The following is a 72,089-nucleotide window of genomic DNA, read 5'->3' on the forward strand; positions in this document are numbered from 1 at the left end:
GCGTTCAACGAGTTTTAATTGTTTGCACGTTGTATTTTAAGTAAGACACGCTACGTTACTATCAAGGGTGCATCGGCTATATGATTGTCGATTAGCTACACTGCAATTTCTTGCTCTATCTCTCTCGCTTTATGATTTCATTATCGCAGTTTTACTCGATTTCAAGCGGATGCTTGTAACACAACGGATACCTCATACCGTACAAAGGGAGGAATCACGAGCAACGCGGTAAGGCGAACCGACGAGATTTATACCCGATCATTTTATGGCTGTAAAAATGGTCACCTTTGATTTACCGTAACTTTTTCATTCAACGAGGTACAACGATCTTTCTATTCAGCGGCATTCGGGACTCCGTTCATTCGAAATTCAACCAACCAAAGGAACGTGTTAAAAAAATTGAGCCGTTAGACCGACTCTCAGTTATCTCGACTCGAATTGTCGCGTGGATTTTTTTTGAAATTCATAATTCATTTCAAACATCGGTTGGTACCGAACACACCGATCCCACTGAGTTTTGTTCCTAAAATTTACGTCTTCGAAATTAGTATCAAAAAGCAGTTCGGTAGCGTATCGGCGAGTCGGGACGTCGGTCACCGTTGTGCATAATTCATCGAAGCTGAACACAATTCCTTTCCGCCTACTCCGTCAGCGGCGGGTGATCATCCATCGCGTCAATGTCGCGCCGGGATCGTCGCACACACTCCGGCTATGCACTCGTGTTAAATTCATTATTCTCAATTCTCGTAAACAGGCGGTTATAAATTATTCAGGCCGAATGGCTGCTACTACGGGATGACCTAAGCGGTCGGATAGCTACTAACTGGTGGTAAATTAGCCAATTGAGGGCTTCGAGTGTCCGCGGATATCTTATTACACACTCGTCCCTCCCTCGTACACGTTTTACTATAATACATGTACACCGTATACCCACGTGTACGACGTCTCCGATCCACGCGCGTTCGTACCAAGTAACTATTCGAGATCCAGAGATCCCGGCGCCTCGCGGCGCGCGCGCGCGCGGGGCTGTATACCCGAAGACCGTGAAAATTGTTCGAGTTTCAAATTACGGAATATACAAGCCGTGCGCGCGGCTCACTTTTCACCACGTCTCAACGACACGCGTATATCGTCGCGTCCGATCGTATTCGCGTATCATTTTTTAATCGACGCGCGATGCGTCGTAATTCAAGGTTCCCCTTATTCAACCGAGGCCCGTTAATTGCTACGTAACGCACGTACACCACCCGGTTGCCCTCGGATTGATTGAATCGTAACGGTCTCTTTCTCCCCCTCTCCGAGCTCTCGGTAGAAGAAAAAAAAGAAAAAAAAAAAAACACAACTAATCGGAAATGACGTTGCAGAAATGATCGCACGCGCGTTACGTCGACCATTGACTCGGAGCGAAGCGGGGTGGAGAGAAGGAGCGAAGATTTTCTCGAAAGACGGAATAAACGGGTGGTCGTTATATACGAAGGTAGCCGTATTACAATAAACTCCGTAACTCGCCTCGGAGTCTCCAGCTTCTCCGAGGAGCGCGTCGCCTGCTTGATATGCGGAGATGCCTCCGCGTGGGTGTCGAGCATCATCGCTTCCGGTGACGGGCAGGGAGCGGCGACGGAGCGGGTCGGGGTAACGTTACGGACGGAGGGAAGTGCGACCGATGTAAGTGAGCAGTCATAGAGATGGCGCCTAATAGATTGGTTTGTAGGTGGGCCCATTATGTGTCCGACAAATGTCCGCACGCACGACGACGACGACGACGACGACGACGACGACGACTCCGTTGTTGGACAGGGAGGAGACGTGGTAGATTCTCTCGCCGGTGGCGGACGGAAATTAGTAATGTAGCAATGAGCTCTGGTGACTAAACTGAACGACGCTGTAACTGGTCGGTGGTATAGCTCGTGGCTGGTCAACCATCTTGTGTAATGAATCCATTAAAGGTTGGCTGACTGCAAGCTCCGTGCTTTGGTCCAGATGACCAGATGACCGGATTACGAATTATCACCGCTAGATACGCTCTAGCCTCGATATCCTGTACGGGGTGAAAAATCGCCCATCGCATGCCATCGAACACCTTGATAATTCGCGGTCTTTCAGCTATAGACCAAAAGAAGAATTTTTCATCTTCGGTAGGATCAACTTTGTAGAAGGAATATCATATACACACGCGGCTGACGCGTGACGGTGAATATTTACCGATCGTCCGCGGATGGAGATGAGAGTTTGAAAGATGGGGGGGAGAGCGAGGGGGGTGGGTTCGTACAATAGTAGGAACGACCGTCGGCCAAGGATGCATTTTATAGGTCCGATGGCTTTTATAGTCCGCGGACGACCGGAGGCTTTCGAGAGCGAGGTGGAGAACGGTGGGAGGGGGGAGGGAGACTGCAGCGATGAGGAATCCTGTGCAATTAAACGCTTATTGCTTGCGTATCTCCAAATCGATCCGCCAGTAAAGTGAGTATCGGCGTTGGTAGTAAAACCGCCTAGATAACCGATCCAGTGACCAACGCTGGACCAGGTACGCGACCACGTTGTTGTAGCGATGGGCGCGAACTGCTTCGGTTACGGCAAACCGGCGAAAAAAAATTCCCAATATCCTCGCACTCGCGGTAACCCAGGACGAGATGAAGATGAACGAAACACGAACGAACGTAGCGAAAACTGACGATCGATAAATGCTCTTCCGCGAAATGCCGAACGAAAACGAAATTGACGGCCGTGGCCGCGACTTGCGCGCGGAGTAGTTTTTCTGTTCGTTTCTTTCCCTCGTAAAAACGGAGGAGAGAAGATATTCCGAGTATTTTGATCGCCGGGGCCCAATTCTCGCAATGCGAGGTGACGTAGCCGATTTTTATTATTATTATTATTATTATACGCGATACATTTTATGAAGCTGTCGATTAGATTCGCGTAGGGATATACATATCGAGAGCCGCGTGTGTTCCGAATCGAGCGGGGTCGAGATCTCGGATGCATTCCGCGGACCGTGGAGAACTTTACGATCGAAATCCTCTCCGGCCAAATGACCCATCTCAAATGCTCGTCTGATCCCCGCATTTTTATTGATTACGTTGATTCGCGGCATATTTTAATTGGCTTGAGAAACGGATCGGCCATTCGACGCACGATGCCGCGATGCAGTTTCTGCGGTCGAGACGCGAGACAAACGAACGAACGGACGAACGGACGAACAAACGCATAAGTAATTCCGAACATCTGGAGTGTTTAATTACCAGGATATCTTGCCTCTCTTCTTTCTCTGTGTAAGTCCGTTAGTTGATTAAGCAAATATGTGTCTTTCTCTATCCGTATGGATGTGAACGTCCGTAATTACAATTAATATTCATTATCGCGCACCACGCCTCGTGCACCGTCATTCCCTGGTATGGTCATCGCCGTTGAGCTTTCCTCTAATCGGATCATCTATCGAGGCCCGCAGCCATGAATTTTTGGACTTTCATTCCATCTGTAGTACACTACTAATAAGAGGAGTCACGAATAAACGAAGAGGAGAATTTACAGTATGAGAACACGGCTCCGGCATTCATAAGTTATGTAGTTCAATGCGCTCGAAAATTCCCATAGTTGTCCTTAATAATTGTCACCGCATTGTCCGCGGACTTTTCTTTTTTTCTATTTTTTCTTCTACATATCCATTATTTATTTTTTTTTTTATCGCGGAGCCGTTATATTCGCCATAGTGAAAGTAATTGTCATAACTATTCCACAATATTTTTCTTCGCCGCGGTGGACGGACACCTCGAGTTGTATTATAGGGATAATTGTGTGAAAAACACATGAATGTGAGTTAGAGAAATGCGACGACAACCGTGTCATTTCCTATTTAGAAAGCTATACAACTCGGCAATGTCGCCTCCGCTGGCTCGATCTATATATTTTGCAGTCTCGGCGTGTCGCGCACGAGATATCCAGATCGCGACGGTCTCGCACGTATTAAAACTCGCTCTTGAATTAGATCCAGAAATTTCAATCGGCGAACGAACCGCGCCGCGCTGCTTCACGTCTGCACAGATACGGAGGTTCGCATGAGACGGTTTAAAATGGAAAAATCTTTACGTGCGGATCTTACGTGCACCTTGAATTAGTCGGCAAAATACACGAATATAAACTAAAGACCAAAGGCTCGGCGAAAGGGTAACATATTTTCTTCCAATGAGGAAGCAAGTTGTAATACGATAGGTATATATACCTATATCTATATATATATATACGGGTATGCCGTAACCGCAAACTATGAGAATCGCAATACCTAAATGATAGCTGCATTACATAAAATGGAAGTTTAATTGAAGCCAAACAATAATGTGATGAGCGTATAACGGCGGGGTCAGGAATGGCATCCAGACTGGCATCAGAGCCTCAGTTTCCCTCCTCCTCGGATATATTAAATTTCATATGTAGTTTCCCTCGGCTTCAACTTAACTCCCACGACTTATATGCGGCAGCAGTTGCGAACATTCTCTGCAATCTAGAAATCTAGATCACTATTAATTTCGTATCCTCTCGCCTCCTGTGGCTTATGGGCCGGCTATTATTTTTTTCGTCGTTACATAAGACGTGAAATATATTCAAACGTCTACAGGGTTCATCTTTGTACGGTCATACCCGAGCGAGGTACGTACGTGTGTGTGTATAAGTCACGTGTGTGTGTGTGTGTGTGTGCGTGCGTGTACCGATGTAGTGTACACGTACTTTCGATGAAACGCCGTGCAAAACGGTGCAAATTTCGTCCGCCTCGATGCTTCGCAAGGCTTAACCACTCGACGACGGTACGTCGTAATGTAAAAATAAAAAAATCAAATCAAATGCGCCGTAAGCTTTCAGTTCACATAATGCACGAAGTCCTTGCGAATTTGTTCTTGTGCGGATAACGACAATCTTACAAAACGGTTGGAAAAATGCAGAACAACCGGAACAACCGCGTGTACCGCGTGTACCGCGCGTAATAATATCGTTGTTAACGAAAAAAGTAAGCAAAGAAATGAAATGAAATGAAAAAAGAGAAAAAAAAAAAACTGAGAAAAGAATAATAATAATAATAATAAAATAGAAATAAAAAGAAGAACCAACAACGACGTAGGTAATTCACAACGGCTGAACCGAACTGCCGTATACATATACCGCGGAGAAAAGGCACGCCGAGTGAGCTTCGTCGCGAGGTTGTTTACCGATGCGAGAGGCAAGGCTTAACCGTCGCGCGAGGTTGTTTACCCGATGTCACGGACGCAATTTGTTACACTTATCGCAGCCCTTTGGGGATACCTACGCGAAAGGCGGCCCACGAATTTCGCAGCCCTTCACAAAGACTTAATAATTTCACCAGCGTGTTATGGTATTGATCTTTGGTAATTTTTTCACCTTCGATATCGTAGGGTTGCTTTTGGTTCTGGACGCACCGCTCGATGGCTGCGCACCGGGGACGGAGGTCTGTGGGACGATCCGACGAAGAAAACTGTTATTTTGCTCAGCCTTTTACCGAGAATTGGCCGGTATTTATTAGTTTATAGGGTCCTATATATCGAACCCCGTGAACCCCAATCCACTAACCATCGAGGCTTTTTTTGTTTCACGTTGGCCAATTATAGGCGGGTATACCCTCGAAGAGCGACATCAATGAGCGTGGAAACCACCGGTACACAAAAAAACAACGCTCGTCGGTTGTAAACGATTGTTAGCGATATTGTAGATTATTAGATCGTTATGTTGCGAAGGGGCAAAGAAATTAAAGAAAAATAAACGAAATTAAAGAAAAAAAAAAACAAAAAAAAGAAAAAAAAACCCCGCGTCACTTGACCAGGCGATGCGACATAATTAAATAACACGCAGTTGCTTACGTACCGTATAAATACGTATATATACGACTGGTACTATACGATGCGTTCACTACAAAACTTATCTTAGGTACTTGACTAATTACGGATTTTTTTCTCATTATTTAGTCTAATTAAAACGACTGTACGCCGTGCGACTGGAGTAGACTGTGCGGTAAGTAGAAAAAAAAAACAAAAACGAAACGAAGTGAGAAAAAAAGGAAAACTATAAAAGAGGGAAAAAGCGTGATAGCCACTTGGTAGACGTTCGAAAGTGTCGGGGCTGAGATTATCTACTGAGATGATTCGTTCGCGTTAGTTTCAATTTCGACTCCTCTTCGTCTCGGACAGGAGGAACAGAGGCGTGTGCGCTCCTGCGGAGACCGGTGCAAGGCAGTCGTCGAATCATCACCCGGAATTTCAACATTCTTCTAAAGAACCGAGCACAATTTGGAAGGTAAGATATTCAGATCTCTAGGCATTCAACACACCATTACTTTTAACTAGCTCACCAAGCCGTTCTCTAATCTTTACAATTATCATACGAAAACTTTTATGAGCTCACACTGTATGCTCGGTGTATAAGGTCTATACTCGTCTCTCGACTCGACTCGACTCGACTCGACTCTAAGGTAACACCCGGGTACCGATGGACGGGCCACGGAAAGAAAGAGTCGACAAACTTCTGGTGACCCGCGAATGGCTTCCCACGACACCGAGCCAAGAGACCAAGGCGCTGCAGGTAGGTAGGTAGGTAGGTAGGTAGGTAGGTAGGTGTTATATCTAAACGCGACGCTACGAGTCTCCTGGTTTCATTAGGCACCTGGAACTGTGACTGAGAAAAATTAAAATATAATTTATCGTCTCGTCATCGCGTGCCCTACGTCCGCACGGGTAGTACGATATTTTATAAGCCGCATCGGCACGGTAGTGGCCGATTTACGACGCGATATTCTACATACAGAAATATACAAAGGGGCGCGCTATTATTTTTTCACTCGGTTATCGAATCTCACACTCGGTGCACCGGAATCGTCGAATTTCGATGTTTTCCTTTGGCGCGGTGAAGAAATTCGGATAAAGGATTTGAAATACACGTTTCAGGATCCTCGCACGATGCCATTATGATAATAAAATGAAAAATAGACGGCAAAGTACGATGAAAAAAGAAACATCTCTTTGCCCGCACACCGGTCTGCTTTATCAGATGATTACAGTCGTGCAATTGGTATCCGGACAAAGTTTGTTACACGCTAACATTCGCAGAGAGAGAGAGAGTGAAAAAAAGATTGGCGCGCATGTTTCCTCGTATATTTGAGATATCGAGTTGCCGTTATTAGCACTCGAGTTTCTGTTCGGTAAATCCTTGAAGACTTATGCCATATGGCGTTCTTCAGATAGGGAACAGGTTTTTGGCAAGAATCGCGTATTTGCAAGCGATATCTAATTACCTTTGGATGTTCCTCCTGTCTTTTTATTCTCTCGCTTAACGGTGTGGGTGTACATTGATTGATTAGTTGATGGAATGGCAGAAAAAAAAAAAAAAACTAATATTCGATAGAAAATGCGTGTGTCTCTCTAATACCTTGACGTCGCGAGCGTCGATTGGGAGGCAACTTAACGGGCGACAGAAGGTCGCATACCTTTTTTTTCCCCTCTATTAATTAGCTGTAAAAATGATGAAAAGTGAAAAATGGATCCAAATTAACGAAATACAAATTAAAAAGCGGAATCTCGTACGTCGGCGGATTCGACCTGAGGTCGTTATACGTGAAATAAATATTCTCTGACGTTGGGACGGCCAATAATTCATAGGTAATGTGCTATTTTTGAATTTGAAAAGTTCAGAGTTGAGCGATGTACGATTTTTCTGAAAACTGGTATCAATGAAAGATTCAGAGTAGACGCCCGGAACGCGTATCAGCGGCACAGCTACCGATCATGAATTTTTTCTCTCGCCTAGATCCAAGTGGTATGCGGCCAAATCGTAGGCATGAATATGGAGGGCTTCTACATTAACGGACGTCCTGAAAAACTCGATTGTACAAAAGCGGCGGATGTACGCGATACCGCAAGTAAATATGACACGCAAAGGCCGGCAGAAGGTTGCGATTTTTGAGGCTGACATTCGACTAAAAATCGCCCGCAGAAAAAGAAAAAGTGACTGACAGATTTCCACTAAAGTTTCAATCAAATTACCTCGGTGTAGTGGTTGTAATACGGGTACGGCGTACAAAGAATTTCTCCACGTTTCGTCGGTGACGCCGTCAACCGTTCGTTCGTTTGACGGCGATAAACCCTTACGAGGATCCGGCGGCTGAAAATTCAGAATAACGAAGAGATTCACGTATCCGATTCTCCGAATCGTTCTTCACTTTGACTCGAATATTTCTACGACGATATAAGGACACGTACGCGACGTACGGTTCAAAGCTATTGTTGAGTTACCTCCCGTACAATTTATTCAAAAAATAGAATTTCCGAAGCGACCGGCGAGTACAACGACGTCTCTAGATCGAACTATCGGCGAACGTACCGTCTGAAAAAGTGGGGAAAATATGGAACTTTCTGTGAAAATTCGCACAACGAATTAGACGTGTAATTGCAACAGCCTTAAAAAAAAATAACGACGGCTGGCATTTTCGCGGCGAGGTACGGGTGTATCATCGTGCGCGTCGGTGCAGCTATACGGTTATTCGAACGGCAAAGGGATAGGAAATAGCAATTGTGGGTGCATTCATAAAACACAATGAACGGGTTGAACTGGTCGACAGCATCGAGGCCATTTCTCGTGTCAAAATAACAAATAAATTTACATGCATACCGTAAACGAGTGGGCTGCGAATGGCTGGAGAGCAGAGAGAAGGGTATTAACGAGCTCAAATGAACGGAAACTAAATGTCTCGGCGGCGTAAAATTAATTAATCACAATGATCGCGCGGTGGCGGGCAGCGAATCATTTTTGCTCCTGTTCGCCCGCATGATACGGAGGCGGTGAGAAGACGCTAATGAAATCTATCAGCAAACTCTTAGCCGGGCAGCTAAAACCGAGGATTTAGTTCTGCTACTGATTTTTATCTCTATAATAAATTGCATTTGATTCAAAGGTCGTTTAATATGTTTGCGCAAGACTTACGCTCTTTTGAACAAACTTGTAGTTCAGATTATACGAATATACCGAGATCAACGCGAGACATCCAATTATAATATTGACGGATGTTGCTGGCCCATATAACGTGTTTTCCTCACCAAACTGCACACCGAATATCACGACGTTCCTCACCAGCTCTTGTGCGCCAAAATATTTTTTTCAACTTATATTTTCATCAGTATCGAACTTATCAATTCTCTTTCTTTTTTTGCAATCACATATCGCAAAAAGGAAACTACCAAATGGCTGTAATTATTTTGCCGGATGTATTATAGTTTTATCACGCTACCGTACGTTACGTAGCCAATGACGTCCGTGAATCTACGCAATGATGACTGGCAGTAATAACGTCGACTGCTGTTTAAATATATAACGTGACCATATCCATAAATCAGTAATAATGTTGTCGTATTATAAGCCGAAAAAATTTAGAATTATATATTTCTGTAATGACTCTATACGTATACATATACGTACACAATACATTATCGGTCGACAGCAATTCGACGTGAGTATACCTACGAGACTTGTATACCGGCTCGCTGCAGTTATAGGTGTAAAAACAACAGAGCGCAAGAACAAGTTGCATCAGGAATATAATGTAGCGGGTATAACGTAGGGTACGAGGGCGAAGGGGCATACACACTCGTTAACCTGCGGGAACAGCGGCAGCAGCAGCGGCGGCGGCGGAAATTTTAATACACATATTAATTTTTATTTTTATTTATATTTTTATAACATTTTTAGTTCTCGGTTGATCTTATCTGTCGGACATCGAGTAGGTAGTGCGAGCCGGTTGTGAGAACCGACTAATGACACGGGACGCGCCGCCGCGACACTCACCCGGGCGTTTCGAAATGATTGAAATATGTCCGACTCGAGGTTCGTATTGCCCTTATACGGCAGGGAGTCGTAAATCCTTGCAAAGAAACCGCCCAGGCGAGGTTAATTTCCGAACGATTACAAGAGTCACCGCGCCGCATGGCACCTGGTGGCACTCGCCACCGCGTCGAGGAGTGTCGCTCCTCTTCGGAGGAGGAGGAGGAGGAGGAGGAGGATTACTCCGAGGAGTCGTCGTCTCGCCCGCCACCGTCTCCCTATTTTTTTTTTTTTTCTCTTAACTTTTTCCCTCCCTCGGTAACAAGTGGGGAACACACTCGGCCATCGCGCATTCCTACAGGGAGCAATATCCTGCCTTGTCAGGGATCGCCTAAGGATCCGTCCCACCTCAATTCCTCCTCCTCCTCCTCCTCATTTTCACCTGTCTCCATTTTCGGCGAAAATCGCCGATTTTTCCCATCCAATTATCATCGACACTGGCTCGTCGATAAATTGTAAAACCCTGAATTCGTATCTTCGAATTGAACGATGGCCATCTTCGTCCGCAGGGCGATCGGTGGAGAAATAATTCCCTCGATACGCGTCGGTGTAAAATTCCGTTAGTTCGGTGGTGCGGAATTTTCAACGCTTTGGTAGCAGGCGTCGGTACAACGTTATTTAATATAAAAGGCGTAGATGGTAGGGGGCGGTCGGGGGTGGTCGGGGGTAGGGGGTAGGGGGTAGGGGGGGGGCACCACCTTTCGCTTCTCGTTTGTGAATCCGGGCATGAATTAAACATTTCCCGTCTACGACTAGTCGCAATTTTATGACGCGTCTCAGCGCGCGGTGCTGCACTTACACACCGAAATTACGGAGGTTGGAAATACGCGGTATAGGGAACGTACGTAGACGCGAGATGTAATATATGCGAGAGGGAGTACACGTGCACCAGTTCACGGGCAACGGTAACGAAACCGTATGTAGTACCAGCTACTACTCTTTATTAATAATATGTACGTACAATTCGTACGTACGAGTGTACGGGTGTGTAGACATCCGTACGGACCCGCGACTGCAAAAGAGACTACTCGCGCGGTTCAAGCGCACCACATGGGCTACTTGGGCTTAATTTATTAATTTATAAAATTAAGGGACAGATACGCGACATATACTTGAATTACAGTTGGCGATGATGTGTACGTACACGTATACGTAGCGTCGTATATTACGTGGCTGAATATGTCCGTGTACACGTGTACATAAAGATAAGTACATACGCGCAGACTGTACGGAAGCGGCGGTGAAAAACTTGAGCTTACATACTAATTGAGTACCTGGCTGATGCAAGGGCAGAATAACCCGACCCCTCTTCAGATCCAACGACGCCGAAGGTTTTGCAAAGTTTCCGCAGTCGAATTTAATCTTCAACAGAAATTAGAGGAATATCTTATATTTCGTTGAACGGTTACGCCGAAGGATTATCAGTTTCTTTTGTTAATTTTCTTATCGCCGATTCGGCGTTCGTCGTAGCCGCGTTATTCCGCTCAAGTCTTTTTCAAGCCGGGGCTTCAAACTCATTAACGGGAAACCGCTCGACACCGCGCCGAGTAAGGAACCGCAGTTAACTCGAACAGTCGAAACTACATCCGTTGTTGGAAATTATCATATTTATCGTTGAATAGTTGCATCTTACGGTCCGATGCGTTGAATTTCACGGTGGGATCCCCCCTTTCGTTGCATTTAGCATTCAGCACCTAAATCAATCCCAACAGAAGTTCGGTACTTAGAAGACTCGCGAACGCCTCGTTCGAGGGTAGCTGTAAATGAGGGGGTGGTTGGGAGACGCAGATGGGCATACCGAGCCACCGAGCGTTCATTACAATTATCATGCTCGCCCCACAACCAGCTACGCCCCCCCCCCCACACCCCCCCGAAAACTTCGAGATGGTAAGACTATTGTAAATATTAAGTTCGTGATATATGTAAGACTCGGGGGAAGTATGCGTGTGGATACGATGTCCCGTGTACCGAGGCGTACGGAATTCTATCAGTTCTTCTTCGTTTTTATTCCTCTCGATGTTTTCAGCATACGACGGCGACGAGTAGCGCACGAATTGATTTTAAACGGTACGTACTCGTTGTTTGGAGAATCAACGGAATAATTGGCAACTCGAACGGAAAGTTGCATCGTTCGTGTTACGTGCTATTAGTTGGTGTGTATCTCTGGGTATTCCTACGGATGCGGGGATACGTGTGTTCGTGAGATGGTCGGTTTCGAGGAGCGTTTTCGGGTAAACGAAGCTCTAATTTGCGATGCCGATCCTCGAAACCGTAACGTTTTCCTTTCCGACTTTACGACTTGATTTATTTTATTGCTTTTGGCCTAACGCTCCGCATCTATTTCTCTAAATTACAAGAAAGGGGTGGCTTACGCCAGTAGCGGCGACCTCGCTAAATGTTCGCCCCGAAATGCATTGCTCCAACGTTTTCCGTTACCTGCGACGGTATACATACCTATACTCTCCTCAGACCGATACGTCATCCGAAAATTCCTTTTGGCGGTTTTCTTGCGCTCGAAACGAGAACTGGAACCGAAAATCCGCCGTGCTAGGTGGCGATAAAATTTCGTCCTCATCCGAATAACGAAGTGGCGAAATCGAGCGACGAATAACAATCATTCGTTGATATTCCTGTAATCAACGAATGTAATCTCGATGGGCGTTACGCGTCCTAGCGCGGCTGTTCAGTATAGAGGTAGTTAAATGTCGCAGGTTCGAACGTTGGTCTTGATCATTAGCGGTCGTAAAATATTGATTGATTCTCCCGACTAATTTCACGATTGCCATCAATTGTGGTTACTGCACGTTGTTAGTCGAGTGCCCGCGCATGCAGCCGTGGGGCGTTCTCGCGGTAATCGGCGACCCTCCGATCACCTCGATAAATATTATCGCTCACCGAGTGGAAGGTTAACGTCGATATTACGAGTATACGCCGGCCGTTAATCCGCGTTGAACGTGCCACTCGTTCGACGTTTGATAATCCCGGAGTTCGAGCGTCCGCGGAGGAGGATATCATCGAGAAAATTAGAATATCATCGAATCGCGGCAACCGCGTTGCGCGGTACGAGGGTAATAAAAATCCTCTCGCGCCAATAGAGAATGTTATCAGAGTCGAAAATCGTATAACTTGTTCCACCGGTATTTACCAGAAGTTACCGAAGCGCGAGAGACGGCGAATTAAAGGAAACGCGAGCGAGTGGGCGAGGGACGCGCGCGGGAATCTGTTTGAGATGGGAAATTCGCGGGATGGAATCGTGAGGACCGAGAGAGGAGGTTGGAACGACCAAGATTCTCCTCTTTCGATCCACTGCGCAGATATCCACGTAATTACTAATAAGTTTTCGACACGAAATGAGGTGCAGAAAAGAGAGGGTTAATTCAAAAGTACCACCAAAGGGTTGAAACAGACAACGACGGAGCTACGAAGAAGGGAGAATAAGGGAGGGAAGAGGAGGATAACCGGGGCGGGGGGGGGGGGGGGGGAGGAAGGACAGGGGTTCTTTCGAGCCAACGGAGGAAACGGCGAGCTCGCGGAGGGTGGCTAAGTAAGGTGGGCGAGGGGAAAACCAGTTAAAGATTTGCGATGTCTTTTCGATCCAACGCCAAGATATTCGTAATTACTGTTTGTGTTTCTCTCGTCGCTTCTGGCTGCTCGTATTTATTTCCCCCTATCTTCCGAACTCGAACCCACTCAGTGCTACTCCACCCCTATTTCTCCACCCTGCAACATCCTCCGCACGGCGGGCAGATCTGCCCGCATTAGCCCCACTCCAAAGGCAAGTACCACGCCAAAGGAAAGCCTTTTCCAATCTGCTATCTGCAGTTTCCTTCCGCGAGTTCCCCGCGTTACAGATCGCTTGGAAATTCTTTGACTTTCTCTTCTTCCTCGTGAAAAAAAAAAAAAACAAAAAAAACAAAAACAGAACAAAAAAAAATAAAATCTACGAATGTAATTTTTCTTTGAATCCGACAAAGCTGTAAATTCGAGAACGTGGGTCCCGTTTTGTCAAATTGATCGCAGCGGAGGGTAGGTTGCGACGCTGCGTTGACGCAGGGAGAATAAGAACAATGATCGTTGTACTTCGGTACGATCTAATTGAATGCAGTCTATTATACGTCCGAAGTATCCCGGGGAGTGGCTTACGTGGAATAAGGCATCCATTTACCTGTGCCAATTACGCTCGAACTATAAAAACAAATTGTATCCATGCCATTCCTCTCGTTGCGCCTTTCTCAAAGAAATACTCGTTATTTCCCATTCTGTCCTCTCCTTTTTGGTCCACACTTATCTCGTCTAAATAGAAATCGGCACTCCTCTTTGTATAAAACTCTCGTTCGAACAACCCGTATTATCTAGCATATCCCCCCGACCTCTGGCTGTGAGCGACGTCATCGTACGTGCATTGTTTCAGCTCCGGGATCGGCTGAGGGATGAAAAAAATAAAAACCGGGCACGAGACTTCCTTTGCGATAAATCAGGAATCACATTACGTACGTTGTTCACAGTAGCCTGGCTGCTGGCACATGCTCGACAGGGGAGGGTGATGATGATTCGGAGACGAAATCTCTGTTTTTCATTTTTTGTTCCAGAAACAACCAACTTCGATCGTACGGTCGTGACAAGTGCCTTGGAAAAAAAGAGAGTCGGTTGGGAGGGGGATGGGAACGGAGGAGAAGAAAAGGTAATTATCTCTGCCGGAAGATGACGGCAAGTGTCAGAGTTTCTGGTGAGGCGGAGCGGTGGAGCGGTGGAGCGGTGGAGCGGTGGAGCGACGTTCGACTCGAGTCCGTCGAGTAGATCGGTAGATTTGGTAATAACTTTGGGATAAGGTCTGCAAAACCACCCTTTTAAAACGAAGCCAATAACGCGGGGTTGACAATCGCGGTGTTTCGTCCCTCGAAAAAGAGAGAAACGGAAAGGAGGCTATTTAACTAAAAGGGTTCTCGGTGGAATTAAAGGAGAGACCCGATCACGATTATTGCCAAGAGGGTGACGCCCGGCTCACGGTATATATACGTACAACTTTACCGTGGTATAACCGCTGCTGCTCGTCGTTTCTATTACCCCGTCGACAATGTCGTGGCGGCCACTCTTGCGGCTGCCAAACGCACACCCAATACCCACTTAAACGCGTTCAATTCTCGCCGGTGACTCTCCTCTTCACCTATACATTATCCGAACGGCTTTCATGCCCCACACCCCCCCCCCTTAGCCGTATACGGGCGCTTTGACGGACCCAAGGGTTCTCCTACCGTGATTGGGGATAATTTTTATTGCCACAGGATCATGTGGGCTGCGCCCGCGGAGGGCTTTAATCCGCGTATAAAGAACACGCACCTAACGTGTGTATAACTCGAAATGGATAAAAGTGAAAAAAAAAAGAAAAAAAAGAAACAAAAAAAAAAGGTAAAGAATTCAAACGATCTCACGAATAATTGTCCCAACGATCAACTTCCACCGTTGACGTGAGTGGCGACGTTCGCCCGTCGAACGATAAAATTATATCGTCGAATCGACGGTGATAATTGTGAGTTGTCGGGCCTGAATCGTTTCGACGCTAAATTCCCACACGTATCAGAAAACCGGTGCGGTTTAATTTTATCTATGAAAAACCGCCGAGTTATTCCATCGGTGAAAAAGCGTTCGAGCGGCGGCAATTAAACTGTGGGACAGTAAACGCGGGTGCTACGTTCACATACATAGTCGGTGTGCATATCAGAAAAAACTTAATATCCGTAATCCTTCCGGCCGTCAGCGGGACCATTAACCACTTGAGCAACTGTACGAACGCATCTATTATCGCCGGCTCACCTTGGCTTAAACTGCAAACCAGGCTCACATACCGCAGGAATCAATTGAAACGACGGTGGAGCACCGGGCAGCTGTAAACGCGTATCTGCTCTGTAATGAAATAAAAGCCCTCGTCCGTCCGCTTCGGCCGGGTGCAATCGCGTTTCAAGTACGACTCGATCGTTTATTGTTACCCCTCCCCGAAGCGGAGCGTCCGTCCTTTCCACCCTATTGCTTCCCAATTTTATCAATAAGCTCTTCTTTATTTTCACAATTTTACCATCCGAGTCCCTCGCCGCTGCAACCACTGCGGATACACTTGTTGAACGCCCCATGGTCGAGCCTATCTCTATAGGTACACCTATATACTCCAGAGACACCCTCCACCACTTTTCAAACACTAACGCATGAACACACGACGCGTGGGGTAGATCCGTACACACTAGTTCGTTCCGTTTTATTTTTTTTTTCGTTGGGGGATGACGCGCGCCAACGAACGCCCACATGCAACGAATAAAAAGCGAAGTTGATTCAACGAAGAATCGGTTCTTTTTTTTTTTCACCGGGGATATACATATTTACGAGTGTATCAAAACGGTTGGAGGAAACACCTGATCGTTATCGGATTTTATTGCTTTTCAATATTTTCCAATTTTTCACAAGTCAAATAGTTTTTACCCAGACGAGGTCCTTGTAGGAAATTTTTTCGAACCGCGGGTGGTCCGACTACATTCCGCGATCGTCCCACAAAATTGTCAAATCGAAAATGAGAGCCATTATTTTTTTGTTCTTTCGTCTCACAACGAATCCCGCGTGTGTTTGCCAATAACTGAACACAGTCGCGGAGTGCAGTTGGACTTTTCGACTTGGAATTTTGCCACGTTACCAAGAACGAAATTGTCGAGCGTCCGCGACTATCTTTCTTTTATAACCGATGTCACGGATTAAAGAAATATGCAATGATTCTGTACCACGGCTCGGAAAAGAGAGAAAAAAAAATAATACCGCTGGTGGGAATCTATAGCCATTGTATCAAACCTCAAGCTGAGTAAATATCTCACAAAAAACTTGTACAAGGGAAGGAAATTATTTAAGTTTCCCTGAAGGAGGTGTTACATGAAAAATAAAAAAAAAAAGAAGGAAAAAAAAAATCGTGGGGCTTATCAATATTTCGGGAAAAACACCTGGCAGCGGCGGTTCTCGGAGGTGGGACGATTAGAGGTACAGTAAATCCATTGTTTCGTAGGTGCGATAAGTCAGTCGGGGTTTTCGTCCGCGGCGAGCGGCGACGGATGGGATCGACCCCGGATTCCCGTGCAAACTAAGGAAACGATACCCTCTCACACCTCCGGTGCAGTAAAATCAAAAAGAAAAAAAAACAAAAACAAAAAATAATATAATAATTCTGAATAAATAGGAGTGGTTGAAAAGGCGTGAATTTCGAGCGTATCGTGGGCGGTCGGTCTGGGCCATTGTTCAGCCGCAGGAGATTTTGTTTGCTGGAATGAAAATTTATTGTGGGCTTCCTCTCGCTCTTCCTTCCTTCCCTGTTCGCTCCCTGTTCTCCGTGTAACGGCAAGGTGGGTCGCAAGGCGTCCCTTAAAATTCTTTTCTACGCTCGATTCTCGGAGCTGTTTTTCGGACTCGCGGTACCCCACGGGATTACTTAACGTTTATTTGTCACCCTAATTTCGGACACGTACGTCCGCCTGTATTCCGAAATGTATGCATGCGGGTTCTGCAACGTTCCGAGGGGAAAAAAAGATGGAAATAAAGAATGAAAGGAGCAGGAAAAAAAAAGAACCGGCCATCGCGGTCGTACACTTTGCCTCTGACTAATTAACTTCTTTTCGAAGTACCACGTCGGAGGTAAAGCAACAAAGAAGTAGAGCTTATTTCAGCAGACGAAGAGCTCGACATTCGTATGGCATCGATCGATGATGACATAATAATTCCTCGGTAATATTCTCGTCGCTCACGACTTTGGATGTACGTACCTCTGACACGTGTGGGAATCGAGTTTTGTAAACAATAATGCGATCGACGAAAATTAATAAAAAATATAACGAAAATTGGTTCTTGGAGATCTGAGTGAATCGGAGGGTGAATTCAAATGGGATGCGGATCGTGAAATTAGCATATTGAGAGAGCAAAGGTGAACAACGAGGCATCCGGGATTCTTACGTTTGGTCGCTTCGCCGGTCTCATCAAATAATCAAAAGTCGATATTTGTTGGAGAAGTTGTTTCCCCAATCCCATTTCATTCCATTCCATTGAATAAATAGCATCCCCCCCCCCTTCCCCATCCTCAAGTTAGCGGGAAACGACAGGGGAAAAAAAAAAAAAATTTCATTTAATATTTTTCAAAGCCAAGTATTTGCAACAAAGCAGAACCGAACGGAGCGCCCCGTAGCTCGCATGTAATTGTTATTATTTTTAAGACGTAAGGAATGGGTTCAGCGGCCGACATCAAAGGACGGAATCTTTAAAGTTTTTCACCCTTTATTGAGGGGTTTTCAGTCGCAGCGAGATAGGGTGGCCGGGGGGTGGTATTGTATTTAAAACATCTTGGCCGCGAAATACCAATAAGGGTGGCTTGAGGTAGATGCTTGGGGCTTGCCGACGGTGAAGGCGGTAAAGGCGAGCACCGGAGAATTTTGCTTACCCCTTTACTCCGAAGGTATGCCTTTGCCTTTCCCTTTGTCATTTAATATCGGACCGGTATGCAGGTGGGGTGGAGAGAGGGGAAAAGGGGAACCTCCGGATTTACCAGGACGAGACGAGCCTCACGCCACCGCTTTGATGACAAGCGTGCGTGAGTCCGTTCGTCCTTAAACTCCGCCGAATACGGAGTCCCGCAGCCGTACGGAGGTGTCGAATCGACGGGATACAATTTCCAACGCTCGATTCACCGTCAAAACTCACCATGCGGGAAATGAGCGATGAAAAATCGAACGATGCGAAATTTTTAAGTTGAACAAAATTCTCATCCGAATGCGTTTCGCTATCGAATCGATCGCACGTACCGTAAATGTATCTGGGAGCGTTAGCCTTGTGTATAAAATGATAATTGAAAAAAAAACGCTCGAAAAAAAGAATGGAGTAAAAATTGACAAAACAACGGCAAACTACGTACGTATACATTCCGGTGAGGAACGTCCTGTGCGAACGGACGCGTACGTTACATGTACGTACGCGGTACATTCCGCGTACATATGTGTATACATACACATGTTGTTATTCGATGACGTTTGAACCGTGACGACCGTATATATTCCAACCAACGGACCACCTATCGTTACGACACATAAAAGAATTAATACACGTAGAATCACGTACGAAAGCGAGCTGCACCACAGCGCGTCGCTTGGGTGTACGCCGATGGTATTTTTTTCGCGTGCTCGTGCAGATGATATTCCCACCGTGCGTTACTCTACGTTTTATGTTACTCCCACATGGATAGCCATTATAAATAACATATAATATGCGAATGTACCGACAGACATATAGATAGGTATGTACATTATACACAATAATGTTATACTAATATACGTAGTCCACGTACGTATATTAGCTTGCGGTAACCGCACGCGGCCTGCGCTGTGATCCGCGACCATAAATCGTGAGTTGTGTGGGAAACTTGAAGAAAAATGCGGGATGAATGTGAAGGAAATCACATATATATATCTGTACGTCGGTATCCGCACGGTACCTCTCGACGCGTTGACGACAAATGTCTGCAATATCGTCGAGCGCGAAGGACTCCGCCGATCGCAACTCCAAGTCCCCGCGTCTGCAGGTGTAGTTTGATGCCTCCGGGATCCGTCTGACCAACCCTTTTTCCATTCGTTACGAGACCACCGATCCAGCTGGAAAATAATCATCGAAATTTCAATTGAAAAAGGGTTTCGATCGACTTTCTTTTTTTTTGATAATCGAACCGTTAGTACGAAACACGGCACTTCCGGATCGCACGTGACACTTTGGAGTCGGATCAACTTTGTTTCTCCGGTAATTCTCGCTCTCGTTCTTCTCCGATCTGCGACAATGCTCTACGAGGTTAAAAATAAACGTCGTCGCGGGAGGGAGGGAGGGGTGAGAGGACGGGGGGAACAGCGTACAATAGCGGATGTACGGAGGACCACGTATACATCTATGTATACATACGCCGAGATAAATTATAACGTATGTTACGGTTTCTCCAGAAGTTTTTGCCGTTAACGTTACCACCGGGTTACCCGACCTGGCCTAACCCGAGTCAACCTTTGCGTCGCAAGAATTATTCCTGCACGTGAACGGTATAGTCAGTTTTATGATATTCGTATACGCGCACAGGTATGTGTGCGCAAAGCGAACGTACAATACCGCAATAGAGAGAAAGAGATCTGGGGTAGAGAGGTGGAGGCACGCAACTCTGCAATTCCGTCTCTTTACGCATCCGCTTTCCTATTGAATCTACTAGAAGCTGGTTGAAAAGCGAAAGAAATCTTACCGAGTTGAGCGGTACCGCACAATCGGTACTATGTAACTCCGGCGCTGCCCACATGGTGATTGTAATTACGGTCATTTTATAATGAACGATGTGGAGCATGGGAAGCGTTCGATAATCCTACGTATTAGCGGGCGAAACGGGTTGTCAAACGGCGAGCAAAGACAGGTCATTCGTTGAAAATTACCAACCGGAGATCCATCTCATTCCCACACTACCCTTCGGGGGGGGGGGGGCGAAGCCACGCCGCCGGTTGTTCTCAGAACAGTCGTAATATTTATAAATCCCATTTATTACCGGGTGCGCGCGGTGTACGTAAATCTCCCAGCCGTATACATATGTATATTCGTCAACAAGATCGCCGGGAATTCACGTCGTACACGACGACTTCCGATACGGGAACAAGTGGTTCCACTTTATACCTCATAGATACAAGATCTAAATTAACGTCGGTAACTATTTTTCATCCACTCTTCAGCGCTGCGCGAGTATCGCGCTTGATATTATTATTCGAGAACAACCGAACCTTGAAATAATAATCGTCTTTAGTCGTCGGGGCCGTGATTGTTGATGATGTCCACTATAATATTCACGGGCTCGCGCCTTCGCTGGCCGTTGCCGTTGCCGTTGCTTCTGTTGCTTCTGCCGCGCCGACCGCGTCGCGGCAAATAATCGCTCCGTGAATACCGGGGCTCGACGGCTACGTGCATCGCACGCACCGAAACGGCGCGCAACTTCAATGTTTATTTTTTATCCAGTTATTTGTTCTTGTTTTTGTTTTTTTTTTGGCTGTTTTTTGTTCCAATCCTAGACCACCGAGTAGGCTGCGGTAAAACCGTGCGCCCGTGCACGGCTCTGGCTCCACACCTCCGAACGTCGCGTGAACGCGGGATTGTCCAAGTGTTCGTGGTTTCCTTGAACGATGATAATCAGCGATTTCGTGACAGACACGGGGCCGTGGCTACGCTAACGAGCAATCGCACCGCACCGCGTACTCGCTTCTTAATCGTATCCATAGCTGTCTCTACGTACGCGTGTACTCTTTTCACGTGTACACACACAGGCGAAGGTGTTGGTTCAATCCGAGGGTTTCGGAGGACGACACCTACGCGGAACCGAACTCCCTATCCTCGCCGAAGTTACGGCTGAGCGTACTTGCGTTTTGTTACAGCATATCACGCCCCGGACCAAAGAAACCAACCGGACTCTTAGAACGCGTTCAACTATTTCGGTGGTAATTACGTTAAATATACCGTCATTAGAGGTAGCGTTGACGTCGGTCTTCGGCACCGATGACGCAGATTTCCTAAAATATATCGTATAATAATCAAGGGAATCTCGAATGTAATAATTATCAGTATCGCAGGAAGTCTGCACCATATGTCTCCCATTATAATATGATCCGCCCCGTGTCCCAGTCGGCAAGTAAAGGCGTCGCAACTCGCAGAGGTATATCTATCTATCTATCTATCCATCTGTATATACATTTCCCGCATCGTTCCGATAAATATTATAAACGTTGCAGCGGGGGCGTCGCGACGCGATTTGTTCGGATTCGGATGGTCCGGTACTCGCGAGTATAATACGGTGGTTCTCTTTGGCTCGGACAATGTACCCTGGTTCGGAAATTTCCGGCCTCGGCCATGAATCATTTAGCGGTTGACACTCGTATATACACATATAGACACAGTTTGAAATAACAATATCTAAGACCACCCTTGTCAAAACGTCACATTGACTTCGCTGCTGGCCGAGCGCACCCGCATATCAGAGCCTGTCAGCCGTTCGGTCAAGACAGCCTGACAAATGTCCGCCAACACCCGACACCCCCCCACCCCCCCTCCCCTACTGGTTACCCCCGCGGACAAAATCGTCGATCCTTTCCTTCCGCCGGGAACGGTTCCTCTCTCCCCGATATACACATTTCACCGAAATCCTCCAACCCCTTCTCCCGGGGAATCAGATACGCCCGAACGCTCTCGCGGCTCAACCCTCCCTTTTTACGTCTCTCTTTTCGCCTCCTGTATTCGCCCTCTTCTTCATTCATTCCGATGGGATTCCCCTTCCGAGTAACTTTCGTGGTTATTGGATATCGAATGCCGAGAGATTCCAGCGCGATCGTTTATCGACGACGTCGCGATTGCGGCGGTTGTTGTCATAGCCGCGGTCGTAGTCGCGTCGCTACGACGGATCTTGTGTATTTTTATTAACGGAGGAACGTCGTAGCTGCGAAGCTCCCGCGCGGTGGTGGTCGATGGGACTTTATCCCTCGATCAATCAAGGACGATCCTTAGCTGACCCGTGGCTCGCTTTTGACCTCCCTCGGAGGCTCCCGGCAACGGAAAGATGGACGGAGAGTAAGCGAGCGCGAGCGCGAGAGAGAGAGGGAGAAAAGTCCGCAAGCTGGGTAGAGCGGTGTACCTCCCTATACGTACTGCATCCTACCTTCAGGATTAACTCCTAGGCCAGACAACCGCTGTGTCATCCCTTTTTTATATTACCTGATCTTACCAATTTGTTTAACCAAGTTTCGGTGAAATTGGCCCCGTAACGCCGACAAAGTTTAGCCGATAATTTCCAGTCCGCACAGTTTCGCCGTGGCAGAGACGAAGTTAGACGTGATTTGTACGGTTTGACGCGACGTCGCGAAAATCGAGATTTGAGGAGAGGCGATCGTTGATCGATTCACACGGATTTCCACGGTCGGATTGTGTGAAATTCGTTTTCCGCCCGGCTATGGGGGTGAGAAGGACTCGAAGGAAAATCAGCGAGAATCGGAACGGGGAAGCATTAGCGGTATTTCCTATTTCGTTATTGTTCGGTATAGTTTCGTGGCAAGCGTGAGGTCGAAGGTGCGGGTTAATGAATAAATAGCCGGATATTCAATGCAACCACAAAGGAGGCAAGTCGGGCCGCGAAGGCAAGACCCTCCCTTAATTAATATAGATTACTTCTAATTGTATATTTATCTATTAATTCATATTAACGGGCGAGCAACGAATGTCTTCGGCGTTTATTCGAGTTAATCAGTCGAAGGGTTGTAGATTGATTGATGTCTCGGTTTTATTCTTTGTTCGTTTTCTGCCTCTGCCCTTCGTCACCAATCTATCCTCTACAATTAATAAATTATTACTACCCGAGTTATCCGCTCCGCACAACTCGAATATCTCGAACTTCAAACTGTTCGAACGTCGCGTGTCGTCGGAAATTAAGTCTCCACGCGTACGGATGGGGCGGCCGGGAAAATCCCCGGCGGTGGTCGCGACTCGCTAAAAACTAGGTAAGAAACGCAGGATATGGATTTCGCCGGCGGAATCGTGTCGGGCGCCAAGCGGAGCGCGGGGAGGACGGAGATATTTAACGGAGGGTATCCGCACGGAGCGGCGGCGGGAGGACAAAAAAAAAAAAAGACGTTACACGGGGTGGCTGGTGTACGTTGAAAATGTACAACCAACAAAGCATGGATGATCATCTCGTCTCAAGCCGACTGATCATTCTGCCGGCGCTCTTATAATTATTATTCGTATTTTAATGGCCCCGCGACGTCGAGTCTCGCTTTGAGCTCGAAGGCTCGCGACGACTCAGTCACCCCCACCCAGCGGAGCTTTTAAAAATATTGGGGTTTTCAGATATCAAATGCTCTCCGAATCAAACGCGGGAAGGGACGAATACAGTTGGAGTGCCTCGGGGTGCGCGGGGGCGACTCGGAATACCGCGGAGTAAGGCTCCCCCCGCTCCACTACGCTACGCCAAAGCCATTCAATCGCATCTCTATGGTAACTCGACATCGGATAGGTACGTCGTACGTACCTAGCTACTCCGTTTCATATCTTTCGGTTTTGAGTGCACCGAATCCTCGATATCGACGACCCTCGCGACGTCCCGGAATCGTGAATTTCCGATACCGCGATGCGAAGCGACTCGACCTTCGATATTCGCCGGTTGCTCTTTTGTCTCGACGAGGTTGTTCGAGTAAGTTTTCGAGTGAATTTTACACGCGGCGAACGCGAAGCGATTCCCGCGGTATAAAGCGGTTTCGGGAGATCGATTAATACGAGGGACAAATCCCTGACTAAAAACCCCGGAGCGATGGTTGCTACGTTATTGGTAAAGTAATGGGAATATTAAAGGTTCGGAGCAAAACGAAGCAACGAACCAACGAACCAAATAACCACCTCCGCGGCCATTCCTCGTTTCACTTTAGCCGGCTTATTTCCCGTCATATTTCAGATCGGGATTTGTATCATCGTACCTTTGTATTAATAATATTTCCCAACTCGCTCCCTATCGTCGTACCTCTATCGCTGCGTCCCTCTACGTCCCTTGTTTTTGTTTAACGGAGGCGGGATGAGGGTTCGTTTAAATCTTAGGATTATGGACGAGAGTGTCACACGCCCCCCTACCAATTCCCATCTTTTTCTCTCTCTCCCTCTCTCCCTCTCCCTCTCTCTGAATCTCTTTTTCTCGGTGTACCTATAATATAGCCAGTCTGTATAGGTGTACGCATTCGTGCGCGGTATAGCGATCCTCCGACTGGACGTACGTTATATCGGTCGAAAGAAAAAAAAACAGTAGGACAAAAAAATAATTCTTTGGACATTGACTAAGGGCGCGCTGCTGTTACAACGCCCGGGCTTAACGGATTACGTCTTATCTGAACCCAAATTGTGACTGCCACGATTTTAGGGTCAAACGTATCAATTATTACGCGCGTTGTATAAATTTTACGTCGGATCGACCAACGGCTGGGCTAACTGGAAGCCGGAATTGACTGTTATTATTAAAACCGTAGTTTTTGTGCGATGTGGAGGAAAAAAAAGGCGAGCCGTACTACACGGTGAAATACGAATGTCGGAGGGGGTGGTTTGAATAATTAGGAATACGATTCAATAAAAACTTGACGTGTCGCGAGTTTTCGGAAAATATGTTATCCCCGCCGTTAAAGACTCTGAAGTCTTCGTAAGAGAAACGACGAAATGGCGACAGGCGGCGGTTGGTTCGTAAATTAAGCAATTTGCTAATGATATTCCCGCATCGCTCGTATTTTAGCCGCCTTACGTCCAGTTCTCGTTTTAATACCAGCTCTATATCAAGGGATCCTGTCCGTGCCCGGACCTCCTCGTCGCGTCGGGTCATTTAACGGCGCGGTTACCTATACGGTAGTATTTTATAGTTCGGTATATAAGAATATAAATACCGATACGCAGCGTGCGAAATCGTGGCCCGCGGTTGCAACTGTCGATCGGCAAATACCGGGAAATCGAGAACAAAGCCACCGCGTGTACATTCGTCGCGGCATACGCGATACACCTGGAGGTAATCAACCGCGGATGAATATATACCTAAATAATAATTATACGAGTACTCGCGGTTTATTCGCCCACGTAATTTTCGCATCGTCTTGTAGTTACACAAGTTCCGTGAAGCCGCATATATATATATACGTACATACATACATACGTCTCTCTACGTATGTACACACGTGTACAATATGCGCGGAGTAATATCGTAAAACAAAGTACCCATTCGAAGTAATCTACATTAATATATTTAACTTAGGTCCCATGTGGGGCCCCAAAGAACTAAGATCGGTAGGGCCTCCCCTATATATAATCCAAGACGTTAAGTGGAGACCTCCGCGGCGCTGCGGGCTCGAGTCGTTTTATCACCGCGCTCATACCGTTTCAATACACCATCAATAATAACTTCTTTTTCACTCCAGACGTCTGGCTCAAGCTGTGGCTACGCGATTTTTACAACTCCTCTTGTTCGGGACGATGTGCAGCAGCCTCGCGACTAGCGGCGGCCGCGCAGTTCGCTGAATCGTACATACGTATACAAAGCTCGCTAATCCTTTGAAGCACATTGTTGCGAGACAGAAAGTATAGCGGTAATTAAAGTTGTTGCTGCGCGAATCACGTCGCAACGAACATATTTCTGGAATTTATGACGCGTCCCGAGGCGCCAACGGCCACAAACATTTCGAATATTATTGCAGTCACCAAAGGGATTCTTTGTGTCGACGTTCATCGGTGAATTGTGGCCGCCGATATCAGAGCGACGCTTCTCCGAAATCTCGACTGTATTTACGGACGGATCGATTCGGGCGAATGGAAACTCTTCGGTGTCATTTCGTTGTACGGCCGATATCCGATGAACGCCGAACAGTCGAGAGAGAAAAATATCATTCGGAAATTAATTCCAATCAATGCGCGCGAATGTCTCGAGGTGCTCCGACGGTCCTCGTGTGTGCTCCGAATTAGTTGGCGTCAATCCATATTTATATCGGAGCGAAAGCATTAATTACAATTACTACTAATTACTGATTATTGCGTCGTGAATCAGAATCGTTTATTACATCCACCTCTACTCTCGTACGGCCATTTATTCGCGTCTCGATCTTCAAAGCTGAGCTTTGTGCCAACGAATTGGCGAACCCCCGCGGGTTACTCCGTCTTCGTCTCGTTTCGGTACGGTCGTTACGTTGGGACAGGTGAAATCTTTACGAACACGATAAAAACCTTAGATCGACTCACGTGGACTGAAATAAAGATACCTATGTACCGAATGAAAAAAAAAAAAAAATTAAAACGTGTCGCGGGAATTGAATTTTCATTCGATGACACTTTTACAGGATTTATCGAGGAAAAGAAATTACGGAAAAATGCTCGAGACACTTTCGCTGCTTCCGCCGTTTATTGCGCACACTCTCACCTATATGGTCGTTGCGTTTCGATTGGTAAAGCACGTTGCGATATACGTAATGAGCGTATGAAAAGCGTACGTGTGTGTGCGAATAGGAGAGGATATCAATCTTTCGGTTTCTTCTGTTCGCGTGAATTACTCTAATTAAGAGATAGATTGTCCTTATCTTTTGCGGATCTGAAACTGCCGCGGTATTATTTACAGTGCGTTTCCATCGGGACTCGTATCGCGGTGAAAGTCGCGGGATGCGGCATAGAAGAAGAAGAAGAATCAATTTTCTCGCTTCACGATTCAATTCTAATACCTATACCCTGTGCTCACAACCTCGCGTAAGATATCTTCTGCCGTGGAACAAGTCTGCCCGCGACTCCTCGCTGTCCTTACGTATCGCGTACTCGTACCTGTACAATATACACAACACGTTCAATTGCTCCGCCCCCGCTACGGTTCTAGAGAAAACACAACGGCCAAGACACGATAAAATCTTTTCGTGCTAATAATTGTTACATTAATTACTCCGACTGTGCTCGGATCCAACGACCGGCGTATACACACTCAACGCAATCACGTATTAGGAAAAATCACGACGCTGCATCCGTAGCGCGTACCCCGACCGGTACGTTCGCAGAACGAACGAACTTCGGGCTTCGAAAATTCTATCTTGTCTCAATTAGGCAGCAACATCGCGTACGATCTGAAACAAATCTTGGCGTTGTTTATGGCATTGATCTTTAATATCGAAATGACGCGATATTCGAGAGATTTCGATTTTGTTTCAATAATTTACCGATTTCGGAACAAAGGACTCCCAGCTCGTTGTGAAACGTTTTCGATTCGGGTGTTCGAAATTTTGGCACGGCGGATTAATTTTGCACCGCACATACGAGCCGTCGTCGCCTGATTTCGTCGAATATTCCCGTAAGAGAATCTGTAGATGCGCTCGAGCGGATTGATTGACGTTGAGATCCGTAAAGCAGATTGGTGGCAATTAAAGACCATTTGTGATATAAGTTTGTAATCGTAGCGAGCGGGACTTGTGCCGATTTAATTAAACTATACGTTACCAAAATATCTCGTGTACACACGTTACAGGTGTGTACGTGTACGTGCGCGCGTAAAACACAGTCGATACACGGCGCTCTTATACCGATCCAATAATAGAGGCTCGTTATTATCGGTATAATTAATTAGATCGTTAAAGTTATCGCGAGCTAAATAAGAAAATATTACAAACGAACGAATCATAATGCACGCCGGCGTCGCGCTGGTACCCTGACTAATGCGCGACGCGCAACGGCAGCGGCAACGGCAACCACCACCTTGCAAATTACTCCTCGACAACGACGTCCAAGTTTCGATCCCGCGAAACTTGCCAGTCACAAAGGACGAGGTAAAAAAGATCCTCGATACGCACCACCCCGCCGCTACGATTCAAGACACCTTTTCTTCTGCACTTCTTCGCTTCGGTCAACTTCCTCAATATATGTTACATATATATATATATATATATATACAAAAACTTCGCATTATTGTCAACCGGCCAAAAATCGACAGCTGTTCCTCACTGGTGTCTCTCCGACTCTCGTTCGACTTACCGATGAACGTACGTTGCGTCCGCGAGATCGCGTGCTCTCACCCCAATCGTACCGCGAGAAGGGTAGGCGTAAGGCGCAACGGTGGCTCTGAGGGGCGGGAGGGGCGGGAGGGGGGGAGGGGGGAAGGTTTTGTTTTAAAATTTCACGACCGGTTCGCGCGCCGGTATACTTTTATATTCAAAGAACGAATATTCTTTAAACGTAGGCGTCCGAGTGACGCCTACTAATTATGCCTCTAGACGTCTTCGGTCCGTAGCGGACGCGACTTATCTCTTCGTTCCTCGCATCCCGCGGGTCAGTTTAAGTCGGACTTATGAAAAAGCAGGTTGTATAACCAATCGAAGCGCAAAGTCGAGGAGAATCCTTTTCTCTCAGGCCGATGCTCGCGCTGAGATTGTGTACGTGAAGGGTTTCGCGTATCTCTTACCCGCTGGACGCGCGGATACATCCTTTTGCTGTATACGTTTCTGCTGCATGCACCGCAGATAATTACCTTCGGTGGCTAGTGACAAAAACGCGTGTCTTAATGCAAAGAGCGGCGTGGCGAGGGTCGAGAAGCGAAGGGGACCGAGGTGGGGTGCTCGGGTGGACCGAAGTGGCTGTAACTCGTTAATTACAGACCGCTTCTGATTGATCTTTAGACTCCTGTCCGGGCAATACCAACACGGTGTCAATATCTAACGCGGCACGCGCGTGCAAAAAATATGACGAAAAGTTAATTGAAAATACCGCTGGAGAGGATGATGAATTCCGTCGGAGTCTCGACGACTTTTCTTTCGCTGATTTCAATACACTCGTTCGTTCGTTTTTTTTTTGTTTCAAACTGTTTTTGTTTTGATTACGAATTAGAATAAATCGACAATCGTCATCCTCCCGATTCCGAAGGTAATGTGGATCCGAAAAACTGATGCAGTTTGGATCTTTTTGCAGAAAAGTGTAACGTTAGTCCGCAATCCGGCACATGTAACAACGCAGATCGGAAGAAGTCTCATTGTTAGCTAATTGTCGTTTCCTGAAGAAACCATTTTTTCAAATAATAGATAAATATTACGTAAGACGTCAACCTGTCGTTCGCACTTGACCGCAAGACTCGTCGTCCGACGTAGAAAAAAAGAGAAGAAAAATCTGTCGTTCTATTAAAAACTGAATATCATAAGAAAGGTAATTACAATCTAAGATCTCGATCAGATATGAAATTAATTTATTTAGGTACTCGTCTTCGACAGTCGGGGCAGATGTTCACCCTATACAAATAAAGCTATACTCGGGCGACGTATCGTGCAGTCGGTCGCATCTGGGTCGATGTACTTATTACACGTAAGCTGTGGCGCGAGGAGCCTGATACCGATACAAATATGCGCCGCAAGTCGTCGTGCAAAATGTCAAATCATCGTCTCCCAAAGCGGAGAAAGAATCGCCTCACGCAGTGACGGGGGCGGATTTGTGTACGGCCGGGGATCGGGGTAGGGGTGGGGGTAGGGGGGGGATCGAGCGTCGGTTGCGGAGAAAAAAAAAGCTAACTACAAAATAATGAAGGCACACGGGGTCGAGTTCGAGTCAGTGGTGACAGTGGATGAGAAGGGAAGAGCATTTCCGGCGGATACCCGTCATTTTTGTCACAATCGCGGCATCAAACGATACAAGCGGTCGGTGTAGTACCGCGGGGTACAGTTCGTCGACTGGATGGTAGTCGGAGTTGAGTTGAGTCGAGCGGAGCGGAGCAGGGCGGAGCCGCAGGAGCGGAGGCTACGTCTTCGCCTCGGTATCGATAATGATCTGTGTAACGTTTTTCAGAAGCCATGTTATTCGTTCGCCCGCGGTAGTCGTGAGCTCGAGCGGAACGCCGTAGGGGTTACCACTCGCCATGGGAACCGGGACATTTTTACCCTTCGATTCGCACCGATCGTGTCCTTCGAAGGATACGGAAAAATTCAAAACTCCTCTTCCGCCCCCGATTCGACGCCAAACAGTCCGCTTAATACGGATTCACTTTCCTCCAATTCGTATGTATCGGCGTATTTTCAACGACCGCTAAAAATATGCCGAGCCGCTACACCAATCGTCACGTAATACACCTCTACTTGACGTGAACGAACTGATATCGCCCTGCGCCTTTCGGAATATATATATATAGGTGTGTGTGTATTTATATGTACGGTGTATATATGTATATAAGTTGGCACGATAGATCATTCGAACCACGCACAGTAGATAGATATATTTCCCCGCTACAATTGTTATGCTAACTACAGTAGTATCTGTTCGTACAGTCTATACCTCGGCTCTATACGTTTCCTGTCCGACCACCTGTTCCCTTTTCGAACGGCAACTCCTGCGCTGCATACGTTCTCCTACAGTACATGCACGCTACGTATACGGTGTTCTGTGTAGATACCGCGCGTGCGTTTACCTCGCAGTAATATTACGTCCATCCGAAGATTGGTCCCCCTCAAATTTTCTTAGCTCTCTTCGTCATGCCCTTATACATTCTCAATGAATTTTAATAATCACCCTAGGAAAGACCCACCGAACCCCAAATTACTCCTTAATGAATAACGACCGAATGACGATCACTCCGAAAACTGAAATCGTACGAGGAGAGCGAGTGTCAGGTGAGAAAATTTTTCCATCTCCGAGTCCGACTACAACGTTTCTCTGGACGCGGTACGATTTTACCCCCACAGCAGGTGTTTTCTCTACGGTAGCCGTTGTTGCAACGTGATCGGGGATTCGACGGGTCCGAGCAAAAATCATCCTTCCAATGCCACGGGATAAGTTCCGCGAACATCGTCGAGAAATATATGTCGGACGAAGGGAAAATTGCAACAAAGCACGGCACGTGCTCGGATAGTCGAAAAACACCACCTGGGTGTTTCGCCGGGAGGGTATTGCCCCTGTGGTATACAACGAAAAACGGGATGCACGAAGGCCAAGCCGATACATTTTAAGTGGGCTGCACATGCCGACCGTTGCGACCCGGAGGATGAACAGCGTCGAAAAGGAGGGAGGAGAGGAGAAAGGGGAGTAAAGAAACGGACTTAAAATACCAGATCGGATCGGAAATAGACGAAACAATTGAACAGCTGGACAGAAATTATCGCCCTCGCGTTTCAGCAGCAGGGGCTGTTTCACGGCGCAGGTGCAACAATTAAAAAGCATCGCCATCGTTTGTTCCTTTCTTCAACCGCGATCGAGACGCGAGTATCTTCAGATCGAGTATTGCGATCATATAGATTTTCGAGAAGACGTTCTTTAAGTAGGTTTACTACGTCATACCTGAGTTAATACGAATCGCCAAACGACGCGCTGCCGAAACGCAGAGTTGATTAAAAAAGAGAATGATTGTCGAGCCTCGAGCTGCGAATTACAACTCAACGCTAAATTTGGATTCGCACGACAACTGCGGATGGCATCGGATGCCAGAGGTTCGTTGAGGTAGAAAATTTTTTTTTGCCCGAGTTAATCGAAACGTGGGATGTACCGCGTGTGCTACGTCTGCCTCGGCTAACGCGAATCATCGATATAACATTCACTTTATCAATTATTTCGTGAGAAACGTGCGAATGGTGTTGCGGTTTTCCTACCCAGGCGGTGTCGGGCATCTTCCCGATGACGGGATTTTTATTATCCGCCTCTCAGTTCCATCAAACAACGGCACGCACCACTTATTACCCGTCAGTAGTGAGAGATTCGAACCAACGCTGCAACGACTCTTATCCTGGTTTAAAGATGTGAAGAGGATCAGGTTCGATGTGCCCTATGTAGACGTCGATAATGAAAAAGCTTCATTAATAAAGTCGGTGTGTACCTTTCGTTATTATTCGCTTATATCGAAACACCCACGTGAATTTACCGGGTGTGTATATATATATATATATGTATATATAAATACGCCGATTACCTCGGGGTACATAGGGGTGCGTGATGATACATATGTGTAAGGTATACGTTCATCGGGTATCTGGACATCCGTACGTGCACACCGTAGGCGTGTATCATTTTGATATTGATGGATGCGGAAGGTGAGTGCAGTGCGGTCGGCACTTGTGGAAGGAAATGGATGGATGAATACGTTCGCCGGTTCGTGGCGTGCATCGCGTGTTACGTCGGTTATTGGCGCTATGAGAATCCAACATAGTAGCATTGATGAACTCAGTTTATTAACCTACTTAGAGATCTGATTGCCGAGGAGCTGCCGAGCCGACGGAGATACGTGTGTTCTCTTCGCGTTATTTTGGTCGATCTTCTAATTCGCTGTAACTTCGTTCAAGGTAACGTTACCACCGCGAATTGCCTCTCGCAACGAAACCTCGCGTAAACGTCTCGATATCCGCTGCGGGCGCTATTGTTCACCGCAATTTTAACGCGAAGAAAAACTTCCAACGATGTTCGAGCGAGATCTGCGCCGATCCGGAAAACATGGAGTTGCCCTTTCAAAGGCAAAGCGGTTCGCGTATTCGTTCGACTCGTTGTAGATCCTCCGTTCGATAATTCACTGGTCAGGAGGAGCTCGACGTCGAATCCGAATCCAACCGATGGTCCCTGGGGACCAATATTTGCACGTAAGCATGTAATGTGGAGGCTGACCAACGTTGCAGAAGTTACAGAGGCTACCTTTGTTTACAGGAGAATATTCTCTCTCGGTGTATACTTTGATATTACTCAATTAGCGAAACGCGGCGTCGCTTAACATAAGGTAACCTCGGCTCCGGTCTACCCGCAAAGCACCGTTCCGTTCCGTTTCTACCACCTTCGGCCATTTGTCGGCGACTCTCCTTTTCACCTGATTTTCACTCCCTTTCCAACCTTTTCTCGATTTATAACCCCGTCAGCCCTTCCGCCCTTCCGCCCTTCCGCCCCGGCGTCCCGTCGCCGTCCTCTCCAGAAAACCACGTGACTTCCCTTTGAAGGTGCTCGCAAAGTACGCGCAACAAATATTATATACATCGAATGTTTCTCTCGCTGTTTTAAGCCTTCGGGGTGGGTTATACACCCCGCCCACGTTTGTCCCTAACCCTTTCGGACGGTCAATGTTTTGAACCTCCATCTCCGTCCGCCCTACCCAGGCTTCACTCTGCGGAGCACGTTAAGAGCAATCCTTTATTCAAAAACGACTACGTCACACGGTCGTACACGTGTACGTACGTTGTACGCGGAACCTGTGTATTAACGTTAATACGAGCGAACGTGTTTGAGATAGCTCGCGGCGAGCACCTATTCGAAAATCTCGTTTCTAATGTCATATGAGAAAACTTTATTCTCTGATCCGCGAATTCGTTTGACGTCGCACCTACACACGTGTACTCTAAGCTCACGATCAGCGACAAAACAATATACGGTCAACGCTTTCAAGATTATTCCAACGCCGGACTCGATTGATTTATTTCAATGAAAAAGACTCGAAGATCTTTTCCCCTCCGTTGCGTAAATTTTTTTAATTGTATACAGATACTTGAAATGGCAGCCGTTGACTCCGATGCACCTTCTCCGTGTGCGTACGCGGTACGTATCACGAGGCGATCGATATTTTCTGCCTAAAAGCAGATCAAAGGTTCGAAGAACAGTCGAGAGTCGTTTTACTTTCGCATAATGTACGCTCGGTAGTTTCTCGTTTATGTGATTCCATTGATGCGGTTACAAATGAAAACATGGAAAGGCCTTACGAAATCACGATAGTGTATGATACGAACGTGGTACCAGCCGGCAGCTAACCCTTATCCATATCCATATATCCATATCCATATCCGTACGATTTTCACATGTAGGTATGTTACATTACGTCTGCGTTTTAAACGCGGCGGCGAGGCGGTGGCGCAAAGCAGACCACAGCCGCAGACAGATATCAAAGCGCAAAACACAAATATTCCGAAGTGTTCAACGTCGGGGTGACGGAGGGTGGAGAACAGAGATTTTAGCTCGATCGTCGGCGGGGTTGGGATACACAGAACCGTCTGTATGCGTGCAACCCATACGAATTGCGAAGTGTGTTGTTTGAAAGCGACCGCATCTATCCACCTAGTCGCCATTTTCAGCGTTGTTTTACCGAAAAGTATCAGGGTACGAAGATCCTTTTTTCTTTTTTTTTCACGTAGATACGCGAAAAGGTACGAAATACCCAAATCCGCGCAGCGGTGTAGGGTAGCGTAATTAATTCGTCGCATGACGTATGTATACACAGGTATACGCTTGGTCAATAAAAAACCTCCGATTATTATTAATCATTCATATTTCTCGCGTTCCGAAGAAATTCGCTCACCCGTTCGCCTCGTTCCTTCGTTTCTTTCGTTCTTTATTCGCATCGAAGGCTGACACCGGAGGTACAATTCCGAGGCATTTCGTGACGAACGGCGCCGCGCAAGGGTCGACCGACCGTCAGGCACGTCACCTCACCTACACACGCTATATTTTTCGTGGTTTTTTCTCAACGCCGATCGTCAAGGTGCGCTCAAGGCTCCCTCGCATCCGGATACGAAGCCGGTCCGCTCACTCGGCTCCATGGTGTGCGAAAATATGGAGATCACCGTCGTTCGAAAAATGCGTGGCGATTCGCAACGTCGCGGTTTCGAATTCATCGCGTTGAAATCGCTACGGATAATCGTATGCTCTCGGAAACTCGTTCGTTTTTTCTTTTTTTTTTGTTTTTTTCTTCTTTTCACCGATTCGATGAACCAATACGAATAGCGAATTTCGTCGGTTTCCGGTACACGAGTTTCAACCGCCGCTTAACGCTACGTATTCGCAAGGAGTATTCAGCCGACTCGAAATACTTAACTTCGGAGGGCAAGCGATATACGGGCAGGCGGACGCGGATTTAATTACATTTCATACTTTTCGTGCGCGGAGCAGGCGTTGACGGTTTGTTTGTAGTCGTGTATACAGTAGCAACGATGGGATGCATGCCCCCGTATAGCTTTTAAATAAACGCTTGTCTCGTGCCTCGCTTCTTTGCTCTCGCTTTACGATAATGGCTTTGTTTGCATTCCAATTTTCAGAACCCCGAAGATGTCTCGGAATCCACACGGTGTGGTCGGTCGATTGTTAACGGAACATATTCCACCCCGCCCGCATAACCCGCCGACCATTTTTCGTACGAGTACAAATGACGATGAAAAAAAAAAAGACGACATACCGCGTATGGATGTAACGACACGCGTGTCGAAATATTGTAATTACTTTATCCGCTTCTGGCGATGACAACAAGCTTCGTAGGTTCGTTTCATTCCATATATATTTTTTTTTTTTTCTCTTTTTCTCTTTGAATCTCATTGGTCGAGATGCACCAAATGCTATCAGGGGGCCGAAATCAGGCTCGTGCAGGATAGCGTGTCAGGATGCATTAAGTTCTGCTCTTGCAACGCGGGGCTTTCGAACCCGATGCGTTGAGTTGATCCATATGCACGTATAAATTAAATCAACTAATTTAATGATAATAATTGGAAAGAGAAAAAAAAAAACACCAGAGAGAGAGAGAGAGAGAGTGACTGAAAAAACGAAAAAATTCGAGTAAGGATAGAGCGCTATCCGCTCTCAACTATCGGGTGAAAATCTCCAGCCGAGGTAGACCCTTGCGAGGTTGGTTGTGTAGTGTGATTAAATAACATTAGTCATTGCTCGGGCCTCGTCGGGTTGTCGTGACCCAACGTGAGCCGGGCACGTGCTTATTACAAGGCAAACGGAAAGCCGATTTTCATTCGTCGATATCCGATCAAGACTCGCGCTCATTGGACGATCGATCGGTCGCTTGTTACGCGAAGCAAGAAACTCCTCTCAAAGTTTTCTTCGCGACAACGTGGTACTATAGACAAAGGTGTCACGAGATTCTTACATTAATTACTCCACGGCTTTTAACTCGTAAATTTGTTAACGGAGACAACCCGCTATTAACCGTGATATCATAAGCCGAAATATCCTGGTATTATTAACGAACGAATTGTAAAATTTATTTTATCAAAAAGAATGAAGGATAAGATTGGAAACGGCGGGTTGGTTTCTTTTCGGCGGGAGAGAAAGAAAAGAAAAAAAAAAAGCGACGCACATTTGGAGTTATTCGGTAAAAATTGATCGTTCGATGTCGTAGGCCGTGAGCGTGTTTCGGAGTGCGATGGAAACGCGAAGCCTTCGGCGGATAGAGAAGTAGCGCAGACGGGTAGCTCCGGGGCTCGTTCGTTGCGTTATTTATCGTAATTCGTGAGTGGTAGCAATGATAGCGCGAGATGGCGAGGGGATAGTTCGGTCGGTTGTTTGCCTCTTATAAAGACGTCAAACTCCGACCGACCAAAGTTTCCTAATATATCGCAGCCATTACTGGTACAAGTCTCAAAGACTTATATCTCTGACTACAGGCAACGCGCGCAGTCCAACTTTGTTTATCAAATAAATATCGCTCTTCCATACAGTCGGGGGGGGGGGGGGGGGGGGGGGGGGTAGTTATTAGCCCGCGACACGGGGCAATAGAAATATTTCAACTTAATGATCTTGTTGATGTCTCAATTTAGTTTACTTCGGAGCGACTTTATCCTAATTCACCCAGCGGTGTAAAACGTTACCCCGTCCGCGTCTTCGTTCCCTGCGGGGAACGGGCGCCCGTCACTGTCACCCAAAAATATCCGAGAACTTCGCTCGGCCACCCGATTCCACCGTACGGCGGAAATTCAGCGATCGCCCAGCCATCCGCTAATGACGACGATAATGATGATAATAAATGAAGAGTTCAACTCGCAAGTCCGACGAACACGGGGGAACTTTCGTTATTAGCCCGAGAACCCCCGAGGCTGAATTCGTTCTACAGGTGTTGGCGAACTTTTTTATTATCTCGGATCGGATCTAGAAATTTGGGAATAGTCGGTAGCTGCTCGGCCCAGGGGCTAGAGCAGCGTGTAATAGCGGGCCTCGGCACGCGGAGCTCCTCCGTCCTGCGAGACCAGTTAGAGGTGCAGTCGTACGGTGCAGCTGCACGGCGGCCGCTGTAGAAGAAAGAAGACGATAATTAGCTCATTTCAATAATTGACAGCACCGTACTGCCAAGTCGTACGTCGTCGTAAGGTGTTAGTAGTGAATCGTACCGTTCCTTGCCACCTATCCAACTTCGTACATGTGTGTGGGAAAGTCGTAACGCATCTGTTCCATGTAAACGGACTGCAGTTTCCTGTATACAAAACTATAAGTTACAACTTTCCCATACGCGTCTATAATCCAGGACTTCCACTGACCGCGGAGCTATTAAATCCACGTATACGTATGTGTAGTTGGTTCCGCCGCGCGAATATCATTCAACTCGTGTGTACCGGGATGTTGTGGCTCTGAATATACGGAATCGTCTTCCGAGTCTTCGAGCAGCCTCAATACTCTTTTATTTTTCGTGGTATTCGCGTAGATTGATAGGCCGCGTACTCGCGGAAGGATTTCAAGAAAGCGCTTCAATTTTTCCCGATCGAGGATACCCGAGTACACGAGATTCGTGGATCCGTGCCGAGGTAGTTCTTCGGAATCGTTTCACGGATCTAATGAATATTAAACTTGTGTAATCGTTGGAAATTTAGATAATTCCTATCCGCTTTAGCTTAGCCAAAAACCCTTTTTCGCCCCCATCGCGAACGCTCCCTATAAATCGTTGGTCCGCGTAACGTAGTAGGAGATGGGAAGAAGCAAACTAACTATACCGCTGTCTTATCCGTTCCCCTATACATATAGACGTGTATAATGTATATATACCTGTGTATGTATAGTAAGCGAGTATACTGCATGAGATTTGTAATAGAATTCTTGATGAATTTATTTCCCTTCGAGAGGAAGGCTGAGAACGCGCCTCGCTGAATGGGGGGGGGGGGGGGGGGGGGGGGAGGGGAGACTACACCCCCTTCTTGTGATAATAAATCTGTACTTAGGTACGACAATGGATCTAAGGAGTTCGTTGAAGTAGCGAGAGGGAGGAGGGACGCGGGGGTCGGAAGGAGGGGTAAAGAAAGAAGGGATTAAGTTGCGTCCTACTTTATTCAAATGGATCGACTTTGAACACGAGATTAATCCGCAATGAGATGCCAACGATGGAAACAAATTATTCGTTCATCCAACGGCGATCTCCGACGTCGGTTCACTTTTCCGTATACTTCGCTATTTTTTACCCTCGGAGATCATTTTTACGATCCAATCGTTGTTTTCCACGTTGCTGTATTCTCGTAGAATTCGCTCGAAGTAAATTGTTGTTTTTTTTTTTTCTTTTATTCGCGTAGCGCAAATGAGAATTTGTAGTTTGGCGAGCCAACCGTCGTTGAACACTTCCGATAGATAAGATAACATGCGATGGCGAGAAAATATTAAAATATTTATAACGTGACAAAAGTGGAAGACTTTGAAAAAAGAAATATAATAAAGAAGTATGGCTCCCCGGAGGAAACCACCGGTTTCCTTATCTGCGATTGTTCCTAATCACACGGCGATACCATCTCATAGCCCCGCTGCAATTCGCTCTTATTTATTTCCTGAATTTTTTTTTTTTTCTCCTCTCACTCTCTCTCTCCTTCTCCAATTCTCGTTACGCCCGATATCAGAGTTCGGAATTTTCCGACGACGCTACGTAATTCGCCAGCTGACGACGTTCCACCCAATATTTCCAACGTATTTGGCGCGTTGAGGAAGTAACTCATAGAATCCCTCCTCTGTGGCAGGCTCGCTTTGGCGAGCGTCTGTTTTCGTGCAGATTATAGCGTGGTTTGTTAAACGCGTGAAAAAGCACCAGCGAATTCCGAAAATGCCTCGTCAGTTCAGCGGCATTCGTCTCGTTGCCCTCCCTCCCTCCCTCCCCCCGACGGATGGGTTGTCTCCTCTTTAACCGGCAGTCAAGTGCCGCGGGTTCGGGGGATCGGCGTGGTGCGCAAAGATAAGACAAGAACAAGTAGAATGCGGTCGTGTCGACCTTGGCTAGGTCGTCCGCGCAATACCATCGCCCCCCCCCCCCCCCCCACACGTTAAATAATTATCGTTTAATTGCGAACTCGAACGTAGCGTCGTACACAGCTGCAGCTCCGGGGGCACACGCGCAATTAATTGCTCCATATTCCGCGGTGCGCGCGGCCTTACCTCGCCCCGCGGCCGACCGCTAGATCCGGATATTTTGGCGGCGGGTCCTCGGGGATTTTACAAGGTACATTAACGGTCACGCGGGGACTAGTCCCCGGAATACCCGGGGAACCGCGGCATGCTCGCCCGATAGATTCATCGAATACTATCGGATAAATTCCACGGCTACCCCGGGGTCCCATGGAGCGCCGAACAATCCCCAACCAATTGACACAGTCTGGGAACCAGTCGGAGATATCGCCTCGCCGGGCCACAATTCGAACGACAAAGGAGTCCACGTACTCACGTACGTACGTGAGTATGAGAGGGCAGGACGAGACCAAATTGGCATAGCTAGGACCGTGCGGCCGCTATTCGTCGGCAGCGATTCATCGGCTCAAGGGCGTTCATATGGGTGCGGTGCATCGGTGAGAACTGAGAAAGTGAGAGAGAGAGAGAGAGAGAGAGAACGTCGCGGATAACCCGGCGTCCGTATCGACGCCGGGCATGAGGATCGTTTTATCCGTGAGGGGTATTTTTCGATACATTTGTGTTCGTCGAAGGAAGTGGATTTGTGTAAGTGAGGCCGATTCTCGCGCGTATCGCTACAGGCCGGAGGCATCAAGACGGCCTAATTCGCGCAAGAAATCCTGACCGGGGCGTTGTTCCCAGGATCAGCTGGCCGGCTGCTACTCGTTTGGTATTTCTCTGGGCATACCATCGTACCTCATCCGCGAGCTATAGTGGATGTCCTCGTGTTGGTCGGATCTTCGCCGTATACGCGTTATACAATACCACAACGACTCCACGTACGCGGATCGGCGTCTCCGAGTCTCCTTCGAGATCGAGAATCTCACGGGTGAACGCTAATCGTACTTTTCAGCGAGGAACTTGTTCGAGAAAAAGATCTATATGTTTACATGTCGCCGCTCGAGATGCGATAAACTAGCTGTCAATGTGAAAGCCGCTCATTTCTCAACCCGTTACCAATTCCAACTTCCATCTGTGTATCTGTATCACCGGGTTCTACGTGTCTGAAAATGAGAGATGAATTTTCCAAATGCGATCGCGTCGGGTTTTCATTACCGCCGATCGCGGAGAGAGAGCTGTCCGGGATTTTGTGTAAAAATGAGCGAAACGAGGTGTCGGGAGATGTTCGATTCATTGAGGATTCGAATCACGAGGTGGTTAACCGTGTAATGCTCGAGTAAGCGAGAGCGCCGCGATTGGTTTATAAAATAAGAAGTGGAGTAGCGAGAGGCAGGTGCGGGTGAAACGAAAAGGTGATCAATCATTATTAGTGACGTCGCGCGGGTCGGCAGCGTGTCTGATTGTGAGTGACGCGAGGCGGTAGCTGCACCGCTGCAGTGTTTTGATCAGGCCGACCGGTCAGTTGGCGCCTGTTCAATTTTACCAACACGAGAAATAGAAGCTTCGTAACAAAACGATAATATATTATTAGAAATTCACTGCGTAGGAAATTTCTTAGCTCTCACTCCGTTGTTGACGATTCCCGAGCATCGGCCAATTGCGAATATAATAATTTATCTGTTTATTCCATCAGGATCGAATGGCTGCCTTGATTGCGGATCACCCGACGACGTAACTCAGCCAAAGTACGGCTACGTGTTTTCCGGACGTACGGATTCCGAGAAGCAATCGCATCGTAACGATCGTTCGGTCGGACTCGACGGGCTCCAAAAATCGGCCCCCCAGCCTTCCGATGCCGAAAATTGAACACTCGCTTCAATCCTTCTTCCGACCGATCGATCGCCTTCGGCGGAAATGATTTCTCAGAGGAGTCAGGATTCAGCCCGGAGCACACGAGGCTCCAGATATTGTCCACTTGATAATACGACGCCCAACGAATAATAAAGATACACTTCGGCATAATACAGGTCATCAGGGACGACTACTTTTTCCTTCATTCGACAAATTGCTCGAATTACCTCGTCTTTTTCCTGCCCGCCCCGCCACTCCGCACCGCCGAGCTGTTCTCATTTTTTCACAAACCTCCTCAATCTTCGTGGCCTTATATTCGACATTCGAAGAAACTCCGTATCACAGCATTTCACCGTTCTCTTCGAATCGACGGTAGTCTTGGAGATTTACGTTTTAACAACGTTAGCTGTCCTGTATTCCTGTATGACGTAGCGATAATGAAGGGGTATCGTGTTCGCGAAGTGGAAAATTTCGTATCATAAACTGACAGTTCATAGTTACAGGTAGAAACACACCATTACCTCATTACGATGGATCTCTCGCGATTCAACGATACACACGGGACTGCGTCGAGGATGGCAGCCTTCAACTTCGAGCACGTGGAAACTTTGTTTTCCCGGTTACAATACTCCGTTTCGAAACCGAATACTTTGCTTTAATGAGTGCAGGTCTATGTTTGCCTAGATAAATATGTTCACCCACATTCGTTGGTGCACGTTCAGGGTAAAATATCATTTTGTTGGTAGGCACTTTGCATCCGATCTTTTTCATGTTTTCCGCCGCTTTTTATCGCTCTTCATTTCCTCGTACACGGTTGCCTTACCCCCGAACATCTGGAGCTCGGCGAAATTGAAAATTCAACGTTAACGTCAATCGCTGTTATACGTTGCGTTGCAAAACTGTTGAAGTTTCTGTTTGAATGGAAACTCGGCGCGACGACGGTCGAGTTCCCTATCAGGAGCCGGGTCTTTCTGTTTATCCGATCAAAATAATGCCGGACGACATGATTCATCGGCGAATGGATTTGCAGGGGCAAAACTCGATAAATAAACTCTTGGCAAAGCAGCTGTTCGGGGAGTCCATTCGTCTAGAACTCCGTCGGATTCCCAGTGGTGCATATTACGCTACTTTGACTCAGGCGAGTTTCCAGCAGACAGAGTTTCAACGTTTGTGCCGGTTGCACGTACGTACGAGTCCGCTGCTAGGTTCGCCCCCGTCTTCGTTTCATCTTCTATCTCCTCTCTCTTCTTCTTTGTCCTTCTCAGCATGAAATTCACCGGTGTATTTGCTATTTCCAGTTTATCTATCAAGGGCTTTGCAGCGTACACATAATGGGGAAAACCAGAAGAAGGATAGTCGTGGAAGGGGAAGCGATTCAGAGAGTGAAACGTATGTAGGGAAATATCGCTACTCCATGCGATGCGGTATCCATGAACTAATGTGTCAAAGGTGGATGGTAATAAGGGCAATTAATATCAGTACCGCCGCATTTTCGAAGCTTGATTTGAAACCTCCGTACACGGTGGTTAGATGCAACCTACTACGAACGTCTGCAATGAACTTCACAGAGTTATTACCGGCATTAAGGGGGAATACCGGGTTTTCAGGTTCCTGAAAAGACATGTTCCAAGACATGCAGTTGTGGGATTTGAAGAGAGCCTCGCGCCCACACACGGTGTTCGAGTCTCTGGGTAACATTTCATTTCCTGGTGATTACGATTCGAATCAGAGCTCGGGATACGTTGCTTGGAAGTCGACCCACCGCGTCCCCGTTCTTGTTTAGCGGCCTCGTGGAACCTTAACCCGTACATTGCGCGATTTATCACAACTAATTGCGGTCTTGATGTTTTTGATCACTCACTTATCAATCTTACCGTACCACTCGGCATCGAGACCGAGGCGAGACGTCGTTCGCCTTTCAAGTCTTCAGGAATCCGAACGGTGTGGTATGCGATACGCCTGTGGACGTATATATCTACCTACGTATATGGTATATTCGTACGAAGTGTTCGCGGCGTGCATCTAACGGAGATTTTCAAATATAACGTTGTCGCGCTTCGTTAGTTTAGCCGTAGAGACAAATTGACGTTTTTCGTCGTACACGGGATAAAGATATACACGGAGATAGAACGCCGATGAAGTAAGTATTATTTCGGAAGGAGGGCTGGGTCGTACAACGCATTTCCAACGTTTCAATTTATGGATTTTATACGACGCTTACCGATCCAACGGTCGCTTCGCGTCATCGAACGATAGATAGATAGACCAACCTGTCTCTCTAAAATCGTCGAACAAATATATTTGTGAGAACATACGGCGTGTACGAGGTGGATGCAAAGAAAAAAAGAAAAAGTCCCATACGGATAAGAAAAAAGGGAACAAAAATGGGGGAAAAAAAAGTAAAACGTGAAGAAACGAAGCAAAAAAATATGGGAAAAGGAGGACAGGCCGGCGGAGCGGTAGAGGGGGGAAAGGCGAGGCCATAAAAACGACGACAACAGCAAAGACAACCGCAGGCTCGGTCCCTGGACCGCGGAGATCGGCTTTGTCGGCGATCTTGCTAATTAGTTTACTAACTTATCGACTCTCCGCGTATTTACAACTACTAGCGGACCAAGAAAACATTGACACGCCGTCACCATATGGTTGAGGTGTCATGGCAAGTTTTGTGTAGAAATAAACCTCTTTAAAATCATTCTATTCATTCCACGATTCGGTCCAAGTCAACCGACAACGACCGCGACCATATACTCGGTGGGGGGAAGATGACGGTGCTCGCGCATCTGCCTGATCGAGCCCGATAGTCCTTCTTGGAGACAAATTAAGTTCTTGTACCGAGCTTACGAGCCGCTTAATTGAACAGTTCTCCGGGTACATATAAGCCGCGTGTATACGTACGTACACCGATCGAGCATGTTGGAGTCGTTAAGATCAAAGAGGCAATTTTTTATCGAATACTCTCGCCGTGCACTATTCGACGTGAAACTTTCTAATCTCCGTCTCACTTTATTCGTGCACAGCCGAGGAAAATTCTTCGAAAAATATTTTCACCCCGTGCGCGCTGATGTTTCAGGCTTTTCTGTATGTATGTATGGGTACGATATAACGCGTTGATTTATGTACAAACTCGTTGCTTCGAACGCGTCGGATTTTAAAAGCAAAGGGTATGACGTAGGGGGAGCTGTTACGTCGGTTGAGAAACTTCGCATGAATATACTCGCGCGAAGATAGTATATATATGTATATATGTACATGCGGGGGAGATGGGGCTACGCCGGGATTGACGTGAGGTGAAAATCTACGCCGTTGGAAAACGCGAGTCTAGAGTGGAAAAAGAGCGACGGATAAGATGTCAAACTAAACTGATGAAATCCAGTCGGGAAGATAATTTTTTAACTTTATTACGCACCCTCCTGATTGCCAATTTCGCGTCTTGAATTTTTTTTTTTTCTGCCCACCCCTCCTCACCACCCCCGCCCCCACTTTTTTTCGTTTCTCCTTTTTTTCCCGTTTTTTCCAGGCATCGCCAACCCTTCATTTTTAAATTATCCGTGAAATTAATCAAGGCGTCATTTTTCACGTCCAATTTGCAATAAAAAAGCACAGAAGAGTAAACCTGATTCTTAATTGATATATTCTGAATTAATTAATCCTTCCAACCCGGATAAGGGTGGGCGGTCTGCTAGACCCCTTCCTTAATTAGAGCCAGTCGTAAATTTCTTTCATTGGACACTTTTTTCTTCGATTATTAGCGCATACATCTTGCGCCACCCTTTATTGGCTTTTCAACCCTTCTGCTACTGCTCTGGGTTGCGGATGCCCACCATCTGGCGAATGAGACACGTTTGGCTTAGGGTGTAGTTTATCCTTAGAGGCTAGAAATAATTGAATTATTGCCACCGGAGGTATGAAACCGGAACGCCGATTAACCCAGTTGCCTCCAAGCCGCGAACAAAAAAAAACAATTCTTCGTGTCGCAAATTCGTGTAACCAGTTCCCCCCCAGCCCCCCTTGATCGATTGGCGATTCAACTTTTCGCTGTTAAAAAAATGCAACGGGGACTTATCCGAACTCATTGTATTAGCGATGAATTTATATTCACAGCTTGAAAAACTTATCGAGCTTATATTATGAGACTTTGAATCCAGTAGGTGTGTCATTTGCTCTTGACGAACACTCGGAAAAAATTCGAATATATTCACGGATCTGCGGTCTCCGCTTAATAATAGAATAAAATTAGGGAAGTACCAAAAGGGTTGAAGTTCGATTCCCGAGAGAATCGGTCCGCGGTGCTGCTTAATAAGAAACGAGGGTGGCGACGTGGAAGGGGGTGAAAGAAAGAGGGAGACCGGGTGGAGAGAGTGAGGCGTTGAAGTGAAGTAATTAAAAAATATATGGTGATAAAATAATATTGGCTACAAATTGAGTTATGTCTTGGAAATCCCTTTTCTTTTTATAAGATATAAAATGTTACTAGCCGAAGACTCGCAACCCTTTACTCGGTTTTTCGCGCAGTGGTACTCAGGATCGTTTACAGTCGAGTTCCTTTTTTTTTTTTTCAAATATGACGCAGCGTTCCAAAGATATCACAGATTCATCGTCGGCTCGATTTCGGTAACAGAGACGAAGAGAGGGGGGCGATGAGGGGGGGTGGGGGGGAGAAGGGGGACAAAAAAGGTGAAAGAATGTACCGAAATAAAGCAATAAACGGAAGATTGAAAAGCTGGACGAAATGTTTTGACAGCGTTGGGATTTAAGAGAGACAAGTTTAATTGTAAATTCAGGACCACCCCCACCTCTTTAGATCAAGCTAAACCTCGGATAATTTTTACCGAAATTAAATCGAAAATTAAACTCGCATTAAAATGCGGTCCCGATTCGATGGCGCAGATTGCCGTCACCGAAGAGAAGCATCGGGACGGGGGGATGGGGGGATGCGGGAAAGAGCTTTGGGGTTTAACCGAAGGAATTTCTTGTTCATGCAAATCAGAGATTCGGCTTGAAGCATAAAAGGCCTGGAAACCAACCATCCGGCCAACCAGCGACCAAAGGAATGAACGACGAACGAACAGTTGGGTAATCAGAAGGCGGTCACGCGGAAATATTGAGAGCCACTGGCGGGAATAAGAGTTTAAAGGAAGCCGTTGAAATAGGGGCGGGTGGAGGAGAAGAAAGAAGGAAATAAATAATGATAATAACAACAACAATGTGAAGCTAAAAAAAAATTTGAAAAAAGTTCTCACGTACAATTACGTATAAATCAAGGAGGTTAATAAGTAAAAATAAAGAATAAAGGGTTAACACAGCAGCGCCAAGGGCGAGTGGGCGAAGAAAGGGAGGTGGTGGTTAAACCTCCAGGGGTAGCGGGGGGCGGTATAGGGGGTGAGGGGGTGAGGGGGACGGAGGTGTACTTACAGGGGTCTGCACAGGTCCAATTTATGATTCATTTCGTTGAAACGGCTGCCACCGCCAGTGTAGCTTATATCGTTATTTTATCGATCTGAATAATTAATTTTAATAACGAATTTCATCCCGGGCGAGGGAGCTAGCTGCCCCGGACGTTTGATGTAAGGCCGGTATTGTCGGATACATTTTTAATCGCAAATGAAAGAAAGCGCTTTGCAGAGCAGCTACGAGGTTCCGCTTCCACTTCCATACTTCGACTACCCACCCCCTCGGAATTATTCTTTCTATCCTCATCCGTATACCCAACTATGCCACACCTTGTCGAAAAAGAAATCAGTCCCGAATCGCGAGTTCGCCGGGGTGAAAAAACAGAAGAAACGTAACTTGCACGATGATTCGAATGCGATTTATTTTCGTAGGTCCGGTCTTATTGTTTTCTGTGGAGAACAGACGTAGAAAATATAATCGTGATTTTCACGTGATTTGTTCAATCACCGAGTAACCTCCGTATATTTGAAGGAATCGGGTGTCGTTTTTCACATGATGGGAGAAGGGTGACCATCGCGCGAAGTAATCTGTAGGGATTGCAGGTAGAGACCAGCGCGTAAATTCATTCGTATTGTGCATGCGACTAGAAAAGCAGAGTTGTTGACTGAAATATCGTAGCGGTTTATTTACACAAGACTGTGTGACCATTGTCGATTGCGTTTGTTTGTGTCAATAAAGGCAGGTTGGTCGTTGTTACGATGGGATATGATTGATTGTGAGAGGTAACACGGCGGTATTTTACGCGTGAGATCGAGTGAAACTCTTCTGTCATATTTAAGTTATTGCCGTTGCGCTGGTGTGGCCCAGAAGGTGAAGTATACGACTCGTACGTTTATATATATATATACATATATATAGGTGCAAGGTTTCGGAATACATTTAGATTTTACGACACTTGGCATCGTAACAAATACGATCAATGGCGTAAAGGCAAACACCGATTGAATATTTAATACATCGGATACATAATTTAGCGATTATTTGTTCAAGCAATTAACGAACGTGTATGTTAAGTTGGTGCCGTTTGTGTCTCCTATCTATAGGACACGTCAGTTTGATCTATGGACGAAACGCAAATGACAAATTGTTAGGAATGTTTTCATTCGTTGGCTTACACTCTGTAAGGACCCCTAATTATTCGGATGCAGGGAATGTTGATGTGTTACTATTAGATCAGGTGATAGCTGCCTGATCAAAAGACGGGAGAACGAAGTATACGCAACACAAAAAAATACTCCATTATTTATCCATTGAAAATCGATTTTCTTCGCTGATAAAATTCAACCGGTTCGATGACTCGAACCTTTGGTAATCCCGATGCGAAGATTTCCGACGATTGAAAATGTGGCGGGAAACGAGATGACGACTAACAATTACTTCGTTCGAATGATTCTTCCATCTATCGAATCGAACGCGCTAAGAGAATAAATGTTAAAGGCAAAGAATTAAGCAGTATACGCGATCGGACTCCGAACCAAAGATCAAAGTCCATTTGAACTTCCAATCTCTGCCGACGAGAAATAACACCGGATCCGATGTAAGAGGAAAGTTCTGTTCCCCGTTACGACCTGCATTTTATGTATACCATGCCCACCTGCAACGTCGCTTCGTACGTCCATCCACGTGGAAGTGAAGGGTGTGAATCAATCGCGTGTTTCGATTTGTAATTAACACCTTCGATATGGAGAGGACGTCGAAAGTGCGGCGAGCCGTGTAACTCGGAACGTGGTTTCTCGAACTTTTGATCGGTACTTGATCGTCCGCCGAGCGATCCCCGTCTCTCCGCTGAATCTCGTACACGTGTGGGGATATGAGCTTGTGAAATGTATGGTATAAATCCAAGGCGGAAGGATATACCGTTCGCTGGTGTCTGCTGGGAGTCCGTCTCAAAGTAATTTCGCTGGAATAGCATCTAAGAAGAGCGGACCACCGTGGTGCTACGAGTCACCAACCCAACGCCGTACGGTACCCTATACCGATGTACAGCCACGGTGAAATACAGTGGTACCGACCTCGTATTTACTGCGGTGTCAAAGCAGGGTGACAACCTGGTTACAAATTAGCGTCCCTCCTGCCTGCCTTCCCGTTCTGGAGCACGCATCCCTTTCCATTCCTTCTTGTTGCAAACGTCTATGGGTATTGTACGCGAATAAGTTCGCGTAGAACCAACGGGGATATCGGTTCTCAATTCGATCATCGATTCCGCTCGATTCGGAGTCTTGATTTTTGTCGCGTAATTCTTCTTCTTTTTTTTTTTTTCTTCGACTCGACAATTTTTCAGCGTCTAACGGCCTCCCCGACGGCGCTTAATATATTTTCCGAGAAGTCCTCCGGGCCGAATGACGTCAGAATGACTGACAAATCGTTGATAATCAACTATAGGTTTAGCCGTCGAACGTTAGAATATATTTTTTAATTAATGCTAATTAATTCTCCATTGACAAACGTCTGGTGTCGCGTCGATAAATCATCGGTATTAGATACAAGATGAAATTATAGGTTCATACATAATGATGAAACGATCAATTCATCAATTGATCTTTCAGGATTATATTTCAAATGCCCGGGAGTTGAAATTATTCAAGTATACCCGCTGAAAGATAAAACAATAGAAAAAAAAAAAACCTTACACACCCCGATTTCCACGACTGTATCGTACCGCGGATCGCCTTCGTCCCGCTCTCGTGGAATTTGGAAAACCGTAGCGAATTTTCCGTAGAACCGGGAAAGTTGGACAATATAAATTGAGCACCACGTGTTCGAGCATTCGTAGGAAGCGCGACGATATATCAGGGGTAGGTCAACAATGTGTACCCGGGTGGCAGTGAGCGTCTCGGGCTCAGGTTTGCCACGGTCTGAAGCTCGACGCCTGGGCCGGTTTCAGTGGTCTCGGTGACACTTCTCGACCTGAAGTTGTGCTTCTTGCCACCGTAGATATATACACGCGGAGCCATACAAGATATATATCACCGCACGCGGTCTTACGGTGTTACCGTTAAGGGGTGCTCCCTAAGTTCGCGGAACATCTCCGTCACCCCTAGCCATCTCGAAGCGCCGTTCCAAATTCGGAACACTTCGGTCTGATTTTTTTTCCGAATATCAATCGCTTCTTGCTCTCCAGTTTCGTCGTTCGGAGCGAACGGATCTCTCGTGTAAAAAGTGCAGCAACTTCGATATGGAATTGAATATCACCCGGTGTACATCACGCGGGCGCATGGAAGAAACGGCCGAACGCGAACGGCTTGCCTCGATGTATATGTGCAGCGAACCTCCGTGGAGTTACGGTGCTTGTGACAGTACCTACCGTGCAATAAAAGCATTTCAAACGAGTTATTCCAGCGGGCGACAAATTCGACGCTTCGTATGTGCCTCTACTCTTGTCTCTTTCACTTTTATACGAACGACGAGACGATTCGTCGATAAAAATTGCCTGAAAATTTTTTTTCTTTTCCTCCTTTTCATCGTCGTTTGATTCAGAAATTTTTGTTTCAATTGACAAGTTGTTTTTGTTCTTTCCCAGCGAGTCTTGCGATTCTTGAATTTATTTCCCGTATAATTCGTCAATAGATAATATCGTCACTTGAGATATGGCTTCGCTTTAAAACCGGAAAATGTAGACATAGGTACCACCCCGACTGTAAATTGGAAATTCTCTTTCAATAGCCAAGTTAATTGGAGTTAATTGGAGACTCACATCGGTAGACGTGCTAATTACGCAGTAAATTACAAATCGGAATTATTATAAATAAATGAATAGATAAGTATAAAATTGAGCCAGCCGGCGTTACCCGGTGAAAAGATCCATTTGATTTTTTTCATTCGTCATCTCACAGTACAGTCACAAATGCATTTCGTACTTTCATCCCCCTCGTATAATAGCGAATAATTAACAAATATTAAAACATTTTAACGACGAACGCATTTACTACGACGTTACACGTTATACTTTTCTTATAATTATCAACGAATGGATTTTCTGAGCGCGCTGCAACAAGAATTTCCGAATCAACTTTCATCCATCGCATCGATTTTTGCAAAGGAGAAATTTTTCAAATCCACGATCTGTAGCACTTCCTCTTCGTCATCAGAGTCAATTCGACAAAAAATAATACCGTGTAAAGAATTACTGATACATGTGGGTGGCGGCGCAGAGCACGCAGCCTTCGCCCCTTTCCTCAGAATGAAATAAAATGATTGTCAGTTTTTTTTTTTTCAACAAACTGGTGGTTTTAAGTAACGTCGGAAAAATATTTGTTTTTCATTTTCGGTGGTGTAGAATTCTCATCCGAGACTCGCAAGATCATCAATTGCGTTCTGCTGTATGGTATTTCAAGTTTCAATGGGCATGGGGATTTATATTTGATTCTCTGAAACGGTTGACTCCAACATAAATCGAAGGTTCGTTTGAGTTATCGGTAAAAAGTATCCGATATCTCGAGTTTTCAAGCACCGAGAATAAAAAGCTACTTATACGAGAAATAAAAAGAGTCGATGGAAAAATCGAGATTCCTCGAGTGTTTTATCTCATGTAAGTCGGACACCCACTTAATATTCGTGCTAATGACTCAGATGGTCGGTTCGATGGGTGTACTTGGAACTGTTAATTAATAGAGAGCGTAATTAACATCAGCTTCGATCCGTTATTGGAATAAACATCACGGTCGCGACATACGTAATTTCTCACAACTTTTTACACGTACGTAAGTTTTTTTAGGACAATAAACTTTTGTGGTAAACAAATCGCCGAATTACGGTTCTTGCGTAATATCGCGGTTGATTAATTCATCAAAATTTTACGATTATGACCGCATTGACCATAACTTGTTTGCCTACAGATTACCACTTACACTTTTACGATTTTTCAACAATTTATGCATAACATTTTCAAGGCGCATAAGGTATAACGGGTGTCTGTAGGCGCCCAGTTGTGCAGAAAAAAAAAAAAAAAAACACACACACACACAAAGGCAATCGATCTTTCGAAATGTGAAATCTCACACGTTTTGTGAAAAAAAGAAAAATCTCATTCCGTTTCGGGGGAATTATTGCTCAATAAAATACACCCGGATCGATCGCTCATCGGAAATCTAATTATACCCAGCTGCGTCTGTGTAGGATCGAAGAATCCTCGAAAATGCGGGCCAAATATCGAATCGAGGATGAAAAAAAAAAAATCACGACGTCAGAGCATAACGCGTTCGGCTGTAGCGATGGTGTACGCATTCGGTGGAGGGGAGGGGGTCATATCGAGCGGGCTCTCTGTCTTGATATAGACCACCATGAGAGAACGGGGCCCGAACCAGTAGGCCTTAAATCGTCTTCGCGGCGGGGGGTGTCAGGCCCCCTCGGTACCACCTAAAATATCCCAGATCCCGATCAGGCGCGACCCATGCGTCGTACTCCACGTGGTGGGTGACTCCCGTTACCAGCTCGTTGGCCACAACTCGGTTTCATGGTCCATAACACAGATCCGTAAGAGAGTCGAAGAGAAATGCGTCTGTGGGGGCTTTCTAGAGAAACGCTCGAAACGATTACAGATAAAGATACCGGAATTGAATGGAAGCCTTCCGGCTTGCACCGGACAAAAAGTTCATTGTAATATCACGAAATTAATAATTCGGCTGTCGCGACCTATCCGACAGTTTCGGGCAGGAAATTTAATTTCAATAAAACCCGACGACGAGATAGACGAACGATTAATTTCACGCTTAGATTCGATCGCGAGATGAGATGAGAGCGAAATTTCAATGGGGGTTCAAACACGCGGTTTCGTCGGACTTTACCTTTCGAAGGTATATTTCGAGCGGTGGTGCACGTTCCCGGTCTCGAGGTCCACCCAACGTACAGATATTTATGGGGACCGAAGTCAAATTAGTGGCGCACTGCGCGTACCTTTTGATTAAGTATCTGTTAACTAAAGGTAATACTTAATAAAGTAACATTGATTTAGTGTGCGGGCATCGGTCGTTCGTTTTCCCATTCAAAATAAAATGAGATATTTATGGTTTATAGCGATGCTCCGATGGGATACACATGCCATATACCTGCCCACATAGGTATGTATTGTACGGGTGGTATGTACATTTTCTTCGTATCTTTCTTTATTTTTTTTCGTCATTTTTTATTCGTCTATTTGTTCGCCGGGACCGTAGGGTTCAGTTCCAGTTGGGTTTCGGCTTGTATTTCGCTGAGATATTTATGTGTGTCTCCGTGGCATCGCCACCGCTTCGCCCGGTCATCAATAACACCTCCGGCTGATACCAAATACCTTCATATAAGCCAACCTCCGGATTCGAATAAATATCTGATTGCAATTTGTTCTCATTTGCATCCGCGTAATTCTTGTAACCCAACTCAATGCCCTTTTGCAGTCTTACTGCACTGCAGCAACGAAACCCTCCTTCTCGAAAGCTCACCTTACACCCGACAATAACGTGCCGTGAAACTTCCACCGTTAAAAAGAAAACCCTTGATATCTACTAAAAAACAACCCCGCTGAGTTTGTAAGGTCGTACGCGCGAACACGAATTCAAAAATGTTTTTTCAGATCAGATTTTTTTTTTTTTTTTGTAACAATTTCGACCGTCGAACACCGAGTGAAGTTGAGGGATCTTCTTTTCCTTGGTATCCTCGGTCGGTTTCCAAGTGCCGTGTGTTTAATTCCGGCGTAACATTGGAAAAGGGCTTCGAAGGGGGATTCGGTTTCCTCCGATTCGGACAAGTGTCGATATCGTGGTGGCGCTTGGATTCGTACGTACGGACGGGTGGTAGCCGAGGTGTGACTCAGGGTCCGGACAACGCTACCCTTGACAAATAGGCCCACCAAGGTGCGTTCGGAATAAACAAATTGCTCGGCTCTCGGGCGTTAGAATCAAGATTATGACAGTCGCGGGTATAAATTTGAAATTTAAGAGAATTCCACCGTTCTCGAGCGAGGATCGCGCGGCCATCGCGCCCCGGTCTTTCCATTTGATATAAATCTCGGTGATATGCGGGTTCGCCCAAAAATTCCCGCCTAATCTTGAAATCAAACGGCCAAGCCGAACATAAAAATGTTTTATTGTTGGGGACAAAGCGCAGCTGAGAGCGCAAACCGCTCGCTCTGCTCTCGACTCTTAAGATGCATTGCGGCTACCTCTGGAGCCGGATCTCTCTTCTGTTCTATTCTGTTCTGTCCCCTGTCGCTCGGTGGTGAATCCCTTAACGTCCCATCGGCGCGAGTTGACAAGTCGCTCGACCGCAAGGCTGGCCGTCCCAAACGTCGACGCTCGCCGATGGGAGGCCACTAAACGCCGGGGGACCCAGTAGTTCCCCTCGTAAGTAAAAGAACATTCGGAAGCAATCGACTCGTCGCCGTGAGTATAACTCGAGTACTTTTCGACTCTTGATTACTCTTATTACTCGTCAGATTTAACCGAAGTTGGGCGGGCTTTGACCCAGAATGATAAAAGAAGTAGGGGGAGCCGCGCGAGTCCAGAGGCGGACGTCGGATGGCCCGCGTCAGAAGACAAAAGGCAAAGTAATCACGGTTTGAAATTATAATAACCACCCCGTCAGCCGTATAATAAGTAAGTTGCCGCGGGGCTCATTTCCAGTGTTTAAGGGTTCATCCAATTATCCACAGTTGAGCTTGTCGCGAGGAGACACGACCGATGCCACCAACGGGAAGAGAAGACCACAATCAAACGCGCAGCGACTCCGGTTGCTGCCGCTGCCGCTGCACGTGGAAATATATCTCAGCTTTGGTAGGGGGAGGAATGACGAGGGAGCAGCCTTGTTTGCATGAGCCGAGAGCATAGCGGGCAACGGAGTCCTCAGGATATTGCGTTGCTTTGAAAAATCTGCGACAAAAGCAAAGTGGACGGTGGATTCTGTCGCACCCTTGGCTCTCTCCTCGAATCGTGATACGAAAACTAGGAGGTATTCCGCCCGGGTATTCCGACGCCCGTGCAAGAGCGGGAGGTTACGCGCCAGCGGTAAGACAATGTAATTCGCTTCGATCGATGATTAGCCTTGAGCGTTAATCTCAATTTAACTTTGAGAGCGACGACGGTGGTTCGTCTGCCGGGGCAACGAGGTCATCGGCGTTGGGGGGAGTATTTTGATTTTGCCATCCTCATTCAAATTGAATCAAGAACGTTTCCGGTCATCACGTTACCCCACGGACTACGTAGCTCCGGGGATAATTTGCGGTAGGAACCGATCCCCAGTTCCTTGATCCCCGATCAAGGTCTCGACCCCTTCGTGATCCGGGTATCAAATTTCCCAAAAACAACCGATCGATAGCTACACCGCGAAGCGGTCGCGAACGATCGTGACAAGAAGAAGGGAAGGATAAGAGTGCGGAATCGAAGAGCTGCCGCCCAATTCATCGGATCGTGATTCTGAGAACGGAGAGCGACGATGACCGGAGCGCTCCGGTTTTGCTCCGAGCGTTCGACCGAGGGAAGAACGAAACGTTGATCAAAGTGGATCGTAGAACTCGGGTAGAATTTGTATCATTATTATCAAAGTAACGGTTGCTGCCTTCAGGTGCGTTGCGTGTTCCTCCGGGTCATTCATTGGCGCTCGAATTACAAACTGCAGAGATCTCGAAATTAGCTGTAACTCTGTCGGGGTGGTACAACGGGGTGGACGAATGGGTGGTACGGGGCGAGGCGGGGTCCCCACCTCCTTCCATCACCCCTAAGATAACAATCCTTTGAGGCTTTGAGGCGGTGCGGGCAGCCACGGACAATCACACGGACACCCACCACACAGAGTGTGGAAACGAAGGCCACCGGCACTCCGTTCCACCGGTATGGGATCACGCGCGCGCGCGCGCTCTCCTACAATCTCCCCGTTTCTCGTGTTAGTGAGAACTGGATGGTGGAACACAAATCAATTAGTGGGAGGCCTCGGGCACTGTTCTCCAGAACTACCCTTCCTGCCACCGTCGAGCAGCTAGTGTTGTACCCGGTAGCCACACGGAATACAGATTGTGTTTCAATCTATGGGCTAACGAGTGTTTGGTGTTTACTGAACCGCGTTTAAGCCGCAAGCTTTACGCCGTTGCTGACTGCTGCCGTTGCCGTTGCCGTTGCCGTTGCCGTTGCCGTTACCACCGCCGCGCGCTCTCTCTCTCACTCGTCGTCGGCGATTGTTCGCGAATTGTTCTTCGCAAAAGGGCAACTTCAATTTTCGCTGCGCTTTGCCGGTGTCCGGAGCGATTGTACATAGCCGAAGATTTGCCGAATCGCGACGATCGTCCAGCACCGATACTCCCGCTACTTTGCCGCGAGGCAGAGATTCGATTACACGTAGACGAGAGAGTCACACGTCTCGCAAAGTATGTTATCGGAGAGCGAAGAATTCGAGTTTTTCTTTATTCCGTCACCGGGGCCGTTGAGTCGTTTCAGTTGAGATCGGTAAGAATGAGGATAAAGACGAGGCTCGAAAATTCTGAGATCTATTTTCAAGATTGGATCTTCTCGTTTGCATAAGTTATCCCCTTACGGCGACTGTCAATTTACTCGGACGTGGATGTATAGATCCAAACTCGAATGACTTCTAATAAATGTTTTCTTCCAAGCGGTAATCAGCGGTACCCGCAGAGCGCGGACGAACCTCGGGACGAGTCCCCGGTATATAAAAGTCCGCTTCGTATCATAAATAAACACCATATTCCGCGATATTACCGTAGGCATATTAACAGTTGTCACACGTTACAAGGTGTATTTACCGACCGCCTCTCCCTTGTAAACGGCGTTATAAATTAACCATTGAAGGTGCTCTCGACTTTTATCTACCTTAAACTTGACTTTACTTCAAATAATAAGCCAAATCATTTCACTAATCAACTATCTCGGCTTATATATATACTCTTAGCTCTACATACCCGTATATATAAATACACATACCCACACCGCGGCGTCCGTGCGAACGTAAAGCCACAGGTACCAACTGTTCAGGGTAAACTGCATCGAGCGTACAATATTTTACGTACCGGTCGCTCCGCGATTCACTTTGCCAATTACACAAACTTTCATGCGAACTCAATCATTACCAGCGTGGTGAAAAAAATTTACATCACATCTTCCAAGAATAAATCCCATCGATTGAGTTGGAAATAATATTTCTCGCCGCTCTTCGAATTGCTTGAAACTTTGACTTGAGGTAGAAATAATCGATATCGGGATATGTCTTCGCGATCGAAATAATCGGCTATTCGCAGACGGGAGATAACGTCACGCGGTGTAGCGGATGGAAGGAGGCCCGGAGTCACGGACAAGGGTTCATCGTTAGCGGAAACTTTGCAGAATAATGTACATACATTCACCTACTTACATCTCTGCCATAAATGTGGCGAAACCGTGGTATGTGGCGTCGGTTGCGGCGCGGTGTATCGACTCGCCCCGTACGGTGTATAAAAACAGACGCCGTCTCTATCACCGTAAGATAAATAAAATTATCTATATACGAGTGTTTATGCCGATAGTTATGGAGATAATGGGCTCTCCGTTCTTCTCTGGGTTCCCCTAGACCCACGCGAGCGCTCCCGCTAGCTTCCTTCTCACGGGGACGTACTTTATACGATGTTACGGCTCGATTTCGCGGCCGAAAGGCATCTCACCACCCAATCGCATATACGGCAACGAAGCTATAAGATCTGCGACTAACGAAATGATGGGGCCGTCTTCAGCGGGACTCTACGTGGGACTGGGATAAAATATATACACGATACGGTGCACGAGAGACGCCGAGTGTTCGGCGTCCGAATAAAAATTGGAAGAGAATTGCGAACATCGTCAAGCGATCCTTCGAAGGTGCTGTCGAGAGGGGGATTGCGTGCGTGACCGATTTTTTTTTTTTTTTTGTTTGTTTCTTTTTTTTCAGGTGATCTTTACACCCAATAGAGTCGCCGAAATAAATCCTACTCAAAGGTTGCGGGGTATAGTATACGAAGGTATACGTGGGGTTGAGCAAAATTTTCGTCCAGCAAAGGTGATCGTGTGTCACCAAAAATTCTCATTGTTTATGGGCGTACCTCGGTCCGCTCAAATTTGCCACCTTCATTTCGTTGTTTATTCTTCTTCTCTTTTCACGGGGATACGGGCCACTATAGGCCTGCGACTAATATTTTCTGATTTGCCAGAACGAGAGAACCTGGGTATTTGTCGACAGTGATAATCACACTTTACGTGCTCGTAATTTGAAACGGAACGAAAATGAAATCTCCGTATTTCTCGCGACAGGGTGCGTCGCCCGTAACCCCGGTATATACAACGTTACGCGGAGGCGAATCTTTGCGGGAGCAGAAAGAAAGAAAAAAAAAAAAAGAGAAAAAAAAAAAGGAGAAGGTAAAAATTCCACCCCAATAATCGCAACACCGCTCACCCCCGTTCGCAGGGAACTTTTATTCCGGGGTACGACGCCGCTGGTGGCGAACGTCACCCCTTCGGAAGGCGATCCTTTGACGCGCCGGAATCGGGGGGAGCATCGACGTACTCCAGATAACGGCAATCAAACTCAACCCGGCGTCTATCGAGTCCCATTCGAAGAGGCATCGTTTCCGAGGGGCTGGGGCGCCCGTTGTATCTCGGCGCTATTAACACGGACTATACCGGAACTAGCAGGAACACGTATCCGGTTCTCAACGCCCCTCGTCCCTCCCCTTTCCTTTCCCCCGTCGGTTCGACCCGCGATCCTACGTTTTCTCTACCTCGACGCCGTCGAGTGGCCGGTGCTTTTTCTACCCGGCAATTTATCAACGCTTTCTGGATGTTTTTCTATCCGTCAAAGTGTATCGCGGCGAGTGGAAAGACAACGCGTATCTCGCCGAGGAGACACAAACCAGCGAACTGTGGGAGCGTCGCGACGTCTTTTCCGCGATTCTCTTTGTCCGTCGGACGAACGCGACGGCGTAGCCGTGTTCGCCGCGAAATAACATCGATCAATGTGTCTAGCTTTTCTCTACGGTAGGTGGAGAATTTTTTGATCGGGATCAGGGCGGACTTTGACACTTTTCCTTGGAATTCCGGTATTATCCGGACGGCAAGATAATGGAGCTCGCAACGACCTACCGGGCATCTAAATGAAACGAGACTTGACGACAAACAAGTTCGCAAGCCGAACGCCGCGCCCCCAACACAGAAAATCGGGCAGAGATCGGCCATTAATTTTCTTTCGGTAGAAAAACCCACCGTGGCTAATGGGGGCCACGGTCTAATGCCTCCCGCTGTGTCTTCCGATGCGGCGACGACTTCCCCCCGACCTTCCCCCCCCCTCCCCCCCGCTATTACTCCACTCCTACTAATGGCCACTCTTTGATGACAAATATCGGGCGAAGGAAAATATATAAATTATTTCGAAGAAGGTTCTTTTTTGTGCCCGCTCGAATTGCTGCTAAGAAAATACCAGATACGAATACGCTTTCGGATCCTTCGGCTGATTGCGATGCCTTAGAGAGGGGGGATTCGAATTATCGTTATTTCTCGTGTGTTTCACAAGTCTTTTCAGAATTTCGATTTTACGGTCAACCTATTTCGGATGAAATTGTTTCGAGTTCGTACGGGTTGGTAAGCGCGTCAGGTCGCACGTGACTAAGAGGATGTAGCAATTATCTCGACGAGTTCGTTTTCTTTATTTTTTTATTTTTTTTTTTTATCATCTCTCCGCTCATCTTCATTATATCGTCCTCGTCGTCGTCACAGCCGCCTTCGTACAAACGCAATAATTAACTCCGGCGATATGAAAAATTAATTTCCCCCGAATCCGCAGAATCCCCGATAATCTTTCGTTTTTGTGCAACGCGTATGACTCGTATGATCGCGGGCTCGTCGATCGATTCACTCGTCATTCGCGAGTCGATTCCGGCCACTCCACAAACACGTAAAACGGACACGAACGATTCGAATGGAAAGTTATCGCGATAAAATCGGTTCTCGCTTATCGCATCCTTCGAGACTAATGTCTAGGTGCACCGGACTAATACCCACAAAGGTTAGATATCTGCACCTGCGATCTTTGCACCTGAAAAAGCAAACAAATTACTCGAGGCAGGTGTAGGTGGTCCATCGTCCATCGTCCGCAAACGACGTCCCGACCGTTACGATACCTCGGATAGAGCAAGAGGGAGACGGAGATAGGGAGAGAGAGAGAGAAAGAGAGAAAGAGAGAGAGAGGAGGGAGAAGGGAGGACGGGGAAGAGAGGGCCTTACGCCCCTCCTTTTACCCCGTACTTATACGGTAGCCGAATAAACCGAGAAATCTAATTGTTGTTCTTCGGCAAGCAGGCAAATTGCAAAAATAAACGGAAAAACAAACGAAGGGCAGCTATTTTTTTCCCCCCCTCCCTCCCCCCCCCCCGCCTCCTTTCCGAGGGATGGAAATACTAATTTTGCGGAATACGGTGGCCGGACTGCGGTAAGCGGTAAGAGGTAAGAGTAGGTAGTGTGGGTTATGATTACCCGGAGATAATTATAGTCGACCTGCGCTTCGCTTATAGACGCAGCGAAATGCGGGGGTGCGGAGCCAACGGCGCGACTCAAAGGGGTCCGCGGGAACAGGGGATGGCACGTGCCTACGTGCGTGTGTACAACCGGTTCTCGTCGTCTCGAAACTATGCCTACCGCCAAATTCGATACCGACGATCGCCGGAGGTTTATCTCCTCCTTTTATCGCAAATAGACTCGAGTAAAACGCGCGGAGGTGAAGCTCGTCGAGATTCGAAAATAAAGCTACTCGCGGTCACATTCGCGTACTGGCGGATGAATCTACTTGCCTAGGTTGGTTCGCGCTTGCGGAATGGCTAAAGTTTGCATTCACGTGTACAGCGGTTACGCGTTATACCTGGCGGTCGAACAGCCCCGCTCACCAATACCTGTATCCCGATGCCCCGTGATTCCTGATTAGTTATGGACAAGAATTATTGTCTGGCATTAACCATCGTCCGCCCCACGGCTGATACCATTTCCCTAATATATTCCGTTCGAGATACCCTGGGCAGTTCCTCGTCCTCCAACCGCCGCTACACACGCCTTCGTACAGTGACGTGTGCCCCCGGTGGATCGAGACCGTTTTCGACGTGCCAAAATTCTCCAGGGATCGTTCGCTTTTAACTTGTATCGGAGTAACCCCGGTTCGTATGTATGTATGTATACGTATTCGTTGGTAAAGCTGCACAATATCTGTGGCACAAATCGAATGAGAATCGTTCGCATTGAATCTTTATTGCCGCGCGCCTTGGAAATTAATCTCGTAGCGAGATGGGATAATTGGTTCGATTCCGTCTAACGATCGGATGAGAATTTCTTTGTCGTTTGTATACGGGAATAGTGGAGATCGGTATTCCGGAGTTGTTCGTTTATTGGTACAGGTATGTCTGTAAGCGTTGGTTCGACGCGTTTTCATTAAACTTTCTCCGCGGGTCTCCGGGGGCCCGGTTTTCGTCGGTCAATCCGTATATAGGACGAACCCCTGTGAACCAGTTTTTGTGATGTCGGATCCTTTGGCGTCCCGCGGTTGCGTTTATTAGTTTTTCTATATCGAAAGGTGCGGCTTGGAAAATTGTATCATTGTCCGTCACGGAGTGAATCTCCACCGATTCGGTGCTCCCGGACCGCGACTCGTCGAACGTTACACCGCGCAACGCCCATCACCGAATTCGGCGAATTACTTTTCCGCAGTCGCACGGCCGAATGGAAGTAAAAATTTTCAACGTATCGACTCCGCTCGTCGGATTCGCGAGGTCTCCGCGGGATGACCTTTCAACCGTCGATGCCCGGCGGCCGGCATTGAGATTGAAATGTGAACCGACCGGTGCACGGCGCAACCAACTTTGGAGCGTAAAAAAAAAACGAAGGAAAAAACAAAAAACAAAAAACAAAAAAAAACAACAAGAAGAGTACCTGTACACGGAGAGACGAGAGGTTGCGACCTTTCCTGGCGATTCGAATCTCGAATCCGTGTCTTTGTCTCCTCGATAAAAAGGTCTCGAAGGGGCAGGGGGTCGGGTAGGTCGGGCTACTAACCCCTTTCCTCTTCCCTCTTCCCTCTTCCCTCTCCCCCTTTTTCCTCCTTGCCCCTTTACTTCTAGAGCCCCCGCGTCCCGGCAGAGGTACTAAATCAAGGCCCCGCATGCTTTGGATGGCGTCTAACAAATGAGCCAATGACAACCAGCCCGACCGAACCCCGCGAGTCAGCCGAAGAACAAAACGATAATATATTCGAACGCACGCAACGCACTCGTGTACGTATTACGGAGAGCCGACGCACACCGACGCGTCATTGCCGTGGGTCGCGGTGCTTCTCGCTACTCGGTGAGAACTAATACCCCGGCGTTCGTTAATGACGTCCAATAATTTAAAATATGAAATTATATAAATCACCGGTAATCGTTAATTTCTCGGAATGTTAGATCGGTCGGTCCATCACCGTAGCGGCGACCGACGACCGGCGTGTCTTTGAAACCTGGACTCTTGGACTCTCGCTGAGGGCAGGGGGAGGTCATTTATGCCACTCTAGATTAATTAGATTAATTAGGCATCGCCGGGCCCCGGGGTACGTTGATGTATTGGCCGCTAGGAAATAAAGCGGACGATCGCCGGGCTCTACTCGTCCGTCCGTCCGTCCGTTTATTCGTTCGTTCGTCCGTCCGTCCGTCCATACAAGGCGAACTTTCGTCGTTCTCGCTCATCTTCTTTCTCTTTTTCTCCATTTTCTTCTTTTTTTTTTCTTTAACATCTCTTTATCGGGTCAACCGATTCACGCACGTGTACATGTATATATGTAAACGTACAACGCCTCGCGCGACACAACGGAGATGAGAATCGTCTACGCGGGACGAGATGAGCAGCCGATATTTTCACGCTTTCGAATAGTTCAAACGGGTAAAGAGGTTCGCGTCGAGATCCTCCCGGTGCGGTGGACGGGGGAACGCGATACGTTACCCGAGGATCTCACCGATCGGGTCAACCGGTTGGACGTGGTTTCGGGTTAGACGGACGAATAATTGACGAGGCTAGAGTAAATCTCGCGGGTGTCGAGAGCGACGAAAATTGTCGGCGGTACGTTTGCGTTTGTCTCCGTTTCGTTCGGTGCCATCATCGAGAATAACGTTGTAACGTTGAGGCGGTTCCGTTGAACATCGCGTCGTCGATTTACGCCGCTGACTTTGGTGTATGAAACCCGCGTCTCGGCCGTATAAGCCGGCCGTGAGGGTTTCTTCTTTTTTTTTTTTCCGTTGCATGGCTAGAAGTCATTACGGTTCAAAATTTGACATGGTTTTTACTCTTATTTTGACATTCTCCTATAATTATTTCCACATCTATCACCAAGCCGCGGTGTTCCCTGGCCATCATCGCTGCCGTATAGAGATTGGCTCTAGAAGTGAGATTAAAATGAGACGTAATAATCTGGATCTCCCGTGCAAGGTATTATACGCCGCGAGTTTATCGAATGATCCTTTTGCGAACGGCGCGTGAGGAAAACCGTCAACTTTTATCGGTCGGACGCTTTAGTTCGGGGTGATTTTTGAAGCTGCGAGTCGACGAGTCGCCGATGATCGTGGTGGTAAAAGACGCGCAGAAGCGAAATTCTCAACGGTTAACGTGAAGCGCTAATGGAACATTTCGATCATAATCATGATCAAATTGAAACGACGATAAAACGACGGTTTCACACCGTAAACCGAGTTTCTCCGTATTATACTTTACGATTCGGGCTGCGGAGCTCGCGTGTAACCGAATATTCTAGATTTCGGTACTGCTGAGCTTCCTCGGGTCTTAAGAAACGACGTACTTATTAACGGTGTAAGATGACCGCTGCTGCTGCTGCTGCTGCTGCTGCTGCTGGGAATGCGCGTAACAAAAGAAAGCATTAAACGCAATTTTTCGGCGACTGTAAGAAGGTATCCGAATTCAATCCCTGGGAATCGAAGCGGTCAGACTTCTCAGTCTTCGGTTATCCCATTCGACGTTCAGGTTCACCGATATCGTACACGTTTCCATCTTTATCGGGAAACATCAAATTTTCTGCGTCAAAGAGACGACCGTGATCATATTTATTCGCGCCCGCGTTACTCACCGGTATGTATATCTCGCACTTCCATACCTACATAGGTACGTAGTTTTCGCCGCGAAGACCACCTCCTTCGGCGAGATCGCGTGCGGAACTGCATTTGTACCGCGCGAACTACTCGAGCGTACGATAAACCGCTGGTGCGGAGCGCGAAGATCAAATGCTCGAGATACAGAATGGTTGACGCTCACCGCAACGGGGTGGTTGCAACGGTGGGTACAAATCGATAAACCGTATACCGGTCGGGGGGAGGAGGGGGAGGGGGCGGGGGAGGGGGAGGGGGAGGGCTCGAGTACACGAGGCACTACGTTCGGTATATCACTTTTTCGAAAGCACTGGAAAAAGTCACCGCGAGCAAAGTACCCGCGCGGGTGAATAAAAAAGTTGGCGTTCGGGTGGTGGGATTTTTTGAAAAAAAATTTTTTGCAAATACACAGCGACCTTCGCGAGTAGGTATTATTGTGAGTAGCGTATAATGCGTCGCCGCGTGTACAAGCTTTTGCAGATATATTGAGATACGCGCCAACGCATTCTAATTATCATCTGCATAATGGTGGCGCGACGCCAAGCTTCAGAAATACATCAGACTCTCCCACTCGTAGTTGTATTGCTTCGTCTTGCTATAGATAGAGAGTGGGTATACATACAGTCGGTACATGTATACGTACAAGGGTATACCTATAGCGGAGAAATGCCGTACGGGGTGACACGAACTACACGACGAAACGTCTTTCGCAGCAGCGTCTTCTCTTTACAATTAGAACCTTTGGATATTATATGCATTATGATTATGAGGTTTGCATGAGTTGACCGACCGCGTGGATATATTTTAAGACCGCTAATATCCGTGTATTATACATTCGACGATACGCCGTATACCCATATATCCTTCAGGAGTTACTTTTTTAATTGAGTTGAAAAGCTTAGGCGAATTTAGTTCCGAGTAAATTCGTGTCATCCGAAGAGAGAGAAGCACAGAGGGAGAGAGAGGGAGAGAGAGAGAGAGAGAGAGAGGGAGACTACACCGGCTGATTCCCCGGACGCGAAGCTTATGTCCTCCGCGTCGTCTTCACGGTTTCAGAAGGTAGGCAACTATACACGTATACGTATACAACTTTGGATTCCTCTTCTTATAACTTACCTCACTCGCGCTCTTGTAATTCCCGTTGCAAATTTGAATATCGAGTTTCGTATCGAATGCCTCGTAAAATGTCCCGGGAGTCGGTAGACAGGCGTTGGATGAAAAGGGGCGAAAGAAGAGGAGTATGAGGGAGAAGTCTGTTGGCTCGGCATCCAGTGCCGGTAATATCTTGTTTCTTTAATAAACGGAAACGGAATATAATCGTATTATTTGTTTCTACCTTTAAGAATACCACCCCCTTTTCTAATACCCATCTTCCGAGCTGAGAATCGGTGGGCAGCCAGTTTCCGAGTAGACACGATGTATACGACGCAGGGGGGAGGAAAGTGGAAGGAATATTTAAGACGGCATTAAACTTCCTTTCTCATTTCTCTGTGGTATGGATAAGACAGGAAAGTATTACCATTGTATTTTATTTTCGAATTGCCAATGAGTTCTGAAATAATGGAAAATAAATGCCGCCACACCCTAAGCTATGAATGTAATATTAAGACCACTCCGATTATACTTTCCTTCGTTTTTGTTCAACCGGCACGTGGGACAATACGTCGATCGTATTTTTTCTTCTTCCCACCCGTTGAAATACTCAAATGTTGAATCAACGCCTTTTCAATACCTCGTATATTAACACTCGTATTTCTAACACGAGTAAGTACACGGTAAAATTCTCCCGAAGAATAACTCATCTTCGGTATAAAACTCGAGTCCAAAATTTCATCATCATAGATTTTTCTATAATCGACAGTCGATCGAATTTCAAGGATCGAAGAGATCTCTCAAAAATGTTTCGCCAGTCGAGAATTCTCCGAGACACGTCGACGGTACGGTCTACAAATATCGCACGGTGGAGCCGGGGGAACTAAAAGCTTGAAATATAAGCCAGCACTAATTTCGAGATCGGCTGCGGTCACCCCTGCTGCGATATTCTCATTGAAAATAACGAAAGCAAAACATCCGCGTTAGTGTTCGTGAATGGAGTCAGAAATGGATGGTGGGGGTCTTAGATTTCGGAGAGAAAAAATAAAAAACGAAAGAGAGAGAGGGAGAGAGAGAGAGGGAGGACGAAGAAGAGGAGGTGGAGTTAGCGTCCGGATAGGTCGGTGGATGGGAGAAATGCATTAACAGGTGCTCTTCTCCCAGGTAATAGCCGATATATCATTGCCAGGGCCTTCTGGATCCACCAGACCTACCGGAGCAACTTTAAACTATGCGCGTAGGTGAACGCGGGACTCTTTGACTTCGGCAGCTACGTGAGTTAAGGCTGCGTAAATAATACGAAAAAAATCATTCGGTACAATCATCGTCGCGCCCCGGGTGTCCCTAACGCAAACCAGCCCTCGATATAAGCTCACGACGGAGGCATGTGGAACGAAAATGAATAAAACATGTGAGACCACGCGTCGAAAGAACCGAATTCAGACCCAGAGAGTCGGGGACGGAGTTGCCGATTGATCGGAGGAATGGGAAAAAATCAGCGAACGTTTCGGAGGTGATCGAAATTTTTGGGTGTTCGGCGAGGAGGACGTCGTCTCGTTCATTCGGGGCGGTGATAGTTCGTCGGTGAAATTAAGCCGTTAGACGCGTCGTGTCATCCGGTGAGTCCGAAGGCTTAAAAAGTAGGCGTCGGTATGGCAACAACGAGTTGACAAAGACGATGTCCAAACGCTCGGAGCCCGAAACCGGCTGTATTATATATTTGGTCTTACCGTTAACGATTACAAATTGGGCGCTCTATTGGAACATCTATGGCCGGATTAATAATCCCATAAATAATCGAAAGCTGATTACCAACAAATGACCGAGCTTGGAAACGTTGAGGAAAAAAAAACAACAACCCCCCTTCCCACTTCATCGAACTCCCCGCGCGGACTCGCCGAGCAATCAGGCGATCCTCGTAATTTTTTGTCGCCGAATGGAAGGAAGTCAACGTAATACGGTGTACTTATACCTATACTTCACCTACTGGATCCTGGAGTATGTGTAAGCGTACGCTCGTATGCACATCTAACTATCTGGCTCACGGAAGGATACATAAAACGTAAACGTGCCCACAGCCAACATATCACGCGCATTAATCTATCCGCTTGACGGGAAACGCGATTCGTAATTCGCAGACAGACAGTAGTAGGTACCCGTAGACTAGCTAGACTCCAGACTTCTACCTTCGTCCCGACCCATCGAATCCATCTACTTGTGATTAAATGTACGGAACTTGGTATTCCGCCGTAGCACAGGTATATAGATGATACGTGCGACATGCATTAGAAAGTATGCACACTTACGAACATCGATGCGTTTGAAATAATTCCGAGAAGTTGGGTATAAGTAGAGTGGCTCGCGTTTGTTAAAAATGTCCCGTATAGTATAAGCGACCGATGCAAATAATTGCGGTGGTTCGATACACGCCGTGGCTCGTAACGGAGATCGGCAACGGAATCGGTTTCCCGGATACCCGGACTACGTGGGTGTATAAGTGTCGCTTGGTAATTATAAACTTAGTTTTCAGTAAATATCTTGGGCGCGTGATATAATTCGCCGGCAGTTCGTGAGATTAATTGGCAGAAGTGGGGAAATATTTGGAATCGAGCGACGTCAGCGTAACTGGATATTTCGATGACGGGGTACGATGTACCGTGTGATGTAATTATCGGACATTGAAATGACTGCGAAATTTTAATGAGAAATCATTTCCGTTTACCGTCCGCACGGCTTATCAAATTCATCGGATCGTAAATTACGTCTAATGTCAGCGTCTATTGCGATCCAAGGAAGTGTGACGAACCGAGCTTGTATATACAGATATTCGTTCGGTTCGCCCGCGTTGGATATCCTATAAATAGACCACGCGATGACAAACGAGTCAACGGAATGTCAAATAATGGTTTTTCACAGAATGGATTGTCGAGGTTCGCACCTCATGTGCGAGACCGACCGACGAGATAATCGGATTTAACGGAATCCGATCGAAATGGAATCCCGATTCTAAGATTTGTGACATCCAGCGATGACCGGTGATTGGATTTGGCAATCGTCGGACCTCCCGTGGCCAATCATTAGAAGTGGCGCGGCCGGATCGGAGTCACGGAGATGCCCTCTGGGTGATTTTGTCCGCCGCGTACGAGTACCCCGTGTCCACGATACGGAGGGACGGTGGACGCGCGCAGTCGGCTCCGAAGCCCGCCTCTATTCATTCACATCCGGTAACCATTGATGGAAGTTACGGCCACGCAACGTGAGGCTCCGATCGCCGGAACGGATTCGACGATTAAACCGCCGGCTACGTAACCGCCGATCGAAGAGTAGATTTAAATTACCCGCTGTGGCTGATGACTCGGTGTACTTCGTGTTTTTACGAATCCGAAGAGAAAACGCAACTCGCCTCCCAGCAGGTTTGCCACGGGATCTAATTGGTGTAATCAAGATTTAGGCCGATGACCGGCGGAAATCGAATCCCGGGAATCGACTTCGCTTTTTTTCGTGATTCCGGTGATCTGCATTACGATTCATTGGTGCAACGAAATTTGATCGGTTTTCGAATAATCTTAACAGGGCGGATGAAAAAAACATACTAACGATGATACAAAAGACACGACAATCGAGCGAAACAAAAATCCATTGAAATAACTTTCCGTCGGCTGAAAGGCTATTTTTCTTATCATTATTCTGAAAAAGTATAAATGGAGAAACTGATTTGTGGTTCTTGAACTCGTCCGAAAACAGGGTCAATATGCATGCTGAGAATGGCCAGCGGAGTCCGGAGGGCAATTGCTGCCCTTCCAGACTTTTATTCAAATATAGGAGCTGGATATTAATAATATTTATTTATTAGGATTAGCATGCCACGCTTAATATTCTGGGGATTTGTATGGTTCGAACTCGTAGATCAACATTCCTGGCTCCCGGTGTTGGCTGCGTTGCGCTAGAAACGTAAGGCTCTCTTCACAACGAGAATTCTCTTTATTCGCCGGACCTTTGCCACTCGGTACACGATTCCGTACCACTGTATTCTTACGAACGGGTGCGAAACAAAAAAAAAGATCCCCATTCAACTTCGCATCAATTTTTCCCCGATGCCGACGGCGAATCAACGGGACAATTCATTGGAAAATTTCGGTGAAATTGACAAAAGTGTGCGCGCACCTTTAGCGCTTCGTTCCGTGGCAGGTATATGTGAGTGAGGAGCGAAAGCACACCGTACAGTGGACAAGCCATAACTCGTGAGTCAAATCTTCGGAGATGAATAGCTCGATGAATACGATTTGCTTGATTATGCAGGCAGCAAGGCAGCGCGAGTCTTCGTATTCTGATATCATTCGAATTTTATTTCACCATTATTTATGACTATTTTATATTAACAACCGCGTATAATAAAGCAATACCGTACGCGCGTACGCGAACGTACCTAAGAAAATCAATTTCAATTTTCCTAATTGCAGGGAACCGTGAATCATGAGAGTATGAAAAACGGGATTTCTGCTTACTTTTCATACCGAAGAGCCTCGGCGATCGAAGTAGCTTTGTTTCAGCGGTGCGGAAGGGTCGGCGCACAGCAGGTGCCGGTACGTTGGTGAAATTTGAACGTGTAAATTTAGACTGTAGATTAGATCAGAACCGTGCAATGACAGCGATAAGCGATAGTTGGCAAAGACGCTCACTCCGCTCTTCGGGACAGCCGCCGAGCCCGTCGGAGCTAAACAACACCGAGATCCCGCAAACTAATTCTAATCTCTAGCTACCAACAAATCGCTACCCATAAATCCCGTGGCAAACAGCAGCACCGAGACATTCCGTAATCGAAGACAAACCATCCCCCTTGTTCCCAAAAGCCGAACCAGAAAGACATTCGCACAGATAAACTTACGTACACCGGTTACACACCCCTCCCTCTAACTCTGGTCTAGACTACCCTGTTATCGTGTGCGCGAAAAGGTTCGTTCGCCAGGAATCACATTCGTTGTTGCGATTTCTTTGATTTTCGTTTCTACTCTATACGACAGGAATCGGTCTTCGTGCGGATCGCGCGATGTACACCTCCGATAAGGAGTTATACGGTAGGAAGTACCGACCATGTTATAATCAGTAGAGGGAGACTTTGGACGGGACTTCCTCAAGGGCGCGTAACGAGGCGACATCGTATATTCCTAGTGGATGACGAAGGATGGCTGTCCGTCCGCGTCGGTGTTCGCCGGCGAATACCCCGATTCCCATACATCATCGGGATTGAAACATTTCCTTATTATTACCACTGTCGGCATAGATTAATTCCTTCGTATTATATCCGCGCTTGCTCCCAGCTATTCGGATGGTTCTGCCGGTTCTGCTCCGTCGGCTTGCCTGCTGGGGTGTCTTTGTTTAAATTGGACGCTCCTGTCTCCTACCCCCGTTTTCTCCCTTCCCTCCCCCCCTTTTCCCACCCCGTGCACCGACTGAACGGGAATAAGGGAACGAACGCTTCGTTGTACCACGTCTAGAGTTCTGATGTGTCGTTCAAATTATCCGCTGAGAGCGACGTCGCTAGGCATTATTATATCGCGCGACGGCAATAATAATTGTTCGCGGAGAGGAGACTCGAGGGGGGTGATCCGAGGAGAGGTGGCGGTAACCGGAGTTATCCGAAAGGAAATGTGACGACTAACGACCGAAATGAGGGTCAGAGCTGCTCGACGTCGGAATGTTCTCTGTTCTCGCATCGACCGACAACCGATACCTCGAAATCGAAAAAAAATCCAATGGGCACCCTTTTGGATATTTTGGATTTTTGAGTAAAAAATGGATTATTTTGGAGATCGATTGCGGGAGACTTTTCTAACGGAATTCGATCCCTCGATACTCGGGGTTGTTCGTAGAAGAAAGAGAGTGAGGTATATAACTGGCGCATCGGTTGTTTGAAATGGAAGGATTAGAAATCCGGTCTTTGATCTCGGTACACACTTTGACGTAACGGATCGCAGGCGGACTTCGTCGGTTTCGCCACCCTTCCGCGAGCATGTTTCCATTATGAATATATCTAATCATCCGCCAACCCCTCTCAACCCTTATTAAGGTACACGGTGAACCCCGTCAACGGATTCGCGTTGTTCCGACTTTATTCTCCGAAAACATTTTTCCGCCTGTAAACGAGCGCTCTGACATTTGCCGACTTACGACCTGTGTGTGGAGCGAACGCATGTTGATTAAAGTCGTTTTTCTCCCCGGAGATCGCTCCTAACGTGTGACACATCGTAATGTAAAACCTCGGGACCCCGGGGTGATTTTCAGCCGGCGATAATTGATAGAGCGTTTCACCGTCCACGGGTCACACGACGTTATACAGAAATCAACGATTCATCAAAGCTCTTCTTTCGACCGTTATCGCCGAACTCGTACGTGTGGGTTAATTACGCGTAGATTACCGTATATACGCGTGGTTCCTCTCGCGGTTCAGATAAGGGTTTCGTTGCAGGATCGGACGGTTTCACTACAGACTCCGGTCCATTCCCGTCTACCCGGTCGCTTGTTGTCGCGGTCTCTCGGAGACCCCATTTGCGAGACATCAGAAGCGGCGTGAGCAATAGCCGTGGCCATTTAGTCGGGGGGAGGAGGGGTCCGTACGGGGCGGCGGAGGGAGGACATCCGTTCCCGACGTCGCACCTCTTTGGGTTTTGAACGAAAACGAGCGAGCCCCGGCATTATTAATGAACGCGCTGATAGGAAGTGTCCATCTCTAAGCGAAGAATCACCTCGCAGACTGGCACTGTCACGTACACCTTCTATTTCCCTTAGCTAACGCTCTCTATATGCAAATACGTGGTCCAGCCCCTCCTTCCTCTCATTCCTCTCATTCCTCTCCGTTCCTCTCCGTTCCCTTCCCCTTTTTCCTCTTTCCTCGCGCCGCTGCCTCTGCGGGCTAAAACTTCTTCCTCCGTTCTCTCTCCGTTCCCCTTGGCCTTCGCGTGTTCGAGCACGCGCTGAAAAGTACGCGCGGTACACGTGTGTGCGTGACGTACGTAGCAGCGGCGCGAATACGTGGCGGTCGTACACGTTGATGCGGGACGCGCCAAGTACGCGGGGCAATCCCTTCGCTTGTACGTCGTACGTACGTTACGCCGGCTCGGTTCGGGTCGGTCGTTATAAATAGCGACTTTGATATCCAGTCAGGGCATGACGGGGATGTAACCCTCGCACATACGCGTACGATGATGACGCGTACGCCCGTCGCCTCCCTGCGAATCTC

At 47.0% G+C, this 72,089-nt stretch overlaps 1 long non-coding RNA gene across 3 annotated transcripts; it reads left to right on the plus strand.

The window, feature by feature from the left end:
- Window positions 1–2,422: 2,422 nt before the first annotated feature.
- On the plus strand, window positions 2,423–41,383 carry LOC125499873. Of its 3 annotated transcripts, XR_007276900.1 has the most exons (5): window positions 2,423–3,269; window positions 5,967–6,012; window positions 6,189–6,294; window positions 14,457–14,548; window positions 41,066–41,383. It is a non-coding gene; the product is annotated as an uncharacterized LOC125499873 (long non-coding RNA). The 3 variants fall into 3 exon arrangements; XR_007276899.1 differs by lacking the exons at window positions 2,423–3,269; window positions 5,967–6,012 and adding an exon at window positions 23,776–23,941 and having other exon boundaries at window positions 6,027–6,294; XR_007276898.1 differs by lacking the exons at window positions 2,423–3,269; window positions 5,967–6,012 and having other exon boundaries at window positions 6,027–6,294.
- The last annotated feature ends 30,706 nt before the right edge of the window (window positions 41,384–72,089 follow it).

The sequence above is a fragment of the Athalia rosae genome, chromosome 2 (assembly GCF_917208135.1).
Source record: "Athalia rosae chromosome 2, iyAthRosa1.1, whole genome shotgun sequence".
Lineage (NCBI taxonomy): Eukaryota > Metazoa > Arthropoda > Insecta > Hymenoptera > Athaliidae > Athalia > Athalia rosae.